The sequence below is a fragment of the Cynocephalus volans genome, chromosome 1 (assembly GCF_027409185.1).
Source record: "Cynocephalus volans isolate mCynVol1 chromosome 1, mCynVol1.pri, whole genome shotgun sequence".
NCBI classification, from domain to species: domain Eukaryota; kingdom Metazoa; phylum Chordata; class Mammalia; order Dermoptera; family Cynocephalidae; genus Cynocephalus; species Cynocephalus volans.
The window spans coordinates 185,496,245-185,568,333 of record NC_084460.1 but is presented as its reverse complement, the minus strand read 5'-3'; the positions used below and the strand labels follow the sequence as shown (position 1 = coordinate 185,568,333).

General features: G+C 45.3%; 1 protein-coding gene across 1 annotated transcript; it reads right to left on the bottom strand.

Annotated features, from left to right (window-relative positions):
* Positions 1-23,092: 23,092 nt before the first annotated feature.
* On the bottom strand, positions 23,093-41,014 carry ETS2 (ETS proto-oncogene 2, transcription factor). The gene is made up of 10 exons (XM_063099637.1): positions 40,892-41,014; positions 37,010-37,081; positions 34,539-34,650; positions 33,201-33,320; positions 32,628-32,828; positions 30,866-30,949; positions 29,355-29,579; positions 28,146-28,409; positions 26,289-26,407; positions 23,093-25,390 (listed from the first exon to the last, which is right to left on the bottom strand). Exons 2-10 carry the CDS (start codon positions 37,079-37,081, stop codon positions 25,175-25,177), a joined length of 1,413 nt encoding a protein of 470 aa, XP_062955707.1. The 5' UTR covers positions 40,892-41,014; the 3' UTR covers positions 23,093-25,174.
* Between the last annotated feature and the right edge of the window lie 31,075 nt (positions 41,015-72,089).

Below are 72,089 nucleotides of genomic sequence, written 5' to 3'. Positions count from 1 at the left end.
AGTTGATATTTATGGAACAAATGGATATGAATGAATGTAATAAAGCACATTTTTGACCAAATACAGTGCTGGTCACTTTCTAAATTCATTCTCTCCGTTTTCTGTGCTGGTCATTCTCCAAATTCGTTCTCTCCCTTTTCTGGGTGCTTTGGCCTGCACTGCCAGGCCCTCTGGCTGGTGGCTGCTATGCAACAGCAGGAAATGGGAGGATAGGAGGGGACAACGTGGGGGCAGTCTGCCCTTGTGCTTTGACAGCTCCTCCTGGGCTCGGATGACAGCACCTCCTCCCTCCCCCCTTCTGTTCTAGGGGTGGGACCACGTCCCCCTGTTGCTGGCTCTGGGCACCTCACTCACTTTCTTAGCCCCGAGTCCTGCCCACAGCTCAGGAAATTGTCTTCATCAAAGTCTCTCCATCTGCACCATTTGGGATGAAGTGTTTCTTGTCAGAATCCTGTCCCACACATCAGACAACTCTCCTGCTATGTGCGTGTGATTTAGGTATCTTTTTTGCACATATAAAATGTGTACACACAATTATTTATTTATTTATTTATTTAAAAATTAAAAAAATTTTCCAACTCTTTATTATTAAATGAATAAAGGTACTGACTGACATATCTAAGAAGGCCCTATATCTACATTGTGTGTGTGTGTGCTGTTTGCCATCAAGGAAAAACTTCTTTTTGACAGCATAAAATTTAGAAATGTTTAAACAACAAACATTATCGTAAACAAAACAAAAATGGTTAAGAAAAAAATACAAAACAAGAAATAAATCATTGCAAAATATCTACTACCCAAAATCAACATATGAATTTAGGACTAAACTAATAAAAATATTACGTAGTTTGATGGCATGTTGCTCTTAAGGGTTTTTTTTGCATTGTTTTTTAAAAATATTAGAATTTATTTAGGTAAACATGAAATTACTTGTACAGACTTATGATAACAGTTTATAGCATAGAGATATAGACTTTGTTTTAAATGTGTCTACCATCTCAAACTTAGATGATGGTTTAAGTAATAGAGGAGGTTCACTTCAATCAAAATACAAAAGAAGGGCCGAGCCCGTGGCGCACTTGGTAGAGTGCTGCGCTGGGAGCGCGGCGACGCTCCCGCCGCGGGTTCGGATCCTATATAGGACTGACCAGTGCACTCACTGGCTGAGTGCCGGTCACGAAAAAACGACAAAAAAAAAAAAAAAAAAATACAAAAGAAAACGTCAAGTGATGCGGAACTCTCTCCTGAATGTGACCTTTTTTTTTTTTTTTTTTTTTACAAATCCATGTTTTAAAATACTACCATGAAATGATAATGCTATACAAAGAGCAAATTGTGGTATTAATAAAGTAACAGTCACTGGACTAAAAAGAAGTAAATTAAAATCACTCTGAAGAGACCCGGCAGGCAGCTGTCCTGCGTGGTTGTGGTGATCAGGGCCCTGCTGCTGTGAGAGCTGAGTCACACCTGCAGGTGACCCTGGATTCCTGAGCTTCACAGAGTCACCCTCCTCCTCCATGGGGGATCTGATGACCCAGAGGGCCCCCTGGTACTTCCGGCCTTTCTGGGCTGTGCTGCAGTGGCAGGAGCAAAAGGGCCTGTTGAGGTCATCTTTGTGTCTTAGCTCGTGAGCGTCCTCTCTGTAGACACAGCTGCCTCCCATCTCTCTCGAGCTCTTTGCTCATAGAAGACAATCTCCTTTGGATGGGAGGAGGTGGCTATCTCCAATTCTCTGTCCGTGTCTCTGGCCATCATCTCATGGAGGTTGTAAGTCTGATGTGTGACATTCATATTTCTACACTCACTGGGGAGTTTCCTCTCCGTGTCTAAGCGGTGTCTTTCCTCCTTGGTTGACTTTCTCTGAAGTCGCATGACACGATCTTGATGTAATTCAGGCAGGATCGAAGCGTCAGCTGAAGGCTCTGGATCTCACCTTCGAGCTGAGAATTCTGAAGCTGCAAAGAAGCTCGCTCAGTCTGGAGAATTTTTATTTGTCCCATAAGCTCTTCATTCATGACCTTTTCTTCCCACAATCGTCTGGCTGCTCCTTGGTTTTCTTGACTTCACAGGACACGTTTAAGTCACCTTCCCCAAGGACGCTCTTCAGATCCACGTCTGACCCACAGACGGAGCCTTCCTTTCCTGCTTCCCTCCTTCGCTCTGTGTCTGAGTTCCCGTCATCTGCGGGTCCCTGAGGAAATCTGGCCACTGGACATGTCCAGCGTGTTTGCAGCCCTGGATTTCAGTCGCTCACGGTTTCCTTCACGACCTGTTTCATTTGTGTACTGGAGGATCCAGCCTTTCTTCTCCCCTTCCTCTCCTGTACTCTTTGATTCCATCTCGAAATTTCTTGGTCAAGCACTTCTGGACTGTCCACAAGATGACTGTTTTCATTCAAGCTGTCTGTCATCTCCTTTTGAAGTTTTTCTCTGTTGTTCTTTGATATTTTAATACGTGTCTTGCATCAGTCACTTGGACAAATTTAGGTGGTTCACTTTTCAGTGTGTTTGCCAGAAACACTACTGCATCCTGCAGGGAAGACCCTCTCAGGTTGTCATGAAGGGACAACAGCAGGCGGATCAGAGTGGGGAGGCCTGGCCTCCTCCACGGCACCAGGGGGCTTCCATGGCTTGTGTCTTCAGTCCAATATTCCCATTGCCTTTTCCACAGACCCCCTGGCAGGAACACCACCTGTCACTCACCTCTCTTCCTCTACGTCTCCTGACGATTGACAGACCACAGCAGCACAAGCCAGGACCTCCCAACCCAAGTGTGACCAGGGACCCCGGGGCTTATCCCAAGCTCTGGGTTGTCAGCAGCAGAACAGCCACAGCGGCTCCAGGAGTGGCTGCATAGACACTGCAGTGGCCGCAGCAGATGCTTCCCAGCTCCGAGGTCTTATAGCTCTGCATCTGCTTGCCGGTGTCCTGTGAGCCACAGCTGACCCCTTGGGACCCCAAGTGTTCCTCTAATGCAAACAAGGGTCCACAACCAGAGCAGACCAGGAGCTAGGGGAAGGGAGCCAGCCAGGTTCTAGAACAGTGTCCCTGCCCTTGCTCTGCTCCCTGCATGCAGAGAAAGGGACATTACTTGTGCTATGCCCTCCTGGCCCCACCTGGCCCTACAGCAAACCTCGATGTCCAAGCAGGGCCATGCTGTGTCTCTTTCGGTACATAAGATCTTGTCAGGACAGAGTGGTGCTGGGTGAGGCTCTTTCTCCTGATTTAAAGTTTCCTTCTGTGCAGGGAAGCCAGGTCCTGCCTACCGAGGTCCCAGGAACCGCCCTCCTCTGAGGCTCCTTTGTGTTTGGTCAATGCTGGCAGAAGGGGGCAGATGACTAAAGGGTGTCTCCAAACGTATCAACTAAGAGACCAGATTTCAATTGTAAGAACTCAGGAGAAATAAGTGAAACTGATGGGGTCAAAAATTTCATGAATTTTCTGCACAGCCAGCTTATTCTTGTTCAGCTGAGTGTCCTGGATGAGGATGACTGTCCTCCTGGGATGACACGCTGACCCAGGCACTTTCCCTCATATGGACTTGTTATCTTTAGCATGTGCCTCCCACGGTGGCTCCAGGGAAGTTCTCCAGTCCACTGAATCACCTTCAGAGGTGCGTCTATCCGGGGGGCAGGCTTCTTTCAGCTCAGCTTGTCACCTCTTATTTCCTTAAGCTACATCCAGCTCTCCTAGTGTCTTGCTGGCAGACTCGGGCTTAGAGCCTCCTTGTGCATCCCCTGGGACTCAGCCATAAGCCACTCATCCCAGTCCCTTCATCCCTGGAGGAAGTTAGAGAACTGTCAGCCAAGGCCGGTCTATGGGTCGTGAGGTGTCTCAGGGCTCAGGCCATAGGTACCCATAGCTGTAGAGGACTAAGGCCCTGACCAGGCTGTGTGGTGAGGGACGGAGGCCAGCAAATGCCTGAAGTGATAGTTTTCTTTTTCTGTTTTTAATTGGACTTTATTTTTTAGAGCAGTTTTAGGATTAAAGAAAAATCGAACAGAAAGAAAAGAGAGTTCATGTATACCCTCTTACTCCTCCACACAGCATCCCCACTATTAACATCTTGCATTGTTGTGGTACATTTGTTACAATTGATGAACTAATATTGGTACATTATTATCTCACCTATATAATATTCCTTCTCTTTAAAGAAATTCATTTAACAACTTTTGCAAGGCAGTTCTCCTGGCAGCAAATTCCCTCAGTTTTTTGTTCGTCTGAGGAAGTCTTTATTTGTCATTCATTTTTGAAAGATAATTTTACTGGGTCCAGAATTCTATTCAGAGCTAGTAATATATATATTTTTATTTCAACAGTAAATATTTCACTTCACTCTCTCTTGCTTGCATGGCTTCTGAAGAGACATCTGATGTAATGTTACTCTCGCTCCTGTACATGTAAGGTGTTCCCCCACCCCCTGCCCTGGATTTTTTCAAGATCTTTTCTGTGTCTTTCATTTTGTGCAGTTTGAATACAATATGCCCAGGTGTAAAATTTTTAAATATCCATCCTGCTTGGTGTTCAATTCATTTGCTGGATCTGTGGTTTGATGTCTCATTAATTTTGGAAAATTCTTGTTCATTGTTACTTTAAATATTTGTTTCTTTCTCTCTTTCTTCTCTTTCTGGTATTCCCATTACATGTACATTATACCTTTTGTAATTGTCCCACAGTTCTATAGATGTTGTGTTCTATTTTTTCCTGTCTTTTTCTTCTTTGATTTTCAGTTTGAGTAGTTTCTATTAATAATTCTTCAAGCTCCCTGATTCTGTACTTGGTCATGTTCTGTCTACTGATAAGCCCCTTGGAGGCCTTCCTCATTTCTGTTATGGTGTTTTGAATCCTAGCACTTCCTTTTGATTTGACCTTAGAATTTCCATCTCTATGCTTATTTTACATATGTATTCTCACAAGTGGTTTATTGTTTCTATTACTACCCTAGCCTACTAATCATACTTATTTTAAATTTCAAGTCTGACCATTTCAAAATCCCTGCTGTATCTGAGTCTGTTTCAGGTGCTTGCTGTCTTTTCAAACTGTGTTTTTTCCTTTTAGTGTGCCTTGTTGAAACCCAGACATGATGTATTAGTTAAAGGACACTGAGGTGAACAGTCTTTCAGCATGAGGTTTTACGCTTGTCAGGCTAGGAGTTAGGCTGTGTTTACTTCCTGCTGTACCTCTGTCTGTGTCAGAGGCTAAAATGTCCTCTTGTTTTTGTGTCTCCCCTATTTGTTTTGAGTTTCCATAGAAGCTTCTTAAGTAATATCTGAGACATACAGTTCTTTCCAATGTATTCCTGTGTTACCACACAAGAGCTCTGTTGATGTGCTGGTCAGACGGGGGGAGGGAAAGCATTCTGTAGTCCTATGATGAGGTCTCAGTTTTTTTAGTGTGTATGAACTTGGGCTGTGAACTTCACAGTGATTCTCAGTTACTAACCCACCCCATGTTGAGTGAGGCAGGAAAGCTAGCTGGGACTGGAGTTGGGTGCTTCTCTGTCCCTTGGTGTCAGGCTGCAGAGAGCTGGAGGGGAACACTTCTCTGCATGAAGATCAGGCCTTCCTTCCCCACGTGTCCACTGAGACAAGGGGGCAGGGGAGCTTGGTGGACAGTGAGCAGGATGAGTGCACAGAGGTCACGTTACCTCCCTGTGATAGAATCCGAGAGCCAGGCTGGGGTCCTGTCTCCACTACTTCCCAGCTTTGCCATCTTGAGCAAGATAGTTACCATCACTGTGTTTCAGTTTCCTCATCTTGAGAGAGGGTCAGGACAGTCATCCCATAGCACAACCGCGAGGTTTAAGCCAAATGATGAAAGTGAAATGCCTACAACTCTGCTTGGCAGATAAAAGAGTCTCAATAGACGGTTAAGGCCATTGTCATTAGCACTATTAGTGATAATAAAGACTTATTAGACTCAACTGGGTAAAGTTAAAATAAACTGCATCTTACAAGGTTTCTTCCCTGGGGAGAGACTACCCTCAAAAAGCAAGCTGTTGGACCTAACCAGGGTGAGGAAGGCCATTAAGGGCAGGTGGGGGTGGGGGGCTGGTAGAAAGCAGGTCAGGAAGCTGGTGGGAGCTGCAGAGCGAAGGAGAGCCTTCCGGGCGTATCCAGTTGCTGACAGCTAGAGTCTGGCCCCAAGCCCAGGCCACAGGCATGGTCCTAGGAGTCATGCCCTGGGCTCTCGTCTCAGTCCAGCTGACTCACCCCCAGGCAGGCACCCAGGGAACAGGTGCTACAGTTGTCACACCATTAGACCCCTGGGGCTGGAGCAGCTGCTCGCACTGTGGGGATGAATCAACCTGCCCACAGGTGGGGACCAGAGGGGTGAGGGCCTAGCTTCTCTCTCCTGTGTGCTGGGCTGAGACAGACAGTGTCCTCACCTCACCTAGATCTTGCTGCTTAAGGTGTGGGCTGGGGAGCAGCATCACTGGGAACCTGTTAGAGAGGCAAATCTCAGGCCCGGTCTCAAACTTGCTAAATCAGAATCTACATTTTGGCAAGATCCCCAGGTGATTCCTTTGATGTAAAAGTATGTGAAGGACTGGCTGGCATCTTCCCAGTTCACATGCATATCAAAGTTTGAGAAGTGTTGGCCTCAGAGTCTTGGTCAATTCCAAATAGAAATCAGAACAGCAACAACTAGCATGAATTTGTGGTTGTAATATCAGGGGCTGAAGTATTGACAGAGTGTTTGGAGCCCAGGAATTACAATGAGCTTTTTCAGGCCACAAGCCCATTGATAAAACCATGGAGGCTTCTTTGATAAGGTGACATTTAGCTGAGCATGGGAGTAAGTGAAGATATGACCATAGAGGTGTCTGGACCTAGAGCAGCACGTGCAAAGGCCCTGGGGCTGGAATAGGCTCAGTGTGTGTGAGAAACAGTGAAGAGTCTACCATGCCTGGTGCAGAGTGGGGAGGCCGGCAGCAAGAGGTAGTGGGGATGGAGTGTGTTGACTCTGTAGCTCATGGTAAGACCTGGGGATATTATCATGAATGAAATGGGAAATCACTGGAGGGTTTAGAGTGAGGGAATCACAGATCTGACTTCTGTTTTAACAGGCATCTCTCCATCTGATGTGCTGAGAACGGACTGAAGGGGGCAAGGTAGGTAGGTCAGGTCAGAGGTGTCGGTAGCAATCCCAAAGAGAGATGGATCAGGTGACTTGGACCTGGTGGTAGTGAAGGAGGTGAGGAGATGAGCTTAGAGTCTGGTGTATTTTACAGCAGAGCCGACAGACAGGATGTGCTGGTGATAGCCCAATGGTGTGAGAGAAAGAGAAGAATCTCCCAGTCTGTCCTGCATACCTCTGTGGACCGGCCTCCCAGAAGACCTTCATATCCTCCTTGTAGAGTCTATGACTGGCATGGGCAGAGGTGTCCTGAACATGGCAGGTGGCACATATACTTTCATCTCTGCTCCTCCTGAAAGTTTCTAAAATGTCCGTAAAAGAATGAAAACAGGGAGCCCACAGGACAAGGAGCAGCAGAGTAGGGATCAAGGTGGATGAGAGTGTCCATAATGTCTGAAGAGGAGAGCAGTGGAGTGGTGGTGGGAGCTGACTTAGCCGAGGGTGGGAAGTCACTAAGTGCCTGCAGTCAGAGATGCAAACAGAAGACCGAGAGGGTCCACCTGAGAGGTGCAGGAACAAGACTCTAGGTCCCCTGCATAGTGGGGGTGAGGTGGGGCTGATGAAGGGCAGGTTGTTGAGTGCTGTATGAGGAGTTGTGAGATCTGCTCAGACAGACACTAGCCCTTCTCTGATGCTTGGGGCCCAGAGATGTCACCCTGGGAAACTGAGGCAGCTGGCACCCTGCAGTGTGGGATGAGGTAGGGGTATGAATTCTGCACACCAAAGGGTGGAATTCCAGCCCCTTCCACAGCCCTGCCCCAGGGCAGCTACAGCCAAACCTATAACCAGCAAGGAGGAGAATGGACAATCTTCTCTGGGGACAATGCTCAACCCAGAGAACAGACTACAAATGCTGACACTTTGGGCTCCTTTGAAAACATGCTTTGCCTCTCACTCCACGGGCACATCCTGCCCCAGCACACAAGTTTCTGATCGATTTTTTAGTGCCTCACTCTTAAGCATGTGCAGATAGCCAAGGATCACCAGACAGGAAGTCCTCTAGCGCGTGTGTGTGCACACGCACACACACACACACACACACAGAGAGAGAGAGAGAAAACAAAGACAACAGAAGAAGGATCTCAGAGAAAAGAGACAATTTGGGGAGCAGAGGAAAACTTTCCTGAAAATCCACAATTAAAATCCTACAGGAAATAAGGAAAGCTATGTGTCTGTGATATAAGATCAGTATATTAGCAAAAAGCAAACACTTACACCTCCTGGATGGGGACAGAGAAGAGAAGAAGTTAAAACAAAAATTCTGCAGAAGAATTAGAAGACAACAATGAGAAATTTTGCAAATATACATGACTAAAGGCCAAAGAGTCAACAAAAGGAGGAAACAATAAAAAGAGAATTAGTCTTAGTGGGTGAATTCCTGACAAGTAAGAATTCCAAAAAGAGAGAAGATGAAAAAAAAAAAAAAAAAAAAAAACATACAGGACAAATTATCAAAGCAATAATGCAAGAAAAATCTTTAGAGCTGAGCAATACAAATCTCCTGAACCAGGCACAGGCGAAGGCAAATCATCATGAAATATCTGTGCAAAGAGAAAATATCTGTGTTCCCCCTGGAAGCAGCAGAGACAAAGAGGTCTTAGAAGCTTCTGGGTGGAACACAGAGGCCACTTAGCAAAAATCAGCAATCCGGCAGTCTTTAGGATTCTGAGTAGTGACACAGCTTGCTGGACAGTGGTGGAGCAATACCTGCAAAATCCTCAGGGCAAAGTATTTCTAGTATGGAATTCCTGGCTCGTGGAGCTAATCACCTGTGAAAACAGAATACAGGCATCCTCAGGACCTCAAACAATGTATCTGCATCCTTTCTCGGGCAGCTACTGGGCATGTGCTCTTTCAAAATGAGAAAGAGGCTGATGTGGAACCCCAGCCAACACAGGGAGTAGAGAAGGACGCTCGGGTGACAGTGTGCAGGGGCCCAGGAGCAAACAGTCAGGTGGGCGCTGGAAGGCAAGGGCGCCAGGAGGGACTTCTCCAAAGAAAATAGGGAGCTGAAATTTTTCGATATATAGTGCATGTGGAAAATAAAATAGGGAAAGGGTTTTACAAGTAAATCATGGCTTTTGAAAATTAGCTGGAGGTTTGTGGGGATAATCTAAGGTTAATTATAAACTTAAAAAAATACAAATGTACAAGACAGAAATGCAATCATATTTCCTGATTTGGCTGCGTGAAAAATATTTACATCGTCATAATAATATTGACTTAACTAAGACCCAGACCAAGTACATTGGGAAGATGGGGAAAGGAAAGGGAATGTTTGGTGGGGTGACACGGTGGTGGTTTGGGGAGTGTAAAAGAGCTGTATTAATTTCCTGATGCTCCTGTAACAAATTACCACAAATTCAATGGCTTGAAACAACACAAGTGGCGCACTTGGTAGAGTGCTGCGCTGGCAGCGCGGCGACGCTCCCGCCGCGGGTTCGGATCCTATATAGGACTGACCGGTGCACTCACTGGCTGAGTGCCGGTCATGAAAAAACGACAAAAAAAAAAAAAAAAAAAAAAAAAAAAAAAAAAAAAAAAAACAAGTGTCATCTTACAGTTTTCGAGTTCAGAAGTCTGAAACGAGTCTTGCTGCCCTAAAACCAAGGTGTTGGAGGGGCTGTCCTCCTCCCAGATGCTCCAGGGGAAAATCCACTCTCTTGCCTTTTCCAGTATCTAGAGGCTGCCTGTGTGTGCTACTTGGCTTTTGTCCCCTTCCTCTGTCTTCATGGTGACTTGCTCCAACGTCTGCTTCCCTGCTCACATCTCTTTTTTCTGACTTCATCCTCATCTCTCCCTTTTATATGTACCCTTGTGATTGCATTGGACCAAACTGGATAATCCAGACTAATCCCCCCCATGTCAAGATCTTCACTTGAATCCCACCTGCAAGTCTCTCCTAGCAGGAAAGGTAGATATTTACAGAGATTAGGGCGTGGACATCATTGGGGGCCATTATTCTGCTGACCACAAGAGCTAATGTGTTCAGTGGACAGATCGGAATCAGCCCTATAAGCATGTTGTTTACAAATATAGACATAAGTGCCCCAAGAAGTCACTAAAAGCACTGGTAGTCATTGCCTTATGAAAATGAGCCAGGGTGGGTAGGCAGGGCCAAGGGACAGATGTTTTTATTATAAACCTTATGATGTTGTAAACCACGTGCATCTAATGCTGTGACAGAGTAAGATGCCATTGTTAGGTCAATTCCTATGTAATAAATCAAATGTAACAAGTTCTGGAGACCTAACATACAGAATGGTGACTACAGTTAACATTACAATATTGTGTACTTAAAATTTGCTGAAGAATAGTTTTTAAGTGATCTCGTCACACACAAAAAAGGTGACTATGTGAGGTGATGGGTGTGTTAATTAGATCAATTGTGGCGATCATTTTGCAATGGATATGTGCCATTAAGTCATACTCCTTAAATATACTAATATAGTTGACCCCTAAACAACATGGATTTGAATTGAGCAGGACCACTTACACGGGGATCTTTTCAATAAATACTATAAAAGTATTTTCTCTTTCCTTATGATTTTTTAAATAACATTTTCTTTTCTTTAGCTTACTTTATTGTAAGAATACAATATATAGTACATATACAAAATGTGTGTTAATCTGCTGTTCATGTTATTGATAAGGCTTTTGGTCAACAGTAGGCTATCAGTAGTTAAACTTCTGGGGAGTCAAAAGCTATACTCAGATTTTCAACTGTATGGGGGATCAGTGCCCCAACCACCATGCATGTTTTTCAAGAGGCAACTGTATACATTTTAATCTGTCAAGTCTATCTCAATAAAGCTGAAAAATCTTGTATATTAAAAAAAAAAAAAAAAGAGCTAGGCGGAGCTCTGGACTCAGTAATTTCAGCCTTATGCTTCCAAGGCTGCTGGGCGCACAGCCAGGTCGGGAGGCACGGGTGTCCGCGTGACCATGCTGTCACCCCTCATGACTGCGGCTGGAGTTCATTGCTGACCTGTGTCCCAAATGGGGTGTGAGGGGACAGGTAGGAGGGCACGTGCTGGAGACTTCTTCTGGCTGCCTCTCGCTCACATCCGCCTCTGTGTTTTACCTTTTCAAGGCTTTCCCTGAGTCAGCAAATGCTACAGAAGGACGTGTGGACACATTGGAAGTCTCAAAGGGGAGGGTTCTGGAATCCCGCCCACTGTTCTTAACAAGCACAAGGTTTCTAGACGACCAGGGCACTGGTTTCCCAAGGATCTGCTTTCTGACTGGTGTTGGTCCATAGAAAAATCTTTTTACTCGTCTGCAACGAAAGAAGAAAAATAAGGAATGCATAGCAAGTTTGCATGATTCTCATGAATTTAACTTAAAAACTGGTTTTTATTTAAAGATAGCTTTTAAAAAAATCTTTTCTTTTCTATTAATAATATCCTTCTATAAAATGACAGCAATAATGAGTGTAGATTTTTAAAGTTTCCTTATTGGGCAAAATGGAAGATTAGAAACCCAATATGCACAACCCTTGAGTTTTCATTATTGTTGAAATTCTACAGGTCTATGAAACTCGTAATCTGAAAACCTCTGAGCAGGCTGGGTGCTGAGGTCCACGGCACTTTCTTTGCCCTCCCAGGGGTCCTGCTTCACATTATATGTCACCATGTGCCAAGGTTATGGGTCCACTGATCAATTCCCCTCTACCTTTTTGGATAATGAGTTTTTCTTGTGGTTCTTTGCTCAGTAACTATTTGGGGAATTAAGTAATGAGTGAGTAGATGACTTTCAGGAGCTTAAGGAGTGCACTGGATGAGAAATCATTTTTGAATGGCATTTAAGAATCCCATTATCATTGTCTCAGTATGTAATTAAAGGGACCATTCACAGAGGAGTGGGTGTAAGGAACTGCTAAGTATAGGGCAAGGTGTGGCAGGCAGAATAACGGCTCCGAAGAGGACCACCTCCTGGTCACCAGAACCTGTGAACAGGTTGTCTTCCATGGCAGAAGGGACTTCATGGGTCTGAGTAAGTTAAGAATCTTGTGATGAGCAGATTGTCCTGGATTATCTAGGTGGGCCCTAAATGCAATCACAGGGTCCTTTTAAGAGGGAGGCAGGAGGGTAAAAGTCAGAGAGAGATTTGAAGACGTCGTGCTGCTGGCTCTAGCCTAGGAATGCAGGTGGACTCTAGAAGCTGAAAAAGGCAGAGGTGCACCAGAGGGCAGTAGCCTTGCCCACACCTTGGCGTTAGCCCAGTGAGAATGACTTTGGACTTCGTCCTCCAGAAATGTAAGACAATTAATATGTGTTTTTTTTTAAGCCAAGAAGTGTGTGGAAATTTCTTACACCAGCAGCAGAAAAGCAATGCAGGCAGTAACCCGAGACTACTGGTGGTCTAGATGTTACTATCCACAGGCCTCGAGGGACAAGGGGAAGGAGTGGCTAGAGGAACCCCAAGGAAGAGAGCCACGTAGAGTCAGCCCTGAAGAGGAGTGTGGCTTAAGCCCACGGACTGAGTCGGCTCAAGGCCACCTAGTCAAAAAGGAGGTTATGCGCCTGGGCCCACCCTCGTCCTGCCCTCCAGTCTCCCTGGGGGAATTCTCACTGGGTGAACCCAAGGGAAGCAGGACAGACAGGAGCCAGTCTGTGGTCAACACACTGCAGGTCAGCAGCCAATCTGAGGGTGCAGAAGGACGGAGAGTGGACATGGAAGGACAAGCGCACGATACTCATGGAGTCACGAGACACGAAAAGCGAGGTGCCCCGCGTGCTGAGTCAGAGTCTAGAGTTGACGCCCCATTGCAGTGGCTCCCCCCGTGCGGTGCCGCAGAATCATGGAACTCAGAGACCACACTGCGGGCCAGGCCCCTCCCGGGAGCGTGGACTCAGTCTCCAGGCAGGGGCCGTGGGAGACGTGTTTACTATCCCAAAGTCTTCCTAGGCGCTCTGTCTTCCTACAGTTAGTTCCCCGGCTTAGCAACTTCCTATCTTCACATTATATCCTGAGACGCAGTGTCTCACTTCACCACAAAAATGCCCTTGAATCTGAGTCAAACAGGTGAATCATTTGTCCGTAATTCACGAGAATATTGCATCGCACGAACTGCGTGTGAATGGGCTCGTGTGAAAAGATTTTCGCTGAATTATCTCTGGGTCCCCCATACATTGGACGGGTCCTTAACTTTAAACTACACCTGCTTGGTGTTGTTTATCCCACATATCATTCAGTTTTTATTAGGATCTTCTCAAAACTAAGGTAGCTTATATTTGGCCTTCAAGAATGTAGAATCATCTTAACCAAACATGTGATGTCCCACATAGGTTAAACTGGCAAAACAGCAGTGTTTCTTTGACTGTCCATAGCTGTATTGACTTTGATTTCATGTGTTGTCTGTTTTCTCTTGAGCTCACACATTTAGCAAATGTTGCAGTTCTTTCTGGAGAAGTTTGAACTCAACTGAGTATTCATTTTGTGATCACAGAATTTGTTGTCATAACTGGAGCAATTTTATGAGTGCAGAGGGGAGCTACTAATCATAGGCCAGGCATGGACCAAGCACCAGCAGGCCTGCCTGGGACACCAGGGATGCGTGTTTGCACTTGCAGTCTGTGACCCCAAGGGAGGAGATGGGGGGCAGCACACATGCCGCACACAGGTCACAGTCTGGCTTCTCATTGACCATGCTCAGGTCTTTGGTAAAGAGTTCTCTGTGGCCGTGAGGACACGGACTGGAGGAAGCCATGGTGAAGTGGAGGCTCGGTAAGGAGGACAGTTACCGAGGAAGGGAGCTCCTGGGGGAGGCAATGGTGGTGTGCACTGCGGGGAGGATGGGGTCGGGGTGGACAGAAGGGAATACGAATTTGAAGGTAGAATATATGGGAATACCTGGTGGAGTGGATGTGGAGAGTGAGGTACAGTCATGTCAGGAGGGATTGCCAGGTGTCTGGGTTGAGCAACTGAGGGGACATGGGGCTAGTTACCCACATAGGGGACTCTGGAGGTAAAGTGGGTCCTCCAGGGTGGCTTCTCCAAAGGTGACCTCGAGTTTGTGGTTCGTCAAGCTCCTCTGAAATGGGCAGTATCCTGAGGATGAGATTCGCTTGTGGCAGATATGAGTGTTGCAGAGGATAATTGGAAACTGTCACAGAGGATAATTTCCAATTACCTGCACAGGTTGTACCTCAGTCTGCCTCGTGGTCATGTTCTTCTCGCCTGACTCTGGGTTTCAGAACACCAATCACACAAGCCCTTCCTCACCCAGGCCAGGCTGTTTGTGCCCGTGTGTCTTTGCCTATGCTTTGCCTTCTGCATGAAATGCCCTGACTCCTGCCCCATGACCATCTGAAGATCTCACGAGTCCATGTCTCTTTCCAACACAGGTATCACCTGGGAGCAAAGCAGGGTCTCAGTTCTGCACCTGATGAACCAGAATCTGCTCAGTAACAAGATCTGCAAGTGATTCTTAAGCCCCTTCAAGTTTGAAAAGCATTGTAGATGACTCCTACTCACCTTAAGTATTCAGCGCAGGAGCCATCTCCTCCAGAGCTTGCCCTGACCCTCCCACCCACCCCAGCTGGCTACAGGAACAGTTAGAGAGCCGGACCCAGCCCCAGCAGTGTGTGCCCGCCACACTCATAAGCAGTTCTGGTTTTGGTTTTCCTAGGTCCCTTGAGAGCTCCTCCTGGGCTCAGATGACACCACCTCCTCCCTCCTCCCTTCTGTTCTAGGGGTAGGACCATCATCCCCCTGTCGCTGGCTCTGGGCACCTCACCATCCCTGTCCTAGCTCCAAGTCCTGCCCACATCTCAGGAAATTGCCTTTATCAACATCTCTCCCTCTGCACCATTTGGGGTAAAGTTTTTTCATCTGATACATCAGGCAACTCTCTTTTTGTGTGTATACACTTTAAGTATCTTTTCTGTATATACAAATCTTGTGTGTGCGAAATTTTCTTTTTCCTTCCTTTATTTATTTACATAAATATTTAAAAAACAATATGTGTCTCTTAATTTTACTTTTTCTTTGCGTAACAACTAAATGGCCCTATGTTTACATTATTGTTGTGTGTGTGTGTGTGTCTTGTGTGTGTCTGTGTTTGTCAATAAGGAAAAACTTCTTTGGGACTGTGAAAAATTTAGAAATGTTTGAACAAAAAATATTATCTTAAACAAACCAAATTGGTTAAAAAATACAAAACAAGAAACAAATATTTGTAAAGTGTCAACTACTCAAAATTAATCCATGAATTTAGGACTAAATATTATGTATTTTAAATGGCATGTTGTTCTTGATTAGTTTTTTTTTTCATTGTTTTAAAATAATCAAATTTTACTCAGGTAAACATTGCTACTTGTATAGATATATAATAACAGCTTGTAGCATACAGAAATGAACTTCCTATTAAATGTCTCTACCCATCCCAAACATAGATACACTTTTAAATAATAGGAACATTTTATATAAATCAAAATGCAATTCTTGTACTATGTAATCTAAAGGGTCCTATGATGGGGAAATGTACTCATGAGAATTATATTAACGAATTTGTATTTAAAAATACTACCACAAAATTATAGTGTTATACAAACTTCAATAAGAGCAAATTGTGTATTAATAAAGTAACAGTTGTTAAACTAAAAAGAGGTAAATTGAAGTCACTCTAAAGAGACCCTGCACAGGCAGCTGTCCTGCATGGTGGTGACAAGCGCCCTGCTTCTGTGAAAGCGGAGTCACACCTGCAGGTGACCCTGGGTCCCTGACCCTCACAGCATCACCCTCCTCCTCCCTGGGGAACCTGATGACCCAGAGAACCCCCTGGTACTTCCGGCCTGTCTGGGCTGCACATGAAGCAGCAGGAGCAAAAGGGTCTCTTGGGAAAGCCTGGACCTTGAACTTGACGTCAGCCTGTTGAGGTCATCTTTGTGTCTTAGCTTGTGAGCGTCCTCTCTGTAGACTCAGCTGCCTCCCGGCTCTCTCGAGCTCTTTGCTCATAGAAGACAATCTCCTTTTGATGGGAGGAGGTGGCTATCTCCAATTCTCTGTCCGTGTCTCTGGCCATTGTCTCATGGAGGTGGTGAGTCTGATGTGTGACATTCATATTTCTATCCTTCTCTCCGTGTCTAAGCGGTGTCTTTCCGCCTTGGTTAACTTTCTCTGAAGTCGCATGACACGATCTTGATGTAATTCAGGCAGGATCGAAGCGTCAGCTGAAGGCTCTGGATCTCACCTTCGAGCTGAGAATTCTGAAGCTGCAAAGAAGCTCGCTCAGTCTGGAGAATTTTTATTTGTCCCATAAGCTCTTCATTCATCACCTTTTCTTCCCACAATCGTCTGGCTGCTCCTTGGTTTTCTTGACTTCACAGGACACGTTTAAGTCACCTTCCCCAAGGACGCTCTTCAGATCCACGTCTGACCCACAGATGGAGCCTTCCTTTCCTGCTTCCCTCCTTCGCTCTGTGTCTGAGTTCCCGTCATCTGCGGGTCCCTGAGGAAATCTGGCCCCTGGACGTGTCCAGCGTGTTTGCAGTCCTGGATTTCAGTCGCTCACGGTTTCTTTCACGACCTGTTTCATTTGTGCACTGGAGGATCCAGCCCTTCTGTCTCTCCTTCCTCTCCTGTGCTCTTTGCTTCCATCTCAAAATTTCTTGGTCAAGCCTGTCTGGACTTTCTGCAAGATGAGTGTGTTCACTCAAACTGTCATCTCCTCCTGAAGTTTTTCTGTTATTCTTTGGTCTCTTAAGATGTGTCTTGCATCAGTTGCTTGGGCAAGTTTAGGAGACTTGCTTTTTGGTGCTTTTTCCAGAAAAGCTACTGCGTCCTGCAGGGAAGACCTGCTCAGGTTGTCATGAAGGGCCGACAGCAGGTGGATCGGAGCAGGAGGCCTGGCCTCCTCCATGGTGCCGTGGGGGCTTCCATGGCTTGTGTCTGTGGTTGAGTTTTCCCATCGCCTTTTCCACAGACCCCTTGCCGGGAACACCACCTGTCGCTCAGTGCTCTTCTTCGTTTTAAACTGTGTCATCTCCTAACTAGTGAGACACCGCAGCAACACAAACCAGGACTTCCAAGGGGCACCCAGGGACCCTGGGGCTTGTCTCAAGCTCTGGGTTATCAGCAGCAGAGCAGCCACAGTGGCTCCAGGAGCTGCTGCAGAGACACCATGGTGTCCGCAGCGACACCATGGTGGCCGCAGCAGATGCTCCCCAGCCCCGAGGTCTTATAGCTCTGCCTCTGCTTGCCAGTGTCATGTGGCACAGCTGACCCATTGGACCCCTGTGGAGTGTTCCATCACTAATACGAACAAGGGCCCCAAACCAGGGCAGAACTGGGGCTAGGGGAAGGGAGCCAGGTTTTAGTACAGTGTCCCTGCCCTTGCTCTGCTCCCTGCATGCAGAGAAAGGGACATTACCTGTGCAGTGCCCTCCTGGCCCCATCTGGCCCTACAGCAAACCTCAGGGTCCAAGCAGGGCCATGCTGTATCCCTTTCTGTACACAAGAGCCTGTCAGGGCACAGTGGTCCTGGGTCCTGAGGCTTGGCCCCCTGGTTTTAAGTTTTCTTCTGTGCAGATAAGCTGGGTCCTTCCCACCGAGGTCCCAGAGATCACTCTCTTTTGAGGCTTCCTCTCTCCTTTGTATTTGGTCAGTGCTTTTTACATATTGGCCCATTTTGTTGAACCTATATTATTTAGTGTAGGAGGATATGTGGGTTGAACCCTTTAACAGAGGTAACTATGTTAAAATTTGGTCATTAGGGTGGACCTTAATGCAGTATGACTGGTGTCCTTATAAAAATGGGAAATTTGGACAGAGACATGCAGAGAGGGAAAATGATGTGAAGGTCACAGGGAGAAGATGGTCACCAGCAAGTCAAGGAGAGAGGCTGGAACAGATTCTATCTTCATGGCTTCAGAAGGAACCGACCCTGCCGACACCTTGATCTTGGGCTTCCAGCCTCCAGAATTGTGAAACAATAAATCTCTGTTGTTTAAGCCACCCAATATGTGGCACTTGATTATGGCAGCCCCAGGGAACTGATACAGAAGTGAAGGTTTGGGAGTTGGTGACCAAAAGAAGAGCAGAGACAGCCACATGCATGTTAATGTATGAGTGTACATGCACATGTGAATATATGTGCGTGTCTATGAATGTGCACACGTGCTCCTGTGTGTGCCTGTGTAGTGTGTGTGTGCATGTATGTTCTCAGGACCTTGACACGTCTCAATCCCAACTGCAGGGCTGACTTACAGTGACACTGTAGTGCTGTCTTCTCAACTTGTGTGTGGACCTGACACCTTTCACAGCATCCTGCAAGGCTGATTCCTGATGACATCTTGTGATGCTGCCACTGACAGGCACTGGCAGGAGAAGCCCGTGATTTTGACTCCAGCCACAGATGCGGTGAAGCCTGGGCCCCACACCTCTCACTCTGGGAGCCCTCCTGAGCTGTCGCCTCTTTCCTCTTGGGCTCCTTCCCTAGAACACGGCTCCCAGAAAGCAGGGTGGACCTGGCTACGAGTGATCTGCAGGTTTCCGGGGTGACATTTCATAACTTCTTGTGAATGTCAGGCTGGATGGATGGGTGAATAAAAACACAAATGAGTGAAAGTTAATCAAACTGTTGGAGCCACCAGGATCTGTTCTGGGGTCCAAACATAGCTTGGGAAGACAGAAGCCCCAGGGTCATGCAGATTTGACCCAAATTAACAAGTCTGGTTGCTGAGGAACTGAGAATTATGAACAAGATGCTAATCCCCTAGGGTGATGGAAGAGCAGCTTCATCCAGAGGTAGGAGGGCGAAGAGCTCCTACAGCACTGTTAAAAATTACCAGGGATGGAGGACTCAAGAGGAGGGTGCAGCCCTGGAGGGGACACCCTACCTCTCAGCCAAAAGGTGGCTCTGGGCTCAGCCCACAGAGCCCTCCACTACCCCCAGGCCACAGTCTGTACCTCAGCCATGACAATTAGGGCCACTGGTGGATCAAGATAAGCCCCTCCAGTTCCACCCAAGGGTTTTCACCTCTCCAAGCCTCAGTTTTCACATCTGTAAAATGGATGTAATAAAAACCAATCTCCCAGGGTCCCAGGGAGGTGTAAATGGGATGAGAGATGAGAGTGAGCTTTGAAAATGGTGCCATTACGTATTTGTATAGCAATGAAAAATAACATCTTCTAATACCAAATTGGGTATAGTTTACCAGCAAATTGTAAAGGTCTTTCTTATTTACATGGAGATAACTACAGCTGACACACAATCTTTTCTGCCTGAGAGCTCACTTTTTATTTACCATTTGTTGTCCCCTCCTACCTCCACACTCTGTCCTCCAACCAACCTGGCTTCCCTCTTGACCACGGGCTTCCATGAATCCGTGTTTCTGACCCCGCGTCATGCAAACACACACATGAGTGCCACAGACATGGAAACAGCTGGCAGGAGTAGATTTGGCAATCCTGGGCTGTTTTGCCATCTGAACATGACTCTGGCAGGCAGGAGCAGGCAGTTACTTACAGCACGTGGGGCAAAGACCATGTCAATTCCAGTTGCAAAGATGTCATCACACCACCTATGACCAAAAACGTTCTTTCCCCTAATGTTACACTTCCATCATAACTCACATGTTCAAGCCTCGCCCAGGAATTACAAAAGAATTACATAATATGGGGTTTCCCCTGCACTGTTTCAGGTCTCACCCTTCTGTTTCTGTCCTATAGAAAAGACAAATTAACATCTGGCCCAGATTATGGGATTCTTGCATCCGCTCAAACTGAGCTAGCTGCCGCCAGCTGCTGCAAATGAGGACTGTGTGTTCTTTGGGTAGGAGGTTCATCGATAATTTAAAATTCAAACCAAGGGCTGTGGACTTTGTGGAAAAAGGAGCTGAAAGCTTGGGGGAGCCCCTGGATAGCATTTGGGGTAGCATTAATAATGACTTAAACCAAACACAGCGTGGTTATCATTACCAAAGAACAATGTCGGGAAACAGAAGATCTAGGTTAGAGTCCTAAGTTCCTGAACCTGGTTTCTTCTTATGGAAATGGAGGCAGGACTATTGGAACCGTATTTTCTTTGCAGACCCCTGGCTCCACATGCCTTGTTTGGAGTGCTCTGCTCATGCCGTAAATGGTGCTCCCTGGTCACTGATTTCACACAGCCTTATGCCAATGGCAGATTAAGCCATCTACAGCCACCCAACGTCCCCACTTTATGAAAGAGAAACTGAGGCAGAGAGTGGTTAAGTCACAAGCAGTGCATGACAGAGCTGGGGAAAGTGATAATCCAAGGTCTGGCTCCAAAGGACAAGAAAGCCTAGTGCCACCTTGGTTAATGCTTCAGAAGAGGTGATGAAACTGTTTGCTACCCCCGCCCCCTGCCCCCAGTTCCCGCTTTCCCGACTGGCCCTGAGCCCTGCACCTTACACACTCCACTGAGCCGCTCATCAGACTCGGAGCCATTCTCTGCTGTGAAGGTCCAGTGTTATGGTTCTTGAGCCCTACTGGAAAAGAAAACTGAGAGGACCATGTGAGGGGACAGCCAGCATGGGGGGTAGGCCCTAAGGTGGTTGAATTTTGCTTCTTCTACACCATGAGGACAGGCTGGAAGGCAAGCCAGTGTATCTCATCTCTGCATCATCTCAGTTTTGAGTAAGTTAAGAAAAACGGTTTCTCTAAATACTTAATTTCCCTTCTCCCCCCCCCCCTTTTGTTAAGGTTTGGAATTGGAGTGGAGCATGGAAAAGCACAGAGAGAGACAGGAGGAGGGCAGGAAGGGATTTTGAGAGTATCCATTTCACCTTGTCTAAAGAAACTTTCTTTATCATGCAGAACAGAAGACAGTTCTTTTTGGTTTAAATAAAAAATGCTTCCCCATTAACTGGCTATGAAAGGGTAAGACTGAGGCACAGACACTGGGTTAGAGCCAGAAAGGCTAACTTTCCCTCCCTTCCTCCTCCTGCCCCACCAAGCTCCAACCCTTCTGTTGTGGTCGAGCCTCTCTCCTTTCTAGAATAGTTTTCCAAGTGTGATCCACAGACTCCTGGGGCCTCTGAGACCCTTTCTGGGGGATCCTCAAGGTTAAAACTAGTTTTACACATTTGCCTTTCTTACTGGGTTGACACTTGCACTGATGGTGCAAAAGCAAAGGCAAGTGAGTCTGCTGGTGCCTTAGCATGGATCAGACGAACCAGGGAGGGGGCACTAAACTGTGCTAATAGTCATCGTGTTCTTCATCACTGTGCACTTGCAGAAAAAAAGAAAAGAAAGGAAAATACCAGTTGCACTCAAGAATGTCCTCAACGAAGTAGTAAAAACTAACTTTACTAACGGAATGCACATCTTTTAAATAAGATAAATAAAACAGGAAGCACACAAAGAACTGCTGCATACTCAAGTGTGGTGGTGGCTCTGAGGAAAAGCAGCTGCATAGTGGAGTTGCAAGCTAAACTAATCACTTTATTCATGAGCACCATTTATACCTGAAAGGACAACTGACAAACGACATTTATTCAGACTTAGCGATATGGATTGAATTGTGTCCCCAAAATTTTATGTATTGGAAGCTTGATCACCACTGTGACTGTTAGGAAGGCAGGAAATCCTATTATGGTGGTTGAAGGGTGGCGTCTTGAAGAGGTGATTAAGTTGTAGAACCATGCCCTAATGAATGGATTAACAATGGTGGTCATGGGCATGGCTCTGAGGGCTTTGAAAGGAGAGCATATGAGAGCCTCTGTCTGCTTGTGCCCTCTAGCAATATGATGCCCTGTGTTGCTGTAAAGCCACCAGCAAGGAAGATCCCCACCAGATGTGTGCCCTGGACTTCCCAGCCTCAGAAACTGTAAGCAATAAATTTCATTTTCTTACAAATTACCCAGTTCCAGGTATTTTGTTATAAACAACAGAATATGGTTGCATATTCCAATTGCAATTAACCTTTAAGAGATTACCATTTATAAGTTTTGGCATAGTATATAGTGTAAAAGAATGTCCACATTTATCTGAAACAGCTGTTAAATGCTCCTCTATTTCAATTATTTTATGTCTGTGTTAGGCCAGATTTCTTCATATGCTCAGTTAAAATATATTAAAACAGACTGGTGCAGAAGTGGGCAGAAGAATACAGTTCTCTTCTACAATCAGACATTAAAGGTATTTGCAAACATGTGAAACCAAGCTATGCTCATAACGATTTTTTTAAAAAAATTATTTAAAAAGTGTTGTTTATGCTAATATGTGATATATCTTTTTAAATGAATTAATATTTCAGAATTAGTTTTTGATTTTTAGTATGATAACCATTGATAGATATAACCAGTGGTGTGCTGGTAAATGTCTAACCACCGGCTCCCTGACAGGGGGTGGGGGGATGTGTGCTGATTTGTAAGTTTGCTGATTCCCATGGAGTGAACACTCTCACCATGATTGATTCCAAGCTCCCAATGTTACTGATGCAGAACTGGGAAGAGCCATGTGCCATCAGCCCGCAGTGCGCCAGCTCCAGCACAGCACTGGACATAACCCACGTAAGGTTTGTGGCATCCTCACTAATTTTGAAAAGTGAAGAAGAGTCCTGAGAATGCTTTTGAGAACAGATGTCCTAAGACCATCACGTTGTCTCTCATCCTCCTCCAGTGAGGAGGCACGGAGTTGCGGCCTCAATTACAAAAGTGCTCAAACATCAAATCCTAATATACTTAATACGAAAATCTTAAAGTCTCTGCTCAGTTGCCTCTGCCCAACCCCTGGCAAACACAAGACACCTGAATCTCTCTAGTCTATTCTTTTCTTAAAATTTTTTTTCACTTTAAGGAGCACTTTTTGGAAATTCACTTTGGGAGGGCTCAGAGTTGATTCCAGCTTGTTCGTGGTTTCTAGGTCACTTGTGTATGAAATCAGCTTGAATAGAGATTTTCCTCTCAGAAAGTTGCGGGTAGACTGTGGATCTACCACGTGCTGGGGATGGGAGGAAGAACACAGAGTATCATAAGGAGGAATTTATATAAACAAAATACTTTATTATTTGAGAAAGAAAAGGCCAGATTACAAAATTTGTGTACTCAAGATCTGTTCATCACCATGCCAAAGGTTTATAAGGACTTTAGTTTCCACCATTACTAGGTTGAACCACATGAAAAGTACCATCTCCGTAGATAAAAACCTAGTCTAACATTGGCAGCTTCATGCGGTTCAGCCTCATATAAAATGAGCCGACAGCTACAATTCCTTTCAGCAGCAAGATGTTCCCAGTCACATGTCTGTTTATATTGTAAACAGATGTCTGAGTGATAAATAGATCCCACTTGAGGAAAACATCCTGTGCTTAAACGTACTGGAAACTGTCTTTTGTGGTATTTAGGCTGAGTTGTCCAGTTCTGGCTTGGTTCTTCCCAGCATGCCTTGCAACCCAACTGCAACCTCAGCATATGATGATCCTTTAGGGATGTCAGCCGCTGGTCCATGGCCACATGCCAGGGAATAGTAAAGACCAACCAACTGTGAACCCAGCTTGACTGGATCACGCATAAAGGTCAGGAATACACAGGTGACTCACATGCACCTTTGAAACCACTGCCAAAGTCACCACCTCGATCAACACATTTTACTCAAATGAACTACTCTGATGCATTCTCTTCCCCACCTTGTTCGCCCTCTCTGTGCCTCTGGGCATTCTGTGTCCAAGAAAATAAGAAAGCTGTCTTGCTGTGGACGTGGAGCAGGATGGAGCAGCATGCTATCCAGATAGCCAAGACACAATAGGTGAACAAAGACGGGGCAGACCACGCTTCATTCGTGTCCCAGAGGTTTAATAAAGACCCCCCGCCCCCACCTTTTAGCTCTGTTACAACATGTTTAACTTTACATGGAGCTGAGATAAAAATAAAGCTTTCTTACAAATTACATTTTTTTCCAGTGAATTACTTTTGCAGTAAAAATAGCTGCTACATAAGTCCCTCCTGATCTCTGAAAAGGAGTCACATATTTCTAAAAATAGTATTCTTATTTTAATCATACAGAGTAACTTGGGGCACAGGAAGGAAATGGTTGGTCAGGGAGAGGTGAGTTGTTGTGGAAACACAGTTAAACTAAAAAATAAAATAGGTTTTGCATAAAAACTGGTTTAAAGGCATGCATAGAAGTGGAAAACATATACCGTTTGTCAAGAAAAATACTGCTTTAAAGCTTTTACTTTACAATTAATGGAGAAGAAAGGAGAGAGGCCAGCTAAACCTCCAGATAATCACATTCAGTTTCTTGTAAAAATTCTTAAATGTACAAAGACCTTGCCAGATGATAACCAAGGCAAAAAACCCCACAAAAACACAAAAACCAGGGATTACCCTCTTAGACCTTATTCCCGTAGGCACGTTAAATGTAAATAACACACACCTTACAACTCTCAGTCGGCCCTTGGCAGATTAAATCTTTGTAAAATATCGTTATGTGCTATTGAAAAGTGGAATAAAACATTGCATGTCTGCATTCTTGTTTCAAATACAGTTATATAATTATTTTAAATTACAATATACAATTTCTGTTAAATAGGACTGTTAGAAGACTTTGATAACAATGATAGGATTATAATAATATATACAAACTAACTTCTGAAATGGCACGATTGTTTCCTTCCCACCCTCCTACCCCTCTCAAACAATGAGACGGCTTCTGCATCTGCTGTTCCTGGTTGCAAAAGGCAGAAGAAAAATACGAAATGTTTGTGTGTGTCCATGACATGCTCGCTCCTTTGAGAGCCTCGAACAGCCTGAACCACCCTGTCACATGGCCCGCTCAGAGCTAGGGTGGCTTCACGGCGCCCTTCCACGTCTGTTTTCACTGAGTAGCATTCTAAGCAGCATCTGCCGGTCAGCGGATAGTCGAGAAGCCGCGCCGCCTTCTGCCGCAAGGGAGGCAGCCTTGTCAAAGAGGCGCGGTGTGGGATGAAATAAGGCCACTGCTTCTTGGCAACTTTCCTGGACGTAACCAATCCTGCCTTTCCTGGGTCCTTGAAGCAGTGGGTCAGGACGGGCTTCCCACTCCAGTCCCCCGGGCCCGGGCGGTGCAGGGCAGTCCCCGAGACCTCAGTCCTCGGTGTCAGGCTGGACGCCCAGGATGGCATGCAGCTCTTCGGGCGTGAACCCCAGCAAGTTCTGCAGGTCACACACGAAGCGGTACACGTAGCGCTTCCCCGACGTCTTGTGGATGATGTTCTTGTCGTAATAGTAGCGTAAGCCGCGACTCAGCTTCTCGTAGTTCATCTTGGGCTTGTTCTTCCTCTTTCCCCAGCGGCGGGCCACCTTGAGTGGACACGGATGGGAAAGCGTTAAATCCCACTTGTCAGCTAAGAAAAAGTGAATGACCTACCCCCATCATGACTGTGACACATGAGAAGTTGGCACCTGGAAGAGGCCCACAGGAGGGTCAATCTGTCTTTCAAGACACACCCCAGGGCATTGTATCCCTCAAGCAAAGTCTCTGCTCCCCTGCTCCCAGCTCTGTCTCAGCAAAACCTCCCCCTGGGAACCAAGGTTAAGAACCAGGAGGGTCCCGAGACAAGGGAAATTCTGGTGTCACCCACCCTCCTGGGTTCTCAATCCAACTACTAAAGCTAACAGCTGCTCAGTGGGATTCTGAGCCACGTGATAGACTCATCCCTAGTGCTTGTTACCCAAGAGAATTGGGGAGGTGACAGATTTCACTCTATGGTGCCAGCGACCAAGGGCTTTTCTCTATGTTGTTCCGGAGCAGTTGATATCACACCTGCCCTCAGCCTTCTCCTCCAGACAGGGCACCTGGTTCCAACCCACCAGGGCTGATGCTGGCTCTGCCGAGGAGCAGGGAGACAAGCCAGAGAGTCCGTTCCCCCTAGTGGGCAAAGGCAAATTTCCTAAGGCACTTTCAGATGGTCAACAGGGAACCTCAGTTTGTAGCTTGGGTCTTTTGCTGAGACGACAGGGCAAGATGGTGAATCTGCCCATTCATTGTCCATATACACAGGGGACCCAGGGAACACCGTACACCTTTATCAACAAAGCAATGACTCCTTTTCAGTCTTCCCAACAGTCCAGAATGCCTCATACAGAAACCTTATTGGCACTGGGGAACCTCATCCTGTGCCCAGAAAAGTGAATTTGTTAACCCAATGGGGTGAATCAGGTGTTGGAGCCCATCAATTCCCCAGGGCTCTGGCCATACCTCGTCGGGGTCAGCAAGCTTGAACTCCCATCCATCCCCGGTCCAGCTGATGAACGACTGGCAGGACTTGTCTGAGAGCAGTTCCAGAAGAAACTGCCACAGCTGAATAGGCCCACTGCCTGCAGGGACAGAGAGATGGGTCACACCTTTCCACAGACTGAAAGCACAGCAAGGCCCTGGCCATCCTAACCTGAGCGCGCAGACCCAACTCTGAACCAGGTTCCAGAGAGAAGCTCCAGGTGCTGGAGACATTTACTAACTGCTTCAATGGGACGGGCTGGACACTCAAGGGGAGTGCTTCCTCCATACCCCCCACTCCCCGAAAAGAGGGTCGCTTGGCCAAAATGCTCTTCCCCTTGGTTGCTGTGTTTGTTCTTTCTGGAAGAAAGTTCAGGGCCACCAACACTTGGTATTGAAACTCCTCATCCTGTTTAATCATTCCTTATGTAAAAATGTTCAAGTTCATTTCTAGGAACACCCACTGGGGCAGCTGAAGGAGCATTTCTCCACAGACAAGCACACTACTCGTGGGGTCCCCTCCTGCCACTTCCCTGTCAGAGGACCATGGGGAAATTGCTTAATGGAGACTCAGCTGACTCAGTAGCCATCTGGGGTAATACTATGGCGTCACCGCCCCTGGCTGGTTGAAGGAGGCTTCACAAAGTGCTTTTGTGTACCTCTTCTCAATTAATACTTAGAATTCCCACCTTGTGCAAGTGTCATAGTAGCCCTGTTTTAAAGATGAGGAATCCAGATGGGTTCCCGGATCACGCACTCATCAGTGGAATAGGAGAAAAGCCTAGATGTTCTGACCCTAAGCCCCAACTTTTTCCACCAAACAGCTATGGGCTGTCACCAATAAAGGCATTACAATAAAGGGACAGGCACTCTGGAACCAGATAGAGCTGCGTGACCATGGAGAACTGTCTACCTCTGAGCCAACTTCCCCATCTGTAAAATGGGTTCACATCACCAGCCCTGCCAGGCTGTCCTGAGGACTACGGACCACATGCCTAGTTAACCACACAGAACTGGCAGGCAACAAATGGTCTCTAATATAACCATCAGGGTGAAAACACTGACGTGACGGCTGTTGATTTTCTTATCAGGCCCTGAAATCCCATGTGGGAAAACTATGCTAGTTTTCACATGATTTTTGTGTGTATTTTAATGCATTTATGTGGCTGTTTGTTTTAGATGACAGAAAAAAATGGATGCCTATGTATCCTATTTTAACCTATCAAATTTTTTTAAGTAGGTATTTTTTTAATCCACAGTGGCTCCCTATGGTCAAAATATGGGGGGGAGGGGAAGTCACATTTAAGGACACACAAAGCAATGAAAACAAAAAGTCTTGGTATTTTTGCTAACACATGGAAATATTGGGTTCTAAAACAGCTTTAGTATTTGTCCCCTGCCTAGAATAGCTCCCACCCAAACCTCAAAAGCAGGTGGATCTTACAAGCAAGAAAAGGTGAAGAGTCCCTGTATTACTGGAGCTGACCCTGTGGCCCCTCCCTAGGCCAGTTTACATTCTTTGAGATTCCTGCAGCAGGTGAGTCAGGGCTGAAGCCTCCACAGCCCAGTGTCCCTGCTCCTCCTCCTCTTTAGAACATCCAGGTAAAGGGAGTGGCCTGACAATTTCCATCCCCTCCACTGAGCTCTGTGCACGTGAAAATTCCTCCAAGGTTGGCCTGTTTGGAATTCAGAGATATTGCTAGCCATGCATAAAATGTGGATTGTAAATGTGACATGCTTAACCTAGAAGCACCCTTGATCAAATGGCACTGGGGCTAGGCAGGAAACAGGGGATAGGCCCAAGGAGAGCAGTGACCAGGCTCCCACGGGTGCACTCACCCGTGAAGCCAGCCAGCACGGCCGCAGGTATAACTGGTTTGCCTTGCTCCACGGGGTCACTCCTGTCTTGGATGTAGTCCTTGAAAGACATGGTCGGCTTACTGAGGCAGAGAGACTGGCTGCAGTCGTCCTCCAGGCTCTCGAAGGAAGGTACCCGCTGCACATCCAGCAGGGATGACTGGCTGCTCCAGGACTGTAGCAGCGGGTCGGTGCTTTCGAAGCTATCCGTGCCATTCTCGGAGGAGGCATGGTCTTTGGGCTTCCCTGGCAAAGAGAACCGAGCACCTACTTTGACCCCTCTAGGACATGGAAATGATCCAGGACTACTGAGTAATAACCGCTGGCCAGTCGTGGGATTGGCCACAGTGGCAGGATCGGCCACAGTGGCAGCATCGCCAACCACCCCAAATGCAACTGTGCACCCTGCTGGTGTAGAATCATTCTGATATTTCAAAATGCTCTTATGCTCAGGTGCCTCAACCTAAGGATGGGCACACTATACAAATCACACCTTCTGCCAACAGTGGCATGGACAACATGTAGCTGCCTGCAATGGAATACAATACAGCAATGAAAAAGCACAAATAGCTGCTACATCCAACAACATGAGTGAACCTCAGACATAACGATGAGCAAAAGACAGACCCAAAAGAAAACACACTGTATGATTCCAACTATATGAAGTTCAACAACGGCACCAACTAACCCTGATGGTAAAAGTTAGCATGATGGTTTCTTCTTGGAGTGGGGATGCTATTGACTGGGAAGGGGTACAAAGGAGCCTTCCGGGGTGCTGGAAACTCCTCTATCTCCATCTGGGTGGCTGTTACACAAGTGTGTATACACATGCACAGATTCAAACAGTTGTACAACCTGAGATTTGTTCATTATATAAATGCTACACCTCCATAAAAAGCAATCTGTCACGTTCCTACAGCATCTCCACAAAATATCCCACTGGGTGGAGGAATCTGGCCGCAAAAGCAGGGATTGTGCCTTATTTATTTAACACCCACAGTCCCTGCACCAGCACCTGAATCACATTAGGAGTGCGCCTATTACAAAGTCACTCAGAACATGGCCTGTCCTGTGACCTCCTTCTCCAATGGCTGGACACAGGGCAAATTTTTTATGAAGTTCCTATCACTGTCTGACTGTGGCTCCCAGCATCAAACTGACAGCCATGCTGAAAGACTCTTCTGATCTTACCAGAATTGTTGGTGAGCAAATTCAAGTTGCTGCCCGCGAAGTCCTGGCTGATGGAGCAGTAGTTGACGCTGACAGTATCGAGCCGAGACTTGGGGAACATCTGAAACTCCTGCTCGGAGCCCAGCCTGCTGGGTGCTGAGGACGGCGGACACATGCTGTCCAGGAGACTGCCTTTGGCGTAGCTCTGAGCCTGCGTTCCATAAGGCGCCTGCTCCACTCCGAAACCTGAACAAAACCGCCAACAGCAGAGCTCTGAAGTCAGTGCTAACGTGATTACCAACCCGCAAAGCACATCACAGGTGCCTGCTCTGCATGCTCCAGCCTCTGCAGAACCTCGGTGCCGATGTGGCTCTGGTGGACCATTTGGCACGGTCCTCTTTTTCTCAATCCATTCATCTTCCCAACCATTAACCCCTTTTCCAAACTGACAGCTGCCCCTGGCCCCAGGACTCAGTGCTGTATTTCTGTGGCTCTTGTGCCTTCACATGACCCTCAGAATGACAGGGCTCACGGGCTCTTCCAGCTTCCGCAGAAGGTAAGGCTCAGAGAGACTAAGGAATTTGTCACACAGTATGTGACTTGTGAGGAGCAGAACCAGGCCGGGAAACCATGTGTTCAGATACAAGTCCGCGTCCCCCTTCTTCTCTGCCACCACACTGCTCCCACCTTCCTTCATTGGGGAATAACTTGTTTCTGGAGACGAAAGGAAGCTATCTCTTTGTCACTTTGACTCAAGCTCTGGCAAGCAGAGGGTCTCCCACTGCGCTATGCTTAGAAAGACCTGCGGAGCAGTGAACTCCGGGGCAGGGCGGGGGGTCTTCACCTGGTCTGAATGGTTGAGCTGGGGCCATCACCACCAAAGCTATTGTTCTGATGACCCCTCCCCATGCTGGCTCAGACTGACCGCTCGGTAACCTACCCTCAGCAGTACCCCTGACCAGAAGGAAGGAGCCAGATTCGCCGACAGCACTTTAAACCCCTGAGGTCAAAGCAAGTTTACTACTGCTTCCTACACGCTCTGGGTGCCTGCCACCTCTTATCTGTTAAACCAGCTGAATTCCTGGTCACCTCACTCTGCTCCTCACTCTAGCACGTGCCTAGACCAGCGCTGACCAATGGAAAGATAATGCAAGCCACTCACACAGTTTTACACCTGCTAGTGGCCACATGAAAAAAGCAAAAAGGGACAGCTGAAGTTAATTTTAATATTTTACTTGACCCAATATATCAATGATCATTTCAATATATAATCAATATGTTAAAAATTGTCAAGGAGATATTTTATGTTCTTTGTTTCATACTAAGACTTCCACATCATCTGGTGTGCATTATATCCTTGCTACACATCTCAGTGTGGACCAGGTACATTTCAACAGGAGCCGAACACCCATGTGTGGCCACCTGGTGGGACAGCATGGGTCTAGAATGGCCCTTTGGAGATTCCATCAGAGTCCAAGTCTGGCGGGAAGACTTAAGCATGAGCGCTTAAGGGCAAAATCAGTTGGACTGACCTAATGTATTGCTGTTGATCCAATGAGGAACTGAGTTGAGGTGTGAATTTTCTTCATACTGATCGTCTGTCTTTTCTTGGTTTTCTGAAAAATAGACACATGAGACATAAGATGGCAGATCTAGTTAGTAAAAACTACACAGGAAAAAAGTTGCTTTCTGAGTTACTGTTAGACGGTTACTGCAGAGTGACTAAACTTGCTTAGTGTTTCACATTCAATCTGATGGTGCTCCGTGTCATTGTGTCTTTTCAAAAGACAAGAGACAGAAACACATTTTTCTAATAACTAGAATAAGTTTTCCAAAATGAATGACATCATTGGCAAAGTTAAATTTTCTATTGCAAAATTTGAAAGATCTGGATTGTGTATTTAACTCGTTCCTATATTCAAGAAATAGAGAACTACTTATGAAATACCATCTGTTCCAGGGGCTGGGAATAGAGCAGATTAATAAAATGGACACAGTTTCTGCCCCTGTGAGGCTTACGGTCCACTGCTTCCAACCCAGGGATCTTCTCTAGGGCATGATAAATCTACAGTGCTGTGGGAGATTGTAACCACATGCCCGAGAACTTTGAAAGGGACAAGGTTTGCGTTCTCTGTGTATGTGTACTTATTACAAACACGCTCAGTCACATATGCAAGTGTACTTCCAAAAGTTCGTGGAAAAACAGAATCGAAAGATAATCTTTCCATGAACTTTTGGAAGTACCCTCATATATCTATAAATCCAAACACACCCAAACTCACATGCCCAAATAATGGCAAAACAGACCCAATTTGCTAATAAACAGATTTGCCAGAAACTTGTCAGAGAAGATCTGTCCAAGAGCAGAGAAAATTTTAGGGTTTTTAAAAATAAGTTTTCCTGGCCCTCAGAAGCCGTAACTAAATAGAGTGGGTGGTTGAATCCTAGGTCTTTTTGAGATTCTGACTCTATAGTACAAATTTGTGTTTAAAATCAATTAAATGAGAAGTACTTCCTCAAAGTTTACAAATGTGCTAATTTTCTTACATTTTTTAAATTAAATTTTCCCTATTGTTTTTTTTTTTCTAATTCAATGTATTTTAAAAAGGCGAAAGATTTATGCGATCTGAAGAGAAACCAGAGTATAATTCAATGTATTTTAAACATTGGTCCCACTGCTCTTTTAGATTCTGAATCAAGACTTTCTCTATACTTGGTGAGATTTCTGTTGGTAAGTGGTCATTTTCTGTACAATATGTCACTGTATAAACACATATTAATTTCTTGTTTAAAAACATAAACACCTCCCCCCACCTCAAATTCTCTGTGCTGGATTGTATTTGGGAAACTTACTGTAAAGTTCACAGAGTGTATCTGAGTAAAGCCTCCCTTTCATCGAGGCTGACATTTCTTTTGGCTCTGTAAGGTTAGCTCATAGAACACGGGAATTTTTGCTGGCCTACACATCTGAGTCAACACGGACTCCCATGACGAATGCAGTCTGGCAATAGCGACAATTCAATGACTCAGGCTACTGCCTTATGGCTATACTTGATGCTACACACACATGCACGTACTGCGCGCACACACACACTCTTACTTAAGTGGACTGAAAATCTGTAATCACCACTGCATACGTGACTCACTTGAGTGGCATTTTGAGGCAATTTAGTCTACATCATTTGAAATGCCAGCCCTAAGGGTGAAGACCACCCACCTGACTCCTCCCCTCCCCCGTCACTCCCTTGCCACAGCTTCCCTCAACAACAGGGAGCCAAGTCATTCAGCTGGTACCTTTGATCATCTGCTCCAGATGTTCCCAGAGAATGTCGCCAACAAAGTCAGGTGCCAGCTCCAGAAAGCGCTCCTTGCCAAGGTTACACAAAACTTGGCCGTTCATGCCAAACCTCTGGAGATTGACGTTCACCAGACTAAACTCGTTGGTGGCCCAGAGAAGCCACTGGCACACCTGCTGCTCATTCCACAGCCAAGGGTCTACCAGGGAGGAATAAAAAGCAGAATGCTCGAGGTAAAAAAAAAATGGAGCAACTGTGAGACCCGTCACCCCCAATTTATTCACATAGTCCTGACATACACCAAAACCAATGAAATGAGCAAGACACCATTCTGACACGACCCAGGGGGAATTCTAAGATGATCTCTCATGACAATTCCTTCTAATACAGATTTAATGACTGCTAAATTAAGTGTTCAGTTAACTGGGTTGAGATAAAATGGGCTCAGGTTAACTACATGTATGCTACTCTTTGCAAGACATCCTGAACAAAAGTGTAAAAAATAAGTCAAGATCGCAGCTATCAAATTCGTTCTTCTGGCACCAGGCAGACTCAGAAAAGCAGCACTTACTCTTTGGGATGCCGAGGCGGCGCTGCTCCTTTTTGAAGCCACTGAAGGTAGCTTTTAAAGCCTGACTCATCACAGCTTTGCTGCACGGAGTTAACAAAGGCAGTTCACAGCTGGTCGAGTCTAGAAAGAAACACCACCAGGACATCAGGACTTCAAGTTGACAATATCCAATGAAGATGTAGGAGAAAAATCTTAGTTTACCGAAAAATTTTTGATCCCAAACCTTAACATGATTCCTTAAAAAAAGTGTAAATATTAACAAAAAAAGTGGGCTTTTTTTTAACTGAAATTAAAAAGATATTCAGAACTACACTTTTGTAAAAAATCTAAAATGAAACTCAGGTTTTATTCTATTTTGCAAAACTTCATAAAGCAGTTATGAAGAGGTAAGATTTCTATCTAAGTCTATTTTAAAATTTTAGACAATGAAAGGAATTGCACAGTTTTTGGTCAAAAGGCTTAAGGAACTGGTAAAGGGACTCAAAAATCAACTACATTGTATATTCATAAAGTAAAAATTTTTAAAAAAGGCTTAAGGGATTGTAAATGCATAATTTGGAAGTTACTTCCAGTAAACTAAGCAGCAGGTGCAGAGACATGAGTACAATCTGAGCGTAAAGCTCTCAGCACTGTAAAGTAGGCACGTCTTTCTTTTTTGCTGAAAAACTGTCTTCTCTGGATACATTGAGCAATTTCAAGAATGATAAATGACTGTCACACCATGCTATGCTTACGCAAGTGTATGTGTTTTCATTAATTTTCTGGGCTGTATTTTCTAGCACCTACTTCATATGACAGAGTAATCTCTGGAATGTTTCCAACTAATAACTCTATCACAGTAATTGCAGAGACATTATCTGACATGCCATTCCTTTAAAAAGAATAAACAATGACATTAAGAACTACAGAAATAAATACAGATGGGTAAAGATTTCCAAGAATAATTTGTTGCCCCAAAACTCGGGGTGGGGAGGATGACTTAACTAAGGAGGAGAACCCAGAATTAAAAGCTGGGGTGCATCTTAACATCCACCGTTTTATGTCTGTTTTGCAGAGTAGACCAGGGAGATGAGGACCACTGCTAGTTGAAAATTTCCATAATGGGAATCTCAGAGATTCCTCTGCAGTTTACTAACAAACAGCAGCTCCCTGTGGTGCGTCTGGCATGTGAATCAGGTACATACAAAAGGAGCAGTGCCCCCTCCCAGGTCCAGAACTTCTACGTGACTTTTCATACCAAACGTTTAAGATCTCGACATTCACGGACTGCCATCTCTTAATTAACTGAGCTACTTAGGGAAATTGTACACAATTTGTCAAGTCTGAGGAACAAGTTACCATGAGAAATTGAGTCCAAGCCTGTGGGCACTTCTTGGAGCGTTTGCTCTTCATTGAGTGAGGGGAAAACTGCAAACAGGGACCCGTCGAAAGTGTCGAAGGCTGGCTGGCGCTGCAGGAATGGATGAAGAGGACATGGAAATATGATACTAAAACTTACTCCATCACCTACTTTAAAAGTGGGCTATGGGAATCTCACCAATACACCCTGATTAAACTAGCAACTATAAAGCAAAGCATGGAATCAACCAATCAGCACTCGAAACAGACTTCTAAGATGTTAAAGTGACTGAACCGATTCTGTTTTACTCTGGATTATTTAATTACCCTCACAGAGTCAGAATGGCTGGGAATTTATTTTACCGTCCTCATCAACTTAAATTAATAAATTAAATAAATCTAAAAATAACAGAATCTTAGAACAGTGCCAGGAGAAACCTCAGAGATCCCTTTTCCCAATACCTGGCCCTCCCGTTACATCAGAGAAAAATTTGATTAGGTTGTGTGTACATGAAAAATGACTTTTGAAAAGGCAGTTTTAGCACAGTGAAGTTAAAAGGAAAGGCAAATGACTGGATGCAAACTGAAAATCAAACAATGAAATAAACTACTCTATCTTTGGAAGCATTTATTTCGAAATGTTTACAAGGAAACAATTTAAACTAGAGATGTTTTTTCTCATCAATTCCAATGGTTCACAAAAGAGTAATACACAAGAAAATTCCTTAAGTTTTCATTTCATAAAAGTAAAGTGTACTAAAAAGAAACTCCCCTATTCCCCCAAATCATCTACTAAGGGGAAAGATTTCCAAAGGAAATAGGCTTAAAGTTAAATAAGCTATAGTGTAGGAAAAAGAAGAGGAGAGATACACATAGAAAGATAAAACCTTATACTGTGTTGATTTCTGACAATCTCACATAACATTTATGAAAGAAACAGGCTTTATGTAAGACACGTTTATAAGAAACAGATATCTTGATTCATCATTGCCTAACTGGTTGAGGAGAACATGAAGAAAGACTATATGTTTCCGACATAAACTGGAAATCCCATACAATGACCCATCTGTTGAGTCATCAATAAAAAAATGTGTAACACATTTACAAATAAAATTTGTGTGCTTTCTTTCTAGAAATGCAGAACAATGAATGGTAAATTGCAGAAGAGGACAGACAGAAGTTGGGAGGCCTGCCCTCCAAAATCCAAGACAGTGATGATATCCTGAAATCTAGGAGGGAAAACCAATTAAGCAAGTGCAATATACTCATCTGGATTTATAAACTACTTTAGAGCAGAGCTAATTTTGCTGAGCCACCCAGCATATTTTAAGAAATGCCTTTCCTGACTGTAAGATCTTTTTTTTAAAACCAGGAAGCCAAAGAACAATGCAAATCCGTACTTCGTATTTCAACACATCAATTTCAGCAATGACTGTTTCTTCTCCAAATCTAGGAATTGCATGAGCATCATCAATTTTTTTTTTAATTCATAGAAGAGCTTTTCTGAGTGGTGTGGTTTCAACTTAATACCATAGTTTCTTGTAGCGTTTCTGCCACACTTTTAAAACATCTGAGCAAATCAAACAAGAAAACTCACTAGCCTGAAGTTTGATGACCTTCATAATACTCTAGAAAGGCCTGTGCCGAGTTTTTGGCTGTTTGGGCTACATCAGACAAATAACCAGATTTACAAAGGAAAATGTAAGGTCAGAGATATATCATCATTATGCAAGACATGCAGCTTTGAGGAGGCCAATTTTAAAATCACTGCTTCTGAACATGTTTACTACATGATGCTAAGAAACAATCAAATCTTGCTATCACATTTGGAAGAGGCAAATGGAAAATTACCAGTTTGTGCTACTAAAGAATGTTCCCAAAAGGAATTATGATAGAAGCTACATGAAATTTGTTTACGCAGCAGAGATGGCGCTTACATCTTTAATAATCTGTTTTTTTGGTTTACATAAACAGGCCTGCTTGTTCTCCGTGCCAGTAAGAACAGGCTACCTACAACCCGTGGGCAAGGCCCCTACCGATAAAAGCAGCAGTAGCTGTCTGTTTTTCCTGAGCTCTTTCATTAAGGATCTTAAACAGCTTTCCCATCACCCAAGGAAACTCCTGGGAGGATAGAAAAGGCAGTAGAGACAGCCTCTCTGCCTGTTTAATTGAGAATCATAGGATTTTTCATCTGGAATGAACCTCAGAAATATATTACAAAGTTCTCACTATCTACAAATTAAATCGTTCCCTATCTTGGAGGACAAGTAGAACAAGATCAAGATACCCATTTTATAGACTAGAAAACTGAGGCCCAGAGAGAGTAAGCCAATAGTCCAGAGTTACAGAGCCAGCAAATTAAAAAGCTAGGGCTAGAACCAGTCTTCTGGAACCCAGCCCGTCATTTTTTCTCCTAGAGATTGAGTTTTCCAATTTTTAAAGAAAAATTTAATTAAAACTTGCTCACTCACCTTGAGTGTCCCTCTGAAACTGTTAGCCACAGGGGCTACCTGGTCCATGTTCTTGATTCCAAAATCATTCATCTTAAGAAAGAAAAAGAAAAAAAGAGTCAAAGAGGCAACCAATTAGGTACATTTGAAAGAAGTCATCATTGGTGACATCTAGACTTGATCCTGGCAGAGTTCTACAGATAACAGGTAATTCAAAACTGAATGCGGGAACTGTTATTTAATAAAAGACTTTCCTCCCAAAGGTCTCAAGGAGAAAGCATTTCTTAGTATTAACAACGGGATATGCAATTTAGGTAATTAAATAGGTAAGCTGCTTCCCCACTGAATTCTTCTTAAATAAGATGCACAGATAAAGTCACTTTCTGGCTAGAAGGTCAGAGCCTCCTTGCTGGGTTAGCAAGGAGGACTGTCATTCTTTTCATCGACATTTCCATATCAGCTTAGGCGAGGGCCTGGGGGTTGCCGGCCAGGGAGTTGGGCCACCTCCTGCCTTCATGGGGCACAGTCAGCTCCATCTGGGAGCCTAAGGGCAGCTGCAGGGGTCACCTGTCCTGGCAGCTCCCATTGGATCCAGATCCAGAAAAACATGCTGGAAGGAGTCTGGGAAACCCCCCTGTCTTCCCCTCCCCTCTCCGAGTTGTGAGGAAGCACACACCCAGGCAGGGGAGAAAAGGCCAAACCCTCTTGTGTTGTCCCAGATCCTCCTGCTGCAGTACAGAGCTCAAAATACTTCTGCTTTGTGTGTTGCTCAGCTGTGCATTTCTTCAAGAGGAAGTAATTCCAAGTGCAAATCTGCCTCACTTGCTTTGACGGACTCTGGGCTTATAGTAGACCTGTGCTAACCAATATGGTAGCCACCAGCCACGTGCAGCTACCAAGCACTGGACGTGTGGCCAGTGTGAATTGACATGTGCTCTCAGTGTAAAATATCCACTAGATTTCAAAGACTTAGCAGAAAAAAGTAAAATATCTCAATCATTTTTATATTTACTGCATGTTTATATAATATTTTGAATATATTAGTTTAACTGAAATATATTAAAATCAATTTCAACTGTTTTACTATTTTTAACATGGCTATTAGAAAATTTAAAATCACATATGTGGCTTGCAATTGGATGATGAAAATTTATTTGAGGCCCTAAAATGTAATTGTTTGGCCAGGTAAGTTATGTATCAATAAGTAAGAAAGGTTCTTAGATGATACCGCTGGGGTATTAAAAAAAAATAGCATAACTAAAACTCACTTTCAAATAACCCACGTTAGCACCTGTGAGAGTAACCTTTACCTCCAGGGCTGTTCCTCACCCTTCACGGCCACGGAACCGAAGGCCTAGAACGAAGCTCTTTGGGAGCACCCCTAATCGCCCACCCCATAATCTCCACTGGATGCCCCCACCTGTTACAACCAAGAATCTCAAGTATTAAAGTACTGTTCAACTGACAGACCTTACTAGATAGAGCAATGAGCATATTCTCACGGAATTAATTTTCATCTGTGCTTTCCTGTTTTCTCTTTATGATCAAGGTGTCTAAAACCAGAGCTCCCGTCAACCCTGCCACATACACCACTTGGCTAAAAAGGCAGCAGCGTAAGTGAGAGGCACTGGAAAGGGCTGTTCAAACCTCAGAGAGCAGGGACTGATGATGGCAACCAATATATGACAGTCTTATGGGAGCATGGGGGAGGGGCTGTCCTGGCTCAGACAGGGCCACATTTGCTCCTAATCTCTACTTGGCAGATAATGTCACCCACATTCACTCGAGAATCAATACTCGCTCCTACTGATGGCTGCTACCAACAGAATGCCTAGTCACCAAAGGCTAAGCCCCAGCCAGAGGACCATACATTCCGACCTCCTGGAGGCTTCTTGCATTCCTGAGAGGTGGATGTTACACCACCTTACAGTGAAGCAATGCAGCTCGCACATCACACAACTACTTAGTGGCCAATGAGGGCACCACGAAGGGGCGGAGTGGAGATAATCCCCAGGGAGCATGGGCCGCAATCCTGAGACCCTGCACTATGCCAGCAGAACAGGAATGACTGGGAGTGGGCCCTTCCCCACCAAATGCTGCGAGAGCTGAGCATACAGATTTTATCACGCTAGGCCCTTCTCATTACTATCTACCATGCGAATGCTGCTGAATTTAGAGCTTGCTGTCATCCATCAGGAGCAAAGAAGTCCTGTTACCTGTTGATTAAATAAACAAGCCTTTAAGCACAAGGCCAAAATGACAGACATCTTGGGTATTGCCAACAACCCCTCTGAGCCTGATGGGTCAGCTCTGTTCCTCCCTTCAGCTGGTTTCCAGACTGTGATGGACAGAGCATGGACGTGGAAGGCAATGGAAAATCTTCGCCCAGCTTTTGTGTACAAATACCAGGAGAAAAGGCAGCCTACTAACCACTCCCATATAAAGAGCTGTAATTACTAGCTACAGAATAGAATTCTTTTGTTGTCCGGCTTTTAATGAGTTTTGTAAAAACCATGTGGAATTAAAGTGCTCTACTAAATGGTTTCAGGCAGACACAAAAGTAATCAAATTTAACTTCACTTATGCTACTCAACATGGCTTGTTAAGGTGGCAGACAGGCCAGGTGTCTCCACACAAATTAGTTTCAAGTTTAGTCCCTTTTGGTGTTGCCTGATTGATCACTGCTTTTGAACAACAACAATTGAAAAAAAAAAAGGAAAAATGGCAAAAATGTAAGAGCTGGTTAAATTACAAAACAAGGAGAATTTGCCCGACAACAGTATCCCGTGTGGAACAAGTAAGCACTTACGTAAGATTAGATCACACGTTTGTGTTTAGATAAATTTGGAAAGAACAAAAGAAAACCTGTAACACACTTTTGAAGCTTTTTCGCTAGGAAAGAGATCAGTTTAGAGAGATGAATGACTAATCCCAGAAATGAGTATTTGAATATTTCCCTGCGGGACGCCCGGTGCTAACATTTACTGTACCGTGATATTGCTCAGAATTTTAATAAAGCTTAACGTGGAGATTTATCTCCCTGATTGGTGGTGGTGTGGGCAGGCAGATAGCTCACGGGAGCTTCCATTGTGTGGAACGAACAATCTCTTACTGTTGAATTAAAATAAATTACTCCTACCTCCGCAGGGGACTGCTCACTTCGCTTTCTAAATACGTAGCACATCAACTACTATTTTAGGCTACCCTGAAATTGAGTATCGGCTAACAAAAAATCTCATGCGCTTAAAAAAAAAATATGTATATAAAAACACACATCCCAAACACACACACGCAAACGCTCACGGTTGCCACTTCATTCGGAGGATTTAGGAACGAGAAAATAAAGGCAGCCCGGCGCATGCAGATCCCCACTTCCGACAGGTTCCCCAGGCTCGCCCCACAGGACCGAGAGGCCCACGGCCCGGGCCCTGGACGTGGCCGAGCAGGTGACCGGGGGGCCCTGCGCTCGGCACGTTTCGGGGAGCCGCAGCCTCCCAGGTGTGTTAGGCGTCGGGCGTCCGGGTCATCTCGGACTCTGTCTCCTGCGCCCCCAACCCCCTTCGTGAAATCCGGACCGCTGGGGAGCCCACCGGGCAGGACGCCCCGCCAGGCCCACGTTTCCTTTTGAAAACAAAAGCAAGTGGAACCAGCCAGCGCGCCCCGCCCGCGCCGGCCACTCGGCGACCCCGGGGCAGCGGCTCAGCGCCACCCCGAAGGCCACTCGGGAGCCGGAAGGCGAGCCGGAGCGGCACTCGGACGCGCGACCCTCGGGTCCTCGGAGCGGCCGCATCCCCACCTTGACCCCGGGATCTGGACGTCGGCGCCCCCCACGTCCCCGCCCGGGTTCCGGGCGCCCCCGGGGAGAGGAGCCACGCGCGGGGGCGCGCTCCGGCCGGCTCTTACCGCTCCGCTGCGGGTAGGGCCGGCGCGCGCTCGGGGCCCGCGGCTCCTCGGTGCGCGCCGGGCGAGGGAGACGGCGAGGGTGCGGGCGCGGGGCCGGGCCGGAGCGGGGCCGGGGGCGGCGGGCGCGCGGGCCGGGAGGCTTGGGGCGCTCGGACTGGGATCCACCGCGCTCGGCGCCGCCGCTGGAGGAAGTAACCGGCCGGTGCCCCGCGCGGCGCACTCTTCAGGAGCGGGGGACGGCCGAGAGGAGGGGAGGGGAGGGGACAGGGAGGAGGGAGGGGAGGAGAGGGGAGAGCAGGACGAGAAGAGAGTGGAGGAGGGAGAGGAGCGGAGGGGCGGAGGAGGAGCGCACAGGGCGGAGCCGAACCCTTCCGGCGCGGACCTCCGCGCGGCGGCCGCTGTCACACGGTCTGTCCCTCGCACGCAGGTCCCTGGCCCGAGGACTCGGAGGCCTCGGCCTGCCCTGGGAGGTCAGGCGGGAGCCTCTCCGTGGAGCAATCGGTTCCCCCCTCTCCCGGTCCCGAGGCGTGAACGTCAAACGTGCCTTCCGAATCCGCAGGAGTGACGGTGCTGGTGGCACCGGGTGGCAGAGGGTTTGAGTTATAAGGCCTCCAAAGTTGAGCTGGCTCCATTCTTGGACCTCAAAATGGACTTATGATTTCCGATCATTCTATCATGGAAAGACTCTCCATGAGACGATAAATATACAAACTGGGCCCCTTGGCGGGGTCCCGGAGCCTGCGGGGCTGAATCGCACTGTTCCCGGGAAGCCCATTCCCACAGCCTCCGCGTGAGTGGCGCCCCCTAGAGCTGACCGGTGCCTTGATAGGATCGAGCCTTGCCTGAGCTTTCCCTTGGGCTGAGCACGCTATGTACATGCAGCACCATCTAATCTTCAGCGTAATTCTCTAAGGCATTACTCTTCTCACTTTACATTGGACGAAACTGAACCTTAGGATAAATTACCTGCCAGGTCACATAAAGGGAAATTCAGGATTGAAACCCGACTTTATCTGACTCCCAAACCCATGGTCAAAACCACCAGGCACACCTGGGTTTCCATTTTAGTCAGAAGGCACTTGAGACCATGGCTAGAAGTGTGTGCATTTCCTCTTTAGACTCAGGTCGGATGCTCAATAGTTTGCAGGGAAGTTTAAGTTCCTAAGGTGTACATGAAATAGAAAAGCTTTGGCAAGGCCACCGGACTGAGAGCTGGTACATCTCAAGGACTGCCATGCTCCGAAGGGGGAGAAACGGCCCTGCTTCTCTGTTGCTCAGGGTTCCCGGTTTCCACGGCAACTCAGATCTGGGGTTATTTGGGTAATCGAGATACTGTTGCACCTTACTGGTTCTCCGTACCCGAGGGTCTCCAGGTATCACCATTACATGGGTCAGCAGCGGAATCTATAAAACTGAAACCACCATGTACTGGGGGAATTGCTATTTCATAGAGATTGCTTTGATTCTGACGGCTTCTCAGTGTATATTGAGGCCCCATCAGAGAACACAGACAGGTTAAGGAGGAGTTCCATAAATGGAATACAGATCCATAGTAAGTTGCCATGGAGACATGAAGAATATGTTACAATTTTTTTTAAATATAGCAGAAAATACTGACTCATCTGGGCTGCAGTATCAGCTAATAAAGGGTCTTTTCCCCCAGGCTACTCACACAGCTCCTGACAGTGTCTGGGAAGCTTGGTGTAGACAGGCATTCCCTGAAGCTCGCTCACCCAAAGCAGGGCTGCTGTGTCTGCAGTGCCTGCTCCGGTGCCCATGGATGCTCAGGGCAAGATGCACAGAGGCTCCCGGAGTTGCTGAGGGGCTCCCTGAGTCAAGACATCCTTCCTCCTTATGGGGCTTGCACAGGCCGGAGCTGGGAAGTGACACTTTCCTAGGCTGGGTGGTTTCCAACATATATGAGCAGAGAGATATCACAAGACCAATGCAAGGGTTTGAGGACAACCCCTTCCTGACAGCAGAGCCTTCCTCTGCTCACTAACCTGGGGCTTCCTCCATAGAATAAGGGGTGATTCTGGAAACTTCAGCATTAAGACTGTGGTTGAACATAGAATCAAAAGTGTAAAGAATTTATCAGTGTTGAGCACATAGTAGAAAAGAGCTCCAAGCTCCCCTCTGAAAAAACCCTTTGGAAAAAAACTATCATATACATGAAAACAAACAAACAAAACCCCCACCACCCTCTCAGGTCTACATGATCATGGCCAGAAACACAAATGGCCACACTGAGTGGTTTGGGAGGCCTCCAGAGAGGGAGCTGGTCCAGTTTGCCGCTGTCACCTATAAGCCTGGACTCCTGACTCCCTCCGAGCCTGCTTTTCCTCCCTGCTGACCCTTTCCAGGAGGCCTGTGCTCACCCAATTGCCCCTGTGCCCTGGATCCTACCCACGGCTGATCCACCTCTGCACTTGGGCAGTTACATGGGCATAATAAAACGGCTTATTCTGGTTTGGGGTGATATCAGGGTTTCTTACATTTTTTTCCTTCCTGTTATTAGTTGGTTTCCTAGTTACTCAGTAGAATTAAAATCTGGCCTAGTTGAAGCCTGTGATTATTCATTGACTATTATGGCACAATTCACAGGGAACACTGAGCTTTACAGTAAATTAAACCTAATAAAAGTGCAGCCCTGTGCTTCAAGATCAAAAGTCAGAGGAGTTACAAGGAAATTAAAAGTCAGAAGGTGCATAGAGTGAAGTGATCGGGTGCACTATGGCAGACTGAGCTTAAGAGCAATTTTCACTTTTTCCCTTAAGAAAGAAGGAAGCCCATAGAAGAGGACAGAAAAAGGAATATTACAGTAGACTATATGGGTTATAAATACTAAACATCCAGAGAGTAAAATGCACATAAAGAGTTCTTCAGAATCCATAATTATAAAAAATGATTAGCTTACCAAGACATCCCTTAAAAGAAACCCCCCAAAACCACAAAATCATTTCCATAGAAACAGTCTATATCTACCTTAAAATCTGAGTCAATAGAGGACATACAGTTCACGGCGGTTTCCAGTTGCAAGTTAGACGTTATTTAGTCTGAGGTGTATCATTTATTCACTCAGCAAACACAGTGTCAGACGCTGAGTGGACAAAGATGAGTAAGGCTTAGTCCCCGCCCTCGAGGATGTAAGAAATGAAGTTCACAGCACTGTAGAACTCACACACGAGGTGACACTGGAAACCCTGCAGGTGGGGAGTGGGAGAGGAAAAGAATGTGTGTGGAGATAGAAATAATTCAGTCCTTGTACATTCTGGTGATTGTGTTTACTATGCTGACCTTCACGGAGGGCGTCGGGCATTGGGGGCTCTTCCACTGGGACATGTTGAGGTCGAGGAACTGACAAAGTCAAGTTTCCTAACATCCATCTCCCACCACCCCAAATCCAATCACTCTTGCCCATTCGCAGGCTGGCACAGGTACCAGGAACCCTGGCAGATGTGGGGCCACTGAGTGGCCTCCCAGCCTCCCAGCAGGGTGGTCTCAAATCATGCAAGAGCAGGCGGAGTCTATTATCTTCTTTAAGATTCTTTGGAATAGCAAATATGCCGCTATCCTGGGGCCTGATAATGTTTCCTAATGTCCCTTTATAATTTCTTCTGCTTGTTGGCAACTCCCTTGGGTTCTCTGTGGGCATGAAGCCATGACAACTGGATAGAGCCTGCTCTGAAGGGCAGCCTGTGGGGCCAAGCTGCCTGGGGTCAAATCCCAGCTCAGCCTTTCCCTAGCTATCCAGCTGTGGGCTTGGGCAAGTGACTTAGCCTCTCTGGGCTTCGATTTCTTCCTCCACTTAGTGGTTCCTAAGTGCTCAGAACAATGCCTGGCACATTAAAGTCTCAGTGTGTGATAAGTAAGCAGCATGTCCCCTGACCCTGGACCATCTGGGTCATCCTTGATCACTGCCTGTTCTACATTAGGCAAGGTTTTGGTTCACAACAGGGAATAAGATCAAGACCAATGCTGCCAACTGCAGCCATGGTTTCTTTGACTATAGTTTTCTTGCCTTTGATGGTTAGAGACCAGGGAATGAAACACTGAATTTTCAAACGAGAAAAAGCTTTAGAGAGTTGGTAAGTGAGAACAACTCCTATTTTTATAGATAAGGAAACTGAGACCCAAGGAGGATCCAATCCCTGCCCAGGGTCGCATGGCTATTTCCTGGCAGGGTTGGGGCCACACTCCAGGCCTCCTACCTCCACGTCCACTGCACTGCCACCCTGAGGCAGTCACTTTCCCTTATAAGGCAGTACTTTTGGAGTACATAAACCACCTTGAAAATCCATCATGATATTAAACCGCATGGTGACGTGCTTTGGGCAAGTCTGAACAACCAAAATGGTAATAGGGACCCGTCGTATTCTGTAAAACTGATAATCCCTAAATAAATGTGTCTGAACTGAGTCAGACCAGTACAGATATAAGATTTTGTAGTTGTGTGTTTTTTTCTGAATCACAGAATGATTCCCACAGTATGCACTGAACTGAATAATACTCAGAGCATCAGTGTTATTATTTATTTTGCAAATTAGAAAACTGAACCACTAGTCTTCACACAAACTAAGAGTTAGTCATTATTGTACCAGTCAGTCTAGCAAATGATTAAGTAAGGTTAATTCACGTACCACTTGCGGCAACAAAATAAAATCTGGATTCAAGTATTAAGGCTAAATAATGTAAAGATCTAAGCAGGCATATGAAAAATAAATAATCTGAGTTATATCAATTCTTTTGAGGAATACTGTCCAATTGCTACAAGATTTTTCCCCGACTCCTTCACATTTGTGATTTTTAGTGTCTGTATCTAATTCAGACTGACTATGCTATTAGTACCTCCTGTTTATAGATGTTCTGTAAACTCACCTCTCCTCACGTGCTCTTCTACAAATTAATACTGTCTTTAGCTCTAAATGCCAAATGTCACCCACTTGAATATGCCCCTCTGGTGCAGGTTGAGGAAGAGGAGGAGGAGGATGCCAGCACCTCCTCTCTCAGCTTTCAAGGACCATCAGCACTCAAGTTCTGGAATGTTCTCACAAAATGCCACAGGAGTCCCCCAAGTTCTCCTAGCAAAGAAACACCTCTCAGACCATAAACACTTGGTTTAATTCTCTGTTGTTGCCATCTTGAAATTCGTAATAATTTTTGAACAAGATGCCCCTTTTTCACTTTGGACTGGGCCTCACAAACTATGCAGTGGGTCCTGGGTGGGACATCTCCGTGTGCAGGGAGCCAACACGAGTGCCTTCACACACGGCATGTCCCATACATGAGCTGTCAGCCTCCTGCTCCTAGGCAGGGCTGGCCTCCATGTAGCTCTTGTTCTGTCTTGGTCTCTGCAAGCCATCCTTTCTTGTTTGACAATGGGAATTGAAAATGCACGTTTAAAAGGCTCTCCTAGCTTCGCATAAATACTTCTATTTTTGATTATTAACATTTTTTAGAAGTCACAGAAGAGCATTGTGTTTGTGTATGTGTATGTGTATGTGCGTGACCTTTACTGCGATATAACTCCCATACTATAAAATTGACCAATGTCTTAGTCTGTTCCTGCTGCTACTTAGACCAGGTAATATATAAACAACAGAAATTTATTGCTCACAGTTCTGGAGGCTGGAAAGTCCAAGATTAAGTTGCCAACAGATGTGGTGTCTGGTGAGGGCTCGTCTCTTCTTCATACACAGTGCTTTCTCACTGCGTCTTCACATGATGGAAGGGCCAAAGGGCTCCCTCGGGTCTCTTCTGAAAGGGCACTAACGCCATTCGATTCACAGAATCCTTTCCTTATGACCTTGTCACCTCCCAAAGACCCCACTTCCAATACCACTACATTGGGGATTAGGTTTCAACATTTGAATTTTGGGAGACACATATATTCAGACCACAGCAACCGGTTTAAAAGTATGTGATTTGATAGTTTTTAGAGTATTCATAGATAAGTGCAAGCATTACTCCAGTCCATTTTAGAACCTTTTCTTCACCTGTTCCTATTACCTACTATCTGTGTTCCCATTAGCTATTACCCCAGCCCTAAGCGACCACTGTTCAACTTGCTGTCTCTACAGATTTGCCTATTTTGGACATTTCTGTATGAATGGAATTGTACAATATGTGGCCTATTGTGTCTGGCTTCTCTTGCTGAGCATATTTTAGGGTTCATCCACACTGCAGCATTTATCAATCCTTCATTCCTTTTATGGATGATGTATGTACCCAATATCTGATTTCTGTTTGCAGCTACATATGAAACTGCTCGTCTATAGAGACAGGTGAATCTTATGGTGTTTTGAACACCAGAGTGGAGTAACAACCCTTGATGTGCTTTTCCTGGACTGGCCTGGGTGGGGGAGGAAGAGGCAAAGACACTGAGGACACCAGGGCCCTCACTCAGTTCCTCAGTCCCCCCGCAGTCCCACAGGCTGGCATTCCCGGGAAAGTGGGGAGAGGAAGGGCATCCTCCATGTGGGTGGCTGCCCCACAAGTAGCCGGGCTCTTCGAGTGAGAGAGAGACCAAGGAAGCCCTTGGCCACTTTGAGCTGGAGCACGCACTTTTTTGGTGTGCAGAGGTCTGATGAACTTAGCGAGTTGTGCCTCTCATTTCTTCATTTTCATCCCACCTTCTGGCATTTGTACAGAAAAACAAGTAGACGATCTCTCTGCAGGAACCACCTGCTCTAGTTTAGAAAAAAAAGCAAGCATCTGACATTTTAAAAATGACTTTTGAGTCATTCTGAGTGTGACTGGTGAATTTGAAGACTTTTACTCATTTCTGGGGACTTCTAAATGTTACGTCTATTCTCAACACAGCAGCCAGAGGGATCCTGTAGAAACATCAGCCAGCCTGTCCTTCCTCAGCTAAAACCCTCCAATGGCTCCCCATGTGACTCAGAGGAAAGGGCTGGATCCCACCCATGATCCTGCCTCCTCCATCCCATGAAACTCTCCATCTCCGTGTTCTGCTCCCCTCTGGCCTCCCTCATGGGCCCCCCAGCTCTGGCAGGCCCCTCCCTCCTGCTGTGCCCTCTCCTGAGAAGGCTCTTCCCAGATTCCCAGGGGCTCCCCCTCACTCCGGCAGAGCTTTGCTGCATGGTCACCTCTGGCGAGGTCTTCCCTTCTCAATTTTCAGCAACTCCCCAACTGAGAGAGTGTGAGTTTTTTGTTAAGCCCTTATCAACATTTAATGTTCTTTATATTTTAATTTTAACCTTGCTAATTCTCAGTCTCCCCAGATGGAGTCCATCCTGTCAGGGCAGGATTGTGTCTCTTTTGTTCACTACTTTTCTGCGAGGCTTAGAACAGTCCCTGACACACAGCACTCAAGACATGGCTATTGAGTGAATTACACTAATTCTGAGGATGGATTTTCTCCACCTTTCAAATGAAAACGTACAATGTTGGTTAGTAAATGCAAACACATGTGTTCGAAATTTTATCAATAAAAATAAATACATTATGTGTTGTCTTTTATAAGACAGTACTTTGCTGAAATGGTGGAAACTGTAATGATGACAGAACCTTGCTTTTATTTAGTACTTTATACCTTTTCTAGGCATACTTTTCTATGACATTACTTATTTTAGATAGCAGTACTCTCTCTAGTTTAAGCGACTTGCCCAAAGTCACAGAGCATATATCTAGAGGATTTAGGACTAAAATCTTCCAAATTTTCTTCTAAAGCCTTTTCCCACTAAAACAACATAATGTCACTCAGCGCGTGTGCAGTGTCCCTTCCCAGTTCACACACACCTCCCAGACATCTGCACCCTTACCCCTTGCCCTGTGATAAGCAGAGCAGGTGCTGCTGTCCCTGGTTAACCAGTGAGGGTGGTGACTCAGCCCAGCCCTGAGGGCCAGGCCCTGGCCTCTGCTGTTTGTACCAGAGCAGACAATGAAGAATGACATCTGACCTCAAGCAAATGACTTCCTTGTGCTTTGCAGAAGAGGGTGCAGCTTGACCCTTGGCATTTGAGCCTTCATCATTCAAGAGCAGCCCTGAAGACCCAGAGTGGGCTGTGTTTTGAAACTTGGCCGAGGCACACATTTTCACTATTGTGGCCACGTGGCTAGCAAGGGACCCTCACTTAGTGCCCCGCTTTTATTCTATCTCAACGTGGTCAGGTTCCCCTTCTCTTGGCCTGCATGGTAAATCCCCACAAGGAATAACAGTGTGTCCCTGAAAAAGGTCGAATGGTGGTCCCCAAAAAGACATATTTATGTCCTAACCCCTGGAACCTATGAATATGATCTTATTTAGAAAAACAGGTTTTGCAGATGTGAAGTCAGTGAGATATCAAGATGAGATCCTTCTGGGTTATCCTGGTGGGCCCTAAATCAAGTGACAAGTGTCTTTGTAAGAGAAACACTGAGGAGAGACACAAGGAGAGGAGGAGAAGGCCGTGCGAGGACAGAGGCAGAGACCAGAGTGACGCGGCCACAAACCAACGAATTTCAGGGGCCACCAGCAGCTGGAAGAGGTGAGAAAGGACCCTCCTCTGGGGACTTCATAGGGAGAGCAGCCCTGCTGACACCCTGATTTCAGATTTCGGGCCTCCAGAACAGTGAGATAATACCTGTCTCTTGTTTTAAGCCACTGAGTTTGTGTCCGTTTGTTACAGCAGCCCCGGGACACTAGTACAATCTCTTTCTGAGAAGTGACCATGCGAAGGGAACCAAGAGGCTGGTGGTGGGTTGGAGTCGGGACATGTAAAGTGTTCTCTGAACGTGAGGTCTCACAAGAGTGGGAAAGTTCTGAGTGCACAGAAAAACTCCAGGAAAGAGTACCATGTTAAATTAGGCAGTAACTTGGATCTTTGACATTCTCTACGTGAAAATGAAAAAAGAGATTTATAAAACTGCTCCAGCCAGTGGGGACAACATACACTTATGGTGGCAATTACATGTTGGAATGTTAAGCGCAGTCCTGGGGATGAGTCACTGTCTACAGTTCATGCAGAAAAATATCAGAAAAAAGGAATGAGAACTGACAAATTCAGATCAACTCCATGTTCATAATGCTGTGAGTGCTGGCTGGTTAGCTCAGTTGGTTAGAGCGTGGTGCTGATAACACCTATCCTGCATTCAAGGACAGTCCCATACAGTGACCACCTGTCTGCCTACTACCTGTGTATGAACGGCACTGGGGTTTCCTTCCAACCCATCTGTTAGCATGTGGGGGTGTTAATGTGGAACCCCAGGGACTGCTCTCTACATAATAAGTCCTAAACCATGGGGGACAGGCGGGGTGGAAGCAGGGAACCAGCCAGGTTACTATAGCAGGAGTGAACGTAAGTGACAAGGGTGGCTTGGACCAGCAAACTATGGCAGAGCTTGAGAGCTGAGTGTCCCACCTCAGGAACTGGTGCCATCGCCCACCAGTTGCTTCAGCCAAGGCCCTGGGAATCAGCCTTGATTTCTCTCCTTTCTGCACCCCTGGAAGCCGTGAGCAAATCCTGTGGACTCTGCTTCTATCCCATATCTCCACCCCAAATCTTCTCGCCCTTCCTGTCACCGTTCTCTTGTCATCACTGCTTTCCAGGACCACACAGCAGCCTCCTGCTGGGCCCTCCTCTGCTCCACCAGCTGTAATTCATCCTCTGCTCAGCAGTCAATATAATCTTTCAAAAAGGAAATCCTGATGCTACCTCTCTCCTCAAAATCCTCCGAAGACATTTCACCCCACAGAGAATAGAATCAAAACTCCTTACAGTGCCCTATGCCACCTGGCCCCTGCCCCTCCACAATTCTTCTCCAGCACTCTGGCCTCCATCTATCCCTAGAGTACCCCAGCTTAGTCCCCCCCTCAGGGCCTTTGCATTTGCTGTTCCCTGGAATTTCTTTTCCATCCATCTCTGAAAGGCTGGTCCTCTTTCATCCTCCCAGACAAATGTCACGGGTTGGGGCAGTCCTCTCTGACCTCGATCTGAAGAAGCCTCAGCTCCCCATCACTACCACATTTGTGTTGATAATGCTCGTCCCAGCATTTATCACTACAAAAATTACCTAGTTAATGTGTCTGTTTGTTTTATTGTGTTGTCTTTCTCCACATCTAAAACATAAGCTCAGCAAGAGCGGGACCCTTGTTATCTTACTCATTGTGGTGTCTCAACACCTTCAACAGCATCTGGCAGGTATTGGTGAATATGCATTCACTGAATGAATGTATGAATGAATAAGTGAGTCTATCTACATTCAGTGCATCGTTCCAGTCTCACCAGATCTTTATGATTCTTGAGCTTGTTATCCAAAGTATCTTTCATTACCCTGATAAGGAAGTCATTGAACAAAGAGTGACTAAGGTGCAGCCTGTGGTATGTCACTAAGACTCTCCTTCTACAGTGACATCCACCTGGGGATGATTAGCTCTTTTTGTGTAACTACCCATGAAGATATAAGAAGTTGTGCAAAGTGTCCTGCTGAAGAGCAAATAACAGCTGCCACATTTGCTTATCTGCTTCTCCAACACGCCCTGCCAGGTTACACTGACACAGCCTGCTCTTACGGAATCTTAGTGACCCTGAGGCCTTCATTTAGTCATGTGTGTTTCCTGCTCACTCCTGCCAAAGCCGGTGTGGAGCATCTGCTGCTGCTCAGGTGCCTGCTGCAGACCCACATGGCCTGTGTCCCTGGGCTGTGTGTGCTGAGGATGCCTCATGGGTGCTCCTCATGCCACAAATTGGTTTGGATCTTCTAGGCAGAAGAAGGAAGCCTTTGAGAGCCTTGGTTCAGAGATACAGTCTCTCAACCTACTGGTCTCTTAAAATACAACAAAAACACATGGGTCTGCCTCTCCCATAGAACGACACTTGAACATAATATGTCGGCAACAAGAAACCACAAATACATGAGCTTAACTGAGAGATAGGTTTGTTGTTCTCTCCCATAACACTTTGGGAAGGAGGTCCAGGGCTGTTTTGGTGGCTCGGTGATCCTGGGACCTAGGCTCCTCCCATCTTGTTCTGCTCTAGCCCCCTAGCTGAAGATGCTCACTATCACATCAGTGTTAATACCTGGAGAGGAAGAAAGAGAAGCAGAGGCACTTCCTCTCAAGGGCACCAATCAGAATTGCACATGGCATTCCTGCTCATTCCTGTTGGGCTGGATTTAGTCACATGACTTCTTTTAGCTGCAAGGGAGGCTGGGAAATGTAGTCCTTAGCTGGATGTGTGTGTACTGGGAACAGATACCAGTGGGAAAAGAGGGCTGCATCTGTCCCTAAAATATGCCCCCCTCCTGGGTGACCTCCCCATCAACCAGGGCAATCCTCAGACTCTTCTCTTACCCACTTTGATTCTAGCTGCTGAATTTCTTTAGCAATCGGTCTCTTCTTTCTATTCTCATTGATCTCATAGGGACAGACACTATTGTTTTTCAATGAGATACTCTCCCTCTGATATCTTCCGTTCAGTCAATACTAACCTAGGTGGCCAGATACACTTTCTAATACATTCCTTTGTTTATGTTTTTCCTCTATTCAAAAACATTCCCTGCATCTGCACTGCTCTTAAAATTAAAGCTAAGCAGCTTGGCTTGGCTTCCCTCTGTACTGCCAGCCACTTCTCCCACTTCTTCCCTCCTCACCACCTCCCCCAGGAGCTCCCAGACCCAGCCAAGGAAAGGCAAGAGAGTGCACAGAAAAGAGAACCCATGTTCACTGAAATTTATTGGTTCCCACTGAGGGTCAGGCACTGCTATGCCCATGATCCTCGCAGTCACCATCATGCTCTCTGAACTGTTTCCCAGGTCTCATCTTCTGGGCTAGACTGGTCAGTTTTGTTTGACCATTTCTCTCCAGCAACTCTAAGCTTCCTTAAGGCCCAGAAAAATCCCCTTTCACCCAGACCTTGAGTGTCCAGGGTGAAGGAAGCATCTAGGTCTTGTAGAGGAGTTAACATGTGGTTACTTCCAGGTTGGGGAGGATGATGGGGAGGCTGAGGTTGAAACTGGCTTCACAAGCTCATTGGGTGCCAGGGTCCAGGGTCTGCATGTCAAACTTCCCCTTCACGCCCAGAGTTTCCAGAAGAGGCCTGGTCTGTACTCATGGTTACTTCGTCGTGAGCTTATCAGAAGCAAAAGCCATGGGTGGCCCACAGAGGGCATATCTGACATGGATAGCTGGAAGCACTCAGATCTGGTGAACTTGCCTAGCCTGCGACACCAGGATTAAACTTGGAAGGCCCTCAACAGACCCAGGGCCCTTTGAACAAAGGCCTGGTCCCCTTGAGGCAGGACCTCGCTCTCCACCACCCAGGTGCATCTGAGCCTTCCTGCTAACCTCCTCCAAAGGGAACTGAGGTCCATTACCAGGAACTTGTACCCTGGGGAAGGAGTTTCTGCAAACATCTCAAGGTCATCTAGACACAGATTTACTGCTCATACCAATTGCAGGGGGCTCAGATACCCCCAAGCTTCACTGGAGGGGAAGGGGCTGCCTTATGGGAGTCAAATAACAGTCAAGTGACAACAGGAACTATGAAGGAGAGCCCTGGCTTTGACATCTACCGCATGATGCTGTGCATAACCCTTCACTCCCATGCCTCTGTTTCTTCTGTAAAACAGAGGTAGTGCCACTTGCAATGTGGATTGTACAGACACTGAAAGAGCTGTGTGTGCCTTCTCGCCTCACCCCTCCCGTTCCCTCCCATCCACAGACATTTATCAAGGGCCTGCTAAATGCCAAGCCCAGTTCTAGGCAGCCTGGGCTACAGTGATGAACAAAATAGACGAGTATCGCAGTCCCTGTGGAGTTTACGTGGGGGTGGGGAATACACATCATGAACAGCGAGCACAATAAAAAGTAAAGTACTGTGTAATTAAAATGGCAATAAGTGTGGGATGGTAAAAGAGAAATAACTGGAACAAGGCAAGGGAGATCCAAATGACAGAATGTCAAAGATGATCTGGTACAGTGGCTGTCAAACTGTTTAGTCTCAGGATTCCTTTCTTCACACTCTTAAAAATGTTGAGGATCCCAAAAAGCTCTGGTCTAGGTGATTCTGTCTACCAATTGTTACCATATTAGAAATCAAAACTGAAAAGTGCTTAAAATATTTATTTATTTAAAAGTAACAACAATAAATCTATTATGTAATCATGGGAATAACATTTTTGGTGAAAAGTAACATGTTCTTAAACGACAACAACAACAATTAGTGTGAAGCGTAGCACTGTTTCACATTTTTGCAAATCTTAGTATCGGGCTAACAGAAGGCAGCTGGGTTCTCATATCTGCCTCTAAATTCAGTCCTTTGTAATATCATGTGTCAGGAAGCCTTGGGAAAACTCCACTGTACATGCATGAGAGAGGAAGAGCGAAAAAGGAGGAATAGTTTGACCTCATAGATCCCCATAAAGAGGCTCAGGGTCCCCTAGGGTCCACGGACCACACTTTGAGAATCATAGTGCTGGTGTATTTCATTCTCCTTAGTTTTCAGATGAGAACATTGAGGTCCTGACTGGGACAGTGAGTTTCTGAGGACTCGGGGCTTATTGGTGGCATAGACTGAGGATCAGACCCATGACTTCTTACCTTAGCCAAGCTTCTCTCCCCAACCTGGTGTTTATTTGTTGCTTTACAGTTTCACCCAGATCAAATGTCTGGGTGTTTACTCCTGCTCATAACGAAGCAGCAGCTGTTGAAATGAGAAGGCCGGAGCTCGATGGCCATGGCACAGCCACAGGGAAGTGTCGTGTCTCCAATCCACCCACCCCAAGGGGTGGCGGTTTGCACAGTGTGCCTTTGTGCTCTCTGAAGGGCCCGTGTGTTTCAGGTGTAGCCTTGCATACAGCGAGGGGATTCATCACAATGACAGTAAATGCTTCCCTTTAATGAGTGGAACAAAGGTGACCTGGAGCTGAGTCTTGATGGAAGGAGGGGAGGAGATGAGCTGCTCTGGGCCTTGCTGGTCACACTTGGCAGAGCATCCAACTTTCTCAATGGTGTCTTTGACACACCTCGACCTTCAGCGCTGGGGCTGCGAGTTGGTTCTGTTTCCAGAAGATACCAGGTTGACTTAGTCATGAGCCGACTGATGAGTGGGTCACCGCCTCTGTTTCAGGGGCCACAGAGATGTAGCTATGAAGGGTTGCCCCCAACTTTTGGTTTCTATTTGGGGAAGGGCTGGTCCTTGAGTCAGTGTGGCCTGAACAAACAGTGCCTTCGCTGCGCTGCCTAGGTATCGCAGGCATGAGTCATCTAGACGTTATCAAGAGGGAGAAAGTCCTGACAGGGTCGAGAATGAGTCACTGGGCCCCATCAAAGACTGTGAGACACACAGAAATGAAGTAGAAAAATCCATCAGGTGTGCTTGGCCCAGTGGCCCGGCTGGGGCTGTGCATGCGATGATTCCACCACCCAAAAGGGAAGACAGTGCCCTGCAGGGTGGCCCAGACTGCTGCAGCCAGCTCATGGGGTGAATAGAATTGGTGGGGACCTCGAAGCCAGTGCCCCAACACCTGTTATGTGAGCCCACTATTAACATGCCAGTCTCTCATGGTGGTCTTCCTCTTAAAATGTAAAAATGTAAAACCTGGTGCATGGCGTGGGGCTGAGGGGCTTCTGGAATGGAGGAGAGGGACAGAACATTTCAAGAGAAGGACAATGGGTTGCCATTGGAACTAGGAAGCCAACTTCCCAGAGATTAATATGTATCCTTTCAACAGACAGCTTTAACTGACAGCCTATGTTTTAAGATTTTAGTTCCTTATTTTTTTTAGATATTTTTGGCATCATAAAATTATTTGGCTGATAAAGCTCCTTTGGCCACTGTAAGTGTGAATTATTTAATATTTATCATGTTTATTGAGACTGCAGTAATTTTTAAGGAGATACTTAATATACTACAATTTATAAAATTAAACACTCATTTTCATGTTTCTCTGTTTAAGTTTTCAACTGCTTAATGTATTTTGTCCATAAAGCAGCACGATAATTAAACATAGTTGGAAAAAAATCTGGACCTACAAATACTGTCTCATTTTAGGGCTCAATACTAATGCCAACTTAAAAAGACAAGTTGTTGCTTTGAAATCTAGAGAAATTATATAGACAAGAATTAGAATATGTAAATTATTTTACACAGTACTTAATGTTGACATTAAATAAATTATTTAAAGAATCATAGGCTCATTTCTATTGAAGTAACATGTAAATACCTTTATCTCTCTTATTATAAGAATTTGCTATTCTTGTTAGTGACATTCACTAATCTGGTATCAGATGCTGAGCACTCTGTAGGGGTCAGTATTGTGGGTGTCTGTGTAAGATGAGAAGCTTGGCTTTTATTTTTGTCTGATCAAGTTAGTGCCCTTCTTTCTATGTTTCATGAGGACTTGGGCCCCTGGCTCAATTCGCTACATTCATAAGAACATTCTAGATCTACCCAAATCAGGTACACTGTGTTTTTCTCAATGGTATATTGTGGCGAATGAGAAAATGCCGTCTTCTTAATGATACATATTAGTGGTTCTCCTTTACATCAATTTGCTCAGCAGGCAGTGGGTGCTCAATAAACATTTGCAGAGTGAATACCAGAATCCAGGAACAGATTGCAGGAGGAAAAATGAAATTTATTACGATATCAGCAAACTGTATATTTTACTAGAAAACTTCCAGCTTGATAGAGATTGCTTTTCTTCTTCTTATGGCCTTAGTGGTGGTCTCGGACTTGTCAGGATATGCAGGAATTTGAATTTCAGGAGAAAGTTAAGAAAAGTCAGGCAGTGGAGATAGAAACACAGAGGCTGCAACCCAGTGGCGCTTCCAGCCATCTCAGCCGTGGCTCTTACAGAAAAAGATTTTCTAAATCCCCCTCCCCTGCCCAGAGCCTCCATGGCCTCCACCTGGGGGCCAATGTGATCACCTTCTCCACAGCTTTGGGTATTTTAAAGACTGATACTGCCAAAGCTGGGATTAGAAACTAACAAAAACTTAATTTTAGTACACAAACTTAAAAGAAAAAGTTGACCAGAAAAGCAGCCACATTGGGACAAATACAGTATGCAGGCCTATTTTTTATTTTTGTTTTATTTTGCAACTGGATATTTTAGTTTGCATTACACTAGGGTATAATTTAAGACAGCAGCAACCCAGTACAAGCAGTGTCTGCACTATACAAAGTGTGAGTTCTGTTTTGGATGTATTTGAAAGGCAGCCGGACAGCATGGATCAGATGTTGGCATGGGTCAGATCTTGGTTATGCCCTTCACATGCTGTGTGATCTTGGGTGAGGTATTGACCCTCTCTGGGCCTCAGCTATAACATGGGGATCATAGCACCTACCACAGTGGTGTCCTGAGGATCAGTAGCCACCCTGGTAATCTCTCTCTCTCTCTCTCATCAGTCAATCAAACAGTCTACAGATCAGCCGCGTATTGTCACAATCTATGCTGGAAACACAAATGCTGTCATTGGCCACACTGCATTCAAAAGTAATCCAATGAAGAGCTTTTGTGTAAAGTAGAATTGTTTTCTCCTCTAATTTAAGAACCTATTACAACGATGGAAGTTTGAGAATCTAGTAAAACACAGTAAAAATGGAAAACTGAGTAGAAACGTTAGATACTATTTTCCCGGTTTTGTTCTATCCCATTGCTGTGTAACAGAAAAAAAATGACTTTTTGAAGTTCAGCTTAATCACGTCGGACAATGGAATGAGTGAACCTACCCTGGTTAGCAGGAGCGCCTGGACCCATCCTGGAGCCTCGTTAGCCCACAGCAGTTTCTTCTTTCATACAGTGGAACTCTGAAGTTTGGAATCTCCCTGTAGGCTTGCGGGGAAGATAGACAATGTTTGCTCAGAGCCAGCAGCAGAGCTTGTTTCTTCCTTCTCCAAAAGCCTGCTTTAAATTATGCAAATAGAGACTATTGTGATTTAAATAGAACATGGTGTTTGGTTAACAATGAGCGGTTTGATTTTTCAGGCTAGCCCAGAGTAAACCATCAGTGAAAACAAATTACTCTCCCAACTGACGGCCTTTGTCTGTGATAGGTGATAGGCCTTCCACCAACATGCCCACCTTTGATTTCCTGCCACACGCAAGTGACAGCTGCTGCCTCCCTTTCTATAGCAAACTCTGCATGAATAGCTTCTCATTTGGGTGGTCTTTGTTTATTTCCACACATGTTGAGTTGTTTTGGTTATTTTAACAACCATTTTCAGTTGTCTCTTAACAAATGACTGTAGAATACACCTTGTTAATTTTACCAAGAATAGTTACCAACATTGCACACACACACAAAGGCCTCAGCCAGTTTCAAATGATTGGTAAATTACAGATCACATTCTCTAGTTACAATGCTATTAAATAAGAAATCAATAACAAAAAGGTTACTAGAAGAAAACCCATGTGGTTGGAGTTTAAGAAACACAGTTACAAGTAATTCATAGATGTATGGTTAAAGATAATATATTAGTACATTTCGGCTGCCATAACAAAGTTTCACGGATCAGGTGGCTTCAACAACAAAAATTTATTTTCTCACAGTTCTAGAGGCCAGAGGTCTGAGATCAACATGTTGACAGGTTTGATTTCTCCTGAAGCTTCTTTTCTTGGCTTGCAGATGGCCACCTTCTCACTGTGTCCTCAAATGGTCTTGTCTGTGTCCCAATCTCCTCTTCTTATAAGGTAAGGACACAAATCATACTTGATTTTACCCTAATGACCCAATTTTAACTTGATTACCTCTTCAAAGGCCCTATCTCCAAATAGAGTCATGTTCTAAGGTATGGGGGCCTTCAACATATGAATTTGATGAGCACACATTTCAGGACCCCCCTGCCCCCCATCCACCACCAAGTGGTCAGGAATTCTTTTCCATTTCTTCCATCAACAGGCAGGGTCTGTGTCCTGTCTAATGAAACTGGCAGGCCTCTGTGTGTTGCTTTGTGCCACAGAATATGGTAGAATGATGCGGTGCCAGTTTTCAGGTCCTGACCTTAAGCTGGCAGGTTCCTTCTTCTAAGAACACTCTCTCTGGGAGCCCTCAGCTACCTTGATTTGGTCCAACCATCCTGAGACCACCATGCTGCAGAGGCCATGTGTAGATACTCCATCAAACAGTCCTACTCAATCTTCCGGCCATGTAAGTGAAACTGTCTCAGGTCCTCCTGACCCACACACCTGCCAGCTGAATATCACTAGTTTCTCAGTCAATGCCCAGGAGAGCAAAAGAATTATCCAGCTGAAACCTATCCTGATTCATGACCCACAAAATCATGAGATAAAATAAAATGATTGTTGTTGTAAGCTGTGTTTTGTGTTTTTTTTAATGCAGCAATCAATCAACAAAGCAAATTGTCAAAGACATCATTATGGAAGTTAGAAAATATTTACAATCAAACAATTAGGAAAATGCTAAATATTAAAACTTAGGGGATGCAGCTAAAGCAGAACTTATCAGTACATTCATAGCTTTAAATGCTTATACTGGGGTGGAAGGCTAAAAATTAATGAGATAAGTATCCATCTTAAAATGCAAGAAAAAGAACAGAAAAATAAATATATTTGGGATCCAAGCCTACAGATTAGATCTTCAAGAAGCCCATGGGACCCCTGACATGGCAGCATTTTGTGTACACATGAGGAATAGAGTCCATACACATGCATAGGTTCACAACATTTCCATGTGCTCATGCACGGGCTCCTCTGATTTTATTTAAATTTCCTGATTGCTGCCACCACTATGACTGTGGCTGTGGTGGTTGCTGTTACTTGGTGTCTGTGTGTCTGTGTGGTTGCATGGTTCCTGTCTCTACTCTGCTGAGAGGGGGTGATTCTCTCCAGTGAATCATGTGGGCAGTCCCTGGTGCTGCTTGTTCTGCCATGCTCTGTGCCTGAGGATGGGCTCTAACCCAGGATGCTCTTGGCCACCCTTTTTGCTTGAGTTCCTAATAGTTCCTAATGTCTCATCCTGGCCCCATTGGTCCTCAAAAGCCCATCTACTTTGGGCTTTGGAGCCATGGCTTCCCACCATCCTGGTGTTTAGTACCCTCCAGGATCTGTCTCCCATCTACCTTTGTAGTCCTCAATGCATAATGCACCTGAGCACATCATAAGTTGCTGGCCTTTCCTTCTTGTTGGGCCCCACACATGGCCCACAGCTCCTAACACTCTGCTCTGTCTCAAAAGCACTAATAAGACATCTCGACTAAGTGGAAGGACAGAGTTTCTGGAATCAGACTGGCCTGACTTTAAATTCTGACCCTACCTCTCAGGCATGCCACCTTGGGTACTTCATGATCATATCTCTTTCCGATTTCTCCTATTGTTGCTGTGAAGATGAAAGGAACCATTCTTCAAAAAACTAACATCAGGCTTACCATATGGCAATTTCACTCATAAGAATAGACCCAAGAGAAATAAAAACATATATCTACACGGACACTTGTGCACAAATGTTCATAGCAGCATTATTCATAATAGCCCAGAAGTGAAAACAACCCAAATGCCCATCAACTGATGACTGGATAAACAAAATGTGGCACATCCATACAATGGAATATTATTGAGACATGAAAAAGAACAAAGTTCAGACACATGCCACAGCATGGATGAACCTTGCAAACATCAAGCTAAGTAAAAGAAGCCAGACACAAAAGGTCATGTTGTATGTAATTCCATTTACATGAGATGTCCAGTATAGGCAGATCTGTAGAGACGGAAAACAGGTTGGTGGTTTCCAGGGGCTGAAGGGAGGAGGGGATGGAGAGTTATTGTGTGCTGGGTACAGGGGATTTTTTAGGGGTGACAAAAAGACCTGAAATGCGAGAGAGAGGCAAGTATACAAAATGCCACTGAGTTGTGCACTTTAAAATAGTTAATTGTATATTATGTGAGTTTTACCTCAATTTTAAAAAATGATGAAAGAAATCAAGCATGCATGGCTGGTGTGCACTGAACATGAACCGCTGTCATCTCAGGACCGTGGTCCATGTCACTGTCCACGGTTCCTTTCTGGCACGCTGCTTGCCTGCCTGTTTGGATCCGCTCTCACTTTTGGCAGCCCCACAAAGCATTATATTACATATATTGAAATGCATCAACTTCCTGTCCTAAGTATTTTTTGAATGAAAAATAATTTGAGAAGATTTTTTGGAAAGTAACATTGCTTTAGATATTAGTTAGCTAAAAGTAGCTAATACATGTTGCTAATTTCATTTGTTGTACAAATTCAAGAATTCTGAATTCTGGTGAAGTGAGAAAATCAAGCGTACAAATTGTTTTCAAATGTAGTGGAATTTGTATGTATACAAAATTCAACAACTAAGGAGTTGGGAAATGTGATAGTTTATAGGCTCAAAGCACCACCATACCCCAATGCCTAATGGATAAATTGGCTTTACATCAAATGCTCTTGATATCTGTTCCATTATTTGCAAATTCCTATATATATCAAACACTTTTAACCTTTTTACTGGGATGTTTTTCCAGTTGATATCATATCAGTCTCCAAAAGAGAAAGCTTCTCCCAGCCCTAATTCATGAGGAACTGATATTTGATCCTCCAGATATATGACCCACCATTCACACTATTCAGTTAGCTGAAGGGGTAATGATGTGCTCATAAGGAAAGAACAGTCATGTCTGTGCCCTTCAGCTGCTTGTAAGCTAAAGGGGAATAGGAGACATATAAGATACAAATATATAAAAGATGCATATACAGATAAATATAATAGTATAAAATGAAGGTGAACAAGCCAGATACTGAGAGAATTCAGGAAAGGGATATTTAGGAAAGAGTGTTTTGGAGGAGGTGGCATTTGTCATTGATAAGAAAGGGTAGACCGACAGATTTTCAACAGGCAGAGGAGATCAGATCAGGATTTCAGGTGTCGGGAAGAGTACCAGCAGGGGAGTGCCTATCGGTTTTCTATTGCTGCTGTAGCATAGTATCAGAAATCTGCTTAGTTCAAACAACACAAGTTTGTCTTATAGTTCTGGAGGCCAGCAGTCTGATACAGGTCTCACTGGGGTGAAATCAAGGTGTCGGCAGGGCTGTGTTCCAGAAGGAGGCTCTGGGGAAAATGCATTTTTTGTCTTTTCTGGCTTCTAGAGCCTGCTCACATTCCGTGGCTTGAGTCCCTTCCTCCATCTTCAAAGTCAGCAGTGGTGGTTGAGTCTTTCTCACACGTCTTCAGTTTGACACAGACTCTTCCAGCTTCCCTCTCCAGATTTAAGGATCTTTGTGATTACACTGGTCCTACCTGTGTAATCCAGGATTATCTCCCCATCTCAGAGTCAGCTGATTAGTAATCTTACATCTATCTGCTGCCTTAATTCCCCCTTGCCATGTAAGCTAACATATCCACAGGCTCCCAGGATTAGAATGTGAACATCTTTGGACAGTACACATGAAGAATGCGTGATTTCCTGCCTCTGCTCAAAAGCCTTCTGAGTCTAAGACTCTGTTTCTACTTAAAGTCTCATCAGCCTCAAATTTGAAGTCCTCTGTATTAGTTTCTTATGGCTGTTGTACAAATTACCACAAACAACCCTCATTTATTATTTTATGGTTTTGAAGGTCAAGAGTCCTAAAATCAAGGTGTCAGCAGGGCGACGTTCCTTCTGGAGGCTCTAATGGAGAATTCGTTTCTTTGCCTTCTCCAGCTTCTACAATCCACCTGCGTTCCTTGGCTCATAGCCATTCCACCATCTTCACGACCAGTAGTTTAGCATCTTGAAATCTCTGTCTCTCTGAACTTGGATTCCATCATCACATCTCCTTCTCTGAGTCTGGCCCTCCTGAGGTCTTATAAAAACACTTGTGATTACACTTAGGGACATCCTGGAAAATCCTGGATAATCTCCCATCTCAAGGTCTTTCACTTAATCACATCTGCAAAGTCCCTTTGGTCATGTAAGGCAACATAGTCACAGGTCTCAGGGATGAGGTCTTGGAAATCCGTGGAGGGCTGTTATTTTACCTACAGCACCCTACAAGACCGGTTCTCACTCTCAACTCCTTGAGCCCTCTTCTTTCCCATTCCCCAATGGAAGTTTCCACTCCAACCAAGCTGGCTTTCTCATCATTTGCCCCACATTTATTCTGGCCACCAGAATTCTCTCATAATGTCCTAACTCCTCTCTTGACTCTTCCAAGTTCTCACCATCTTTCAGGGACACTTGAAAACCATGTCCTCTGGGAAGTTCCCCTTAAATACTGGAGCCCGTATCTTCCTCCTTCATAGGTCCCTCCCATTCATTGTAACATGCAACAAGATCCTGTTAGCTTTTCAGGTGTGTCTATCTTATCTCTTTGAGGCTAGAGACTGAGCCTCAGCCTTCCAAAAGTAGAGTTGGGTGCACAGTAAAGAACTGCTGGATAGAGTAAATACATTTAAAAGGAATGCATTATTTTACCTGAAGAGCAGAGTGAGGGGTCACTATTGTGATGTTAAGGACCAAAGAAAGGAAGACACTCCATGTGGAAATTGTAATCAACAGTCTGTTTCCTCAGGGAAAAGGATGAATGGGGGCAATGCAAGGCCTGGCAGTGGGCTTGGGTTGGCACTCAGAAAGAACCTCCTGGTCCCTGAGTTTTGAGTCACTGAATTACTAGACTGGGCTGTGGAATTTCATGCTTGGCTGCATTTAGGAATAGGGAACAGACTATCCCTCAAGGAAATGCTTACAATCAGGGAATAAACTGGACAACACTTTTGGTCCCTTTTCCTTTAGGAATCTAATGTGAATCAGTCTCAGAGTGAGCGTTGCTACACTTCTGTCATTCCCTGCTTCTTTCTTTTCCCATCTGCAATTCTTTGGGGCTGATTTTGAAATATACACTCAATCAGAAAAATGCCAGAAAACAAGTTACTTGCGAACACCCTGCTTGGTGCTGCCTATCTGAACTTCCTAGAAACTAGAGGCATGAATCAGGATAATGAACACTGGATGCTATAACAATCTTCAAAACTCAGTGTCTTGACCCTACAGCAATTTGTTTCCACTCACCCATGGTCTAATGTGGCCTGGGCAGCTCTCTTGGCCTCTCCTCCAGGTGGTGACTCAGGGATCCAGTCTCTTTACACTTTGTGAAGCCACTATCTTCAATACTTGACCTCCAGGGTCATCACAGAAGAAGAGAGTGCATCAAAGATTATTCAGGAGGGCCGACCCTGTGGCTCACTCGGGAGAGTGTGGCACTGGGAGAACAATGGCACTCCCGCCACAGGTTTGGATCCTATATGGGGATGGCTGGTGTGCTCACTGGCTGAGCGCAGTGCAGACAACACCAAGCCAAGGGTTGAGATCCCCTTACTGGTCACGAAAAAAAAAAAAAAGATCATTCAGGAAACTTTATGGCCAAATCTATAAGCACACCCTCACTTCTGCCCACATCCCATCAACCAGCCCCAAGTAGGTTGGGAAATGTAGTACTCCTGTGTGCCCACGAAGAGGACATGGGACTGCCTGTCTCTGCTACACCACATCTACAAACACCACCGGGCATTGCATGTGACCTCATCTGAATGTTTGGGTAACAGGACTCCGTATCCTAATACTTGCAGATGGCTGGCAGCATGGAGACTAAACCTGCAGATTACTGCCTGATTCTGGGATCTGAGCCACATAAGTGCTTTTGTCACTTCTGACAACTTGCCCAACCCGTGCACACAATGGAGTGGTCCAGGAAGAGTGCAGCACGTATCCTACAGCGGTTCGTGATTGGGGCTTTGTTCTGACTTTCCTTTCTGATAGCTTGAGAAAAAAACCAAGTTCCAGACCATTTGTCTTCATGACGAATGACACTAAAGCTGGGTTTTTCTACTTTAAACCTCAGCCAGCCAGGGTGCCTGCTCTGGGCTATGGTGAGAAAGGCAGCCACACCCTCATGGTGAGGAGAGGGTGGCTTTCTAGCCTGTTCTATCTTCCAACACTGATGCCCCAGCTCAGTCTGAGGCACCCTCCAGAGCAGCAGCAATGTCCTTCTCTTCCCAGAAAAGCTCAGCCCAGAGGCCAGAAAGGTTCTGGACACTCCAACCCAGAAGGCAGAGAAGGCCTACATTGGCAGGGTCGAGTGGCGTTTCTTACTATATAAAGGGTGGTGTGGCCAAATATGCACTTGCCTTCGGTCTCTAATTCCCGTGAAGTTTGAGATTCTTTACTCTGGTGCTCACACTCAGTGAGGAATGCACAGGAAAACGTGATCTGCACGCCAGCAACGTGAACTTCTCCACCTGCAAACGACCCCTCTGCCTGGTTCCAGCTTTCTTGATAATCTCACAGGGAATGTTCCTCCCACTAAAACACAGATCGGTTTATCATCTGTCTGATTCCAGGTCCTAGCTGTGAGAAAAAAAAATGTGTGATGCAGGTCTGTTCCCACTGAGGAGCGTGGTCCCACAGGCTGTCTTCTCTCCATAGTCCTGCCCCTTCTAATTTCTTCTCTCACTGACATCACCCTGACTGACCCCCCAAATTCCCATGACTTATTTCCCATGGCCTCCCACTTATTACTCCCTGAAATAGTATTCTGAAGAGGCCTGAACAGAGGTGTCTCTAAATAAATCAATGAATGCCAGGAGGATGCATGAAAAAGAGAACATACCCAGGCCCGGGCCTCTAAAGCAACACGGGGATGTTGGGGGGAGCAGGTGGGGGCAGTGCCGCCTTCCGGATGGTGCCACTCACACACCTGCTGCCCGGGGCACATGCTCCTTTTTACCAGGAAACAAAATGTTTTCTCCTCCACCCCTCACCGTCATAGCCCAGTGAAGATTCACCTGTTGGGAAAGAAATGGAAGCCAAGATGTCTTTGAACTTAACTGTTTTATGTGTTTTCTTAACATTTTGTTCTGGGACATCTGTCTTTGCTTAAAGCCCATCTATTTATATCAACAGCCGTTGACATTGAGTCCTTGGAGACCGCTTCACGCAGATGTTGCCTGATGTGGGTTTTTCGTACAATTCACTCCGAAAAAATGTGGAATTTATTTCTACTCCACTCCCTCCCCAATAAAGTTACATCCCAGAAATTTGAAAATCTTATGTTTCTGTATACATAAAATACATCCTCTTAGCTTCTCCTAACTTGTGACTCATGTTGTCTTTGTGATGGATGGACTCATGAATCATTTTTGTACTATGAGGGCTGGAAGACTGGAGTCTTCAGGGAGCTGGCTAGCTTAGAAGGTTGGTAATGAGATTACTCATTCACAGAGACCAGCATGAAGGCTGGGGTTGGACACACAGCCATGTTTACACAACCACTGCCTTAGAAGGAGAGGCAAGGGTGATTTGGAAGTGGGTGGGAGGATGGGGGTGGCCTCACAGAGAGAAGCAATGCCTGGATATCAGACATCAATGGCGAGTCACAGGAGAGACCACACTCCATCTGCATTTGAAAGCCCTGCCCAGGCAATGAGGTTGTCTCACACAAGGCAGACTCTGGCCATGTAGTCAGAAGAGCTCTGGCTTCAGGTGGGAGGGCTTCCTGCTCACAGGGCCCCAGGCAGGTCTGCACTACCTTCGAGGGAAGCAGATTCATTGACAGATCCCTGTTCTGATTTTGTCTGATTCTTCTTCTTTCTGTCTTCTTTTCTCTTTATCTTCCCGCCCTGTGCACCCCATTCATTGGTGGCCCACAGGAAATGTAATCCTATGCAACACGTTTGTGCATAAAGAAGCGTTTGCATACAGATAGGATATAACTTGTGAAGCCATTTCTGTCTTATTCTGTCAAATGACACATGCAAGTTTATAAACATGTGGACCTCTTTTCTTGGAGGGTAATTCATGCTGAATAGAGTCCACTTAAAGTGAATTTACTTAAAAAGAGGAACATGATTTCATACAACCAATAGAAGGAAGAGAAAGTGTGAAAGCTGCAACTTCATCTTGAAAAATAAAACTTAAAATGATGAAAATCAGTGTTTTGGGTTTTTGTTAGTGAATTTTAGGTTATTATTGTGACGTCAGCCCTCACAGCACACTGAACAATTCCAGCAGTTCCTCAGTTACTTTTGTTAACTTCATGGAACCTTGTGTCCTAGAATTTTTACTTTGTCATCATTTGTACTGTATTTGCGTTGTTTTCAGTGTCTGCCTGTCAATAAGACAGGCACAGACACTGACCCAACGGACTACCATCAAGGCTGGTATTAGGTGTGAGGGGTTGAGTGTCAGCTACAGATACCCCTCTGTACCCATGGGGGGTACTTTCCAAGACTCCCAGTGGATGCCTGAAACTGTGAACAGTCCTGAACCCTATTTGCACTGGTTTTCCTATACACACTGTGATGGGTTGAATGTGTTCCCCCAAATTTCATACATTAGAAACTTAATCCCCACTGTAACTATTAAGAGGGTGGGAAATCCTGTGATGGTAATTGGAAGGTGAGCCTTTACAAGGTGATTAGATTGTGAGGACTCTATCCTTGTGAATGGATTGATCCATTCATGGAGTAATGGGGGTGGTTCTGATAGCTTTAAAAGAAGAGCAACTAAGAAGCTTAGCTCTCTCTCTCTTGCTCAAGCCATTCACCATGTGACACCCTACATTGCTATGAAGAATCACCACCCACCAACAAGGCCCTCATCAGACATGTTCCCTGGACTTTGGACTTCCCAAAACTGTAAGAAATAAATTTTATTTCTTTTAAAATTACCCAGGTTCAGGTATTTTTTATAAGTAACAGAGATGAACTGATACACATACATAATGATGATAAAGTTTAATTTATAAATTAGGCACAGAAAGAGATTAACAACTATAATAATAATAAAATAGAATAATTATAACAATATGCCAGCGTCACAACTTTGTGCTTTGGAGCCATTATTAAGTAAAATAAGAGTTACCTGAACACAAACACTGTGGTACTATGATAGCTGATCTTTGTCCTGTGAAAAACTGAACTTTGTGAGTGTTAAGCGTTTGGTGTGGACTTCAAATGGACAGGTGGAGCTATGCAGGTGGAGTTCAGAGTCACGTGGAATGTTTGTTTCGGAGGCCTCTGATTGGCTGCTGGGTTGGGTTGCCACACCCAGGAGGAGTGATGGGTGGGAGGTGATGGTTTTAACCCAGCAAGTCAGGCACTTGCAGGTAAAATCTCAAGCAGGCGATCCTCGAGCCCAACTTTGCCCCTAGGAGATTTTGTTCTGGTCAGATAACCTTTCAGAGATTTGATTTCCTCACCTCTAATACATAAAAACTACCAACGCTGAGCTCTTAGAGGTACTGGAGAATCAGATGAGATTTAGCAGGATAAGAATGTGAGAGTGTATTGTCAGCGATAAAAAGCTGATTGAGGAAGGACTGAAAGGAGCAACTGGACTTTGCACGGAAGGTGAATAGTTTTTGTTTGTTTGGTTGGTTGGTTGTTTCTAGTTAAGATTAGTGCTTCTTTAATGATAAAATCATTTTGCCATGTTAGAAGACACGTTTTGGGAAGAAGACATCTGGGAATACAAATACAAAAGAAAATCTAAATAGGAGCCTTAAGGAGAGGAGCCTTGAGCAAACTTGACAACCGCTCTGAGAATCTAACTTCTGAGCCCAGTGTGGTAGGCTGTATCCTAACTGACTCTAATAAACAACCCTCTCTGCAATCATAGTTATCTGAAAAATAATTTATAGGATATGTTTAAGCTTGATATACATCATCATCCTATTGCAACCCCCTGTTTAGTGAACTAAATTCCAAGCCCTGTTAATCATTCACGTAGGGTGTGTATTTGGATGTGACGAATCTACAATTAGGCTTAATTAAAACCACCCACTTAGAGCATGCTGAAAGACCAGCATTTAAAAATAGGAGCTGGATAATTAGGGTCATTAATAGGAACTGATTATTTAGTTTATGATAGCTTAAAAATAAATAAGGATCAGCAGTTTTCTCATTTCTGATGAAAATGCAGAGGGCAGAGCAAAGTTTGTGCAGGGGGAGCCCCTCATGATGTCTCTGGAATGGCTGTTGTTTTTTACCTTCCTCTGTTGTGTGGAAGTCTGCTCACCAAAGCATGTGCATCAGGTTGCTGCGCCTCCATCACTGCACCCCTGTGAGTTTACAGGAGGTCGCTCCACCCTGGGGCGAGCAGCACGAGCTAGGTGCAGACCCGATTCAGCCTCCCCCAGGTCCCTTGGAGGGGCTTTCGTGCCCCTGACCTGCACACCCAAAGTGGTGGCCCTCCTCTGGCAGAGGCCTCGCAAAACTAATTCTCCGTCACCTCTAGTACTGTGGTGATTACATGTATTTTTCTGAGGCCACAGTGAATCTATTGATGCAACTCCTGGCTTATCCACAGTTTGTTACTATCTGCCCTTAAATAAACAGTTTATATACACGATGCCACCGCCACGTGAGACGTTTCAAGTTCTTTTGCCTTGCTGGTGGGCTTCAGAGTTTCTGGTTTGCTGAGACAATGGTACCTCTCAAAGCAGGTATGAGGCAATGAGATGCCAACCTCTGCAGGTGCCAAGCTGACCTCAGGAGGGTAAAATCCAGCTGGTGCCTGTTGGGTGGGGGTGGGATGGGAACAGGGAGGAAAGCGAGAGACTGAAGTCAGCAGTTCAGCATAAGCTAATATTTATGGGCTGGTACCCGGTGAAAAGAGATTTTTTTCCTAGTCTTGAGCTGAGTTTTTTTTCACAAGAATCCAGAATGTGTGTGTGTGTGGGTGTGTGTGTGCGTGTGTGTGTGTGTGTCTTATTAGTCAGCTAACCACATAAGAGGCTAAGTTCCTTTTCTGTCCCTTTATGATGGAAATAATTTTAACCTTGTCACCAGGCTTGGAACGTCATTTTAAGGCTATATTGGAGTAGGTTTATTGTAAGATATGGGATGATGCCTGAATTGGCTGCATGAAACCCTACCCTGTAGTGTCTGAAGTCATCTCTCATCTGTCTGGAGGATCTGTTGTGTGTTTTAGGGACTAGTGTTTATCCTCACTCTGTAGTTCGATGTGTGGAGTCAATCTCGTTGAAAATTTTCACTCCCACTCTTTCTGAGGGGGAGTAGGGTAGTTTAGGTTAGGTTGGTTTAGATTTACAAGAAAGTGATCTCTGTTTCTGATGTGTTTACGAAGTTGATTGGATAGAATTTTGCACTCATTCTGAAACAAAAAGCAATCCTTTTAGGAAAGATATAAAAGCCTTGGCACTATTGACATTTGGGGCCAGATCATTCTTTGTTGTGGAAGCTGACCTGTGTGTTATATGATGGTTAGCAGGACCCCTGGCCTCTACTCACTAATACCAGCAGCAGCCCCTCCCACCCCATACCCCAGTTGTGACAATCAAAGATGTTTCCAGACATTGCCAAATGTCCCCTGGGGGTGGGGGTCAAAATCAGCCCCAGCTGAGAAACTCTGATAGAACATGATTCATCAGAGTGGGGGAAATTAATTCTGCCCTTCTAAATGTCTGAAATAGCTTAAAGAAATTTTGTTTTTCCAAGGCATTCAAAGAATTACTGAATCTCAAGATTATTTATCTTCTGCAAGAAGGTAAAGTCTTCTTTTTAATCACATTTTTTGGTCTTTTTGTTTTTTTTGTGTGATTTATCTCTAAACATTTTAAGCCTTAGGAATTAAATTGTAATTAGCCATCCTTACTCTACGCAAATCAGGTCTATCTTCTCCCCGACTCAAGATAGAAATATATTAAGTTCCACTGGCTTTTCAACTCCTTTCTACATTGACAAAATTTCTAATTATCCGTAACGTAGACTCTTATTGAGGCTTCTCTAGCAGTCACTTTTTCCCAGTCATTGAAAAGACACTTCACACATCTATTGTGACAAAATAGCTGATGGATTTTTTAAAAATTAGAATTAGCTGACGAATTTGTACACTTTTCTTCTTGACCTCCTTAGAATCTATTGATACCCAGCCTTTGTGGCATGCCGAATTAGTGCCCTGAAAATTGCATCCGTAGAAACAGGTGGTATATTCCCCAAGGCACATTGTAAATTTATAGTCACCCATAGAGTCTATAGAGCTACCCTATGATTGATTCAAAATCACTCTGTGATATAAATCTGTATTCACTGATGTGGAAAGATGGTATTAGTGAAACAGCAAGTTGTTGATCACTATGGTTTTAAAATGAAAAGAAACAAGACAAAACAATGTTAGAGTATGTCTGTATGGCAATGGAGAACGTTCTGCTAAGTTGCCAACCACATGTTAAAAATAGTTGCTTCTGGAGAGTCCAAGGTGGAGGGCGGGCGGGCGGGGGGGAATGGTTCTCTTTTTACAGTAGTTTTAATTTTTTAAATCAGCATGCGTTACTTTTATAATTTAAATAAGTGAAGCTAATTTCCCTTTCTCTTTTCTTTGTCACTATGCAAGTGGTACTTTTGTGTTTTCACTTCTGACCTTTTTCCTCCTAGTTATGACGCTGTCTTTCAGTTTCAGTTTGAATAGTGGCATAGTTTTCACTTGCCTTTGGCCATGTCTCAGATGATACCCATATTTTCACTTTGCCTCATATAGCCTACCCCCAGCTGTGCCATTGCATTTCAGGGGTAAATATGACACGGCTTTCTAAATATGTCCAACGTCCCTTTCAGGTGGCAGCAGGGGAATCAGGCAGAGCAGGATTGGCGACCCTGCCCAACTGCTCCCCATCTGGGGGCTTCTGAGCTGCAGAGCCACAGAGCTAACACCTGTGCAGGTAGGGGACCGTGGGAAACAGGCAGACAGAGGGAATCGGTAGAAGAGAGATGCCTTTATCCAAAGAAAAAATGGACTTTTTATTCAATATAAACAGAAGCACACATAAAAGTTTGAGCTTTTGGGCAAGTGTGAAATAAAGGATCCTATTTTATTTTTGCCAAACTTGGCATTTTGTTGTGGATGGTGAAAGAGGCCCCCTTTCCTGAAAGTGAAGAGGCCTGCCCTGGTCTCCACAGCCTCCTGTGGAACCCGGTGTTTATGATGAGTTATTAGCAAGTCTGAAGCATTTGTGGGACTGTGTGGGAGTGCCAGCTCGCCCTCTGATGAGAATCTGAGTCGAAGTGTGTTGGCATCGTGGAGGGGGCTGTGTTGACATGCAAAGGTCATACCGACCAAGCATAGGAAGTGAAACTCTCTGAGCCTCAGTCTCAATTGTCATTTTGCCAAGCAGTAGACAAAGGCTGCCTAAGGGCAGGAGGGGCATCTAGAAAATTCTAGAAACTTCCAGAAATTGCTGGTTGGCCACATTAAATTAATGGAGATGTCCTGAAAAGATTTTCTTTGG

Bases quoted from the DNA above. Each gene is read 5' to 3' on its own strand.
- ETS2 (XM_063099637.1), bottom strand. From the start codon at position 37,081: ATGAATGATTTTGGAATCAAGAACATGGACCAGGTAGCCCCTGTGGCT. The intron at 33,321-34,538 runs GTAACTTGTTCC...GTTTCTTTCTAG, and splicing joins CTTGGACTCAATTTCTCATG to ACTCGACCAGCTGTGAACTG. The intron at 28,410-29,354 runs GTAAGATCAGAA...TCTCTTTGCCAG, and splicing joins TTTGCTCACCAACAATTCTG to GGAAGCCCAAAGACCATGCC.